At 46.8% G+C, this 72,089-nt stretch overlaps 1 protein-coding gene across 1 annotated transcript; it reads right to left on the bottom strand.

Annotated features, from left to right (window-relative positions):
• Positions 1-41,014: 41,014 nt before the first annotated feature.
• LOC146194491 (uncharacterized) lies at positions 41,015-70,998 on the bottom strand. Its single transcript, XM_084596061.1, has 4 exons — positions 70,899-70,998; positions 59,138-59,338; positions 43,875-44,070; positions 41,015-42,573 (listed from the first exon to the last, which is right to left on the bottom strand). The coding sequence occupies exons 1-4, from the start codon at positions 70,905-70,907 to the stop codon at positions 41,096-41,098; spliced, it is 1,884 nt and encodes a 627-aa protein (XP_084452187.1). The 5' UTR covers positions 70,908-70,998; the 3' UTR covers positions 41,015-41,095.
• Between the last annotated feature and the right edge of the window lie 1,091 nt (positions 70,999-72,089).

Raw genomic sequence — 72,089 nt, 5'->3', positions numbered from 1 at the left:
CTTTAGTCTGCTTAACGACGTCTCTGTGCCTACACGACGTTGTACCCACCCGCGCATGCCGCCACACTTACCAGACATATAGCCTGGTGGTTGGGCCATCAGACTGTTACCTGGCATCGTGAACTCGACTGCTGGAGGAGTGATCACCACCCCATTAACTCATGAACCGCAGCGCATTCATCGCCAATGCAGGGTGGTTAAATGAGACGCGTTTCGAGCATCGCTAGCAAGGGACGCCGTTGACTCCGTCCGCGGCCCAATCCCAGTACTGCAAGCGTAGGTCGAAGCGGCCACTTTATCATCACGGATGGAGCAATCTCGACCGATACCGGACCTTCGGCTTCTTCTTCTTTAAGCCCAGCGTCGCCAAGGTTTCCAAGCAGAGGTTCATGCCAGCCGCCACCCAGAATCCGTGGAGGCCCAGCTCCGATGCCGACACCTGCAGCCAGACGCCACGAATGCCGTCTATCACTCCGGCGCTGGTTGGAATGTGTGCATCGCTGGGCCCAACCTCCTGTACAGCTTCTATTTAGAGGACATTCCGGGCAATGGAAGGCGATGGACGATCTCCTAACCAGGCTTCTAGCGCGTCTTCCGTAAAAGCTTATATCCGTAAAAGCCCCGGATATAATTGCAATTGACAGGGAAGAGGTATCTTTTCCGAGCTATGATACTCAACCACTGGTTATTTCCGCCCGTTCACGCTTCCGCTGAATGCAGGGTCATTCCCACCCCCACGTGACATCTCTGGTATACAGTCTACATTTACGCTGGCTGAATTTATAGCAACAGTAGATCATACAAAACTCAAGGCTGCCCCTGGTCTTGATGGCGTGACCTTTGAGATGTTTAGGACCCTAGACGAACCTATTCTCGGTTCCTTCAACGCTGTATGGCTGTCAAGAAAGATACCTGAGCAGTGGCTGCAAGAGCTGTGATCGCCATTCCAAAGCCCGGAAAATCCCCAAGACAATATATCGAATTTGCGGCCGATTTCTCTGACGTCTAATTTGTAGAAACTGTTAGAACGTATGCTTGCGGCAGGACTCTAGTGGTGGCTAGACGTACGTCACTGGTGCCATCCGTCACAAATTGGCTTTCGATCCCACCTTGGTGCAGAAGAATGTCTAGAAATTGTCATCGATGATTTTAGTTGGTGGTCAATCAAACCGAATCAAGTCTGCTCTCGGCATCGATGTGCACAAGGCATACGATCACATCAATCAAGACGCCCTCGTGGAGGTGCTGTGGTGGATACACTTACCCACCAACATGTGTGAATTTATTCAAAACTTTCTTACATCCTTTTAGTTTGACATCCGCAGTATCAAAGAAAATGTGGAGTCCTTTTGTCCCCGTCGTGGTGTACCACAAGGATCACTGGTAGCCCCCATACATTTCAACATCAGTCTCGTGCCACTAACGTGGCCATGGGTGGACATCGCTGATCTGCACGCAATTATTTATGCGGGTGACATTACAGTATGGTCCGTGCTTCAAGCCACAAGTCTGCAGCTTGCTTGGGCAATTTCAGATCAGTTGTGCTCTTCTGTGGGACCCATGCTGTCGCTTCAGAAGACGGCTCTTCTCTCTGTAGGAAATGCTCGTGGCCGCCGTGCATTTAACGGCACCCTTGCCAACCTTTACACGGGAACAGAATTTCAGTTGTCAGTTGACTCTGAGTCCTAGGTACTTGAGTTATATGACACCGGCTCCGCGAAACTCTGGATTCGTTAAGCGCGACAGAAGGCATCTCAAATGCTGCACCTCATCAGCCGAATTTATTAAAAGTCGGGAGGTGCTACGTCTACCATTTCCCACTTCCTCATACCTTCTGTAATGCAGACCCGATTAGTCTACCAAGTCCAGCTCCATCACGTGATGCTTGCAGAGTGGGACCGCCTACAATCTATTAACTCAGCAGCGATGCGGGTGATTACGAGCCTGAATATAGGATCTGCCGTAATATTTGGTTGCGATTTGTTTGTGTCACCAGCGCGCACACAATCAGGAAAAGAAAGAAGGAGATAGGATAGAGCACTGACTTTCTATTTTATTTCTAGAAAACTGAAACCTGCACCCATACACACGCCAAGTAGAAAGCCACCAGAAGAATAATCAAAGTGACAGTGAGGACGCGTTACCCAACTTGTAATCACACGTTTTGTTAGTTTTTTTTTCCGTAGATCAAAAGATCCATTATCCCTAAAACCCACTAGACAACGAATTCTATGACGAACAGCACATGACGCAATGTCAAAAGGATGGAAATACAGAGCGGAGAGGCAAAAGAATGACAGATACAAAAAAAAATAGAAAAACAGGGTTGAGGGCGCAATCGTGTTAGAACATGGCAGGACGAGAAAATGGTGAAAAGATTAGCGGAACGAGGGATGAGCGCCAACAATTAAGACGGCTAAAACGAAAAGAGAACAACATATGAAGTGGGCTTTTAAAAAGCAGAGGAAGGCAAATAAAACCAGAGAGAAAAGCGATTTCTTTTTCACATAGTGAGATGGAAGGGGTGTTGACGTAACCTGCCCTAAGGCCTGAAATGAAGGAGGCTTCAACAATTTCGCGCGTACTCCATTACTCTAGCTTGTGGTAAGGCATACATAGGTGAAACCGGAATATGTTTAAATGAAAGGCTAGTGGAACACAAGAACGACTTATCTGAGGCGCCGCTGAGAACTATGCCTTCTCACTGCTGGGATTGGACAGCAAAAAGAAATGCATTCCCCGATTTGAAAATAAAGTTGTCGGGTTTAGCTCCGGTTAAACATGCATAGTTGAGTTGGGAAAGCAACAGCTGCATGACTGCGCTTAGGATAGCTTATGCTACGCGCTGAGCAGCGGCCGGGCTCTCATTCTGCATAGTTGGTCGATCGTTGCCGCATGATCCTAGCTTTATGTACACTACATACATCTCTTCAACGCACAACCAACGCAGAAGGTGATGCGTAGTTGGTGTCGGCTGTAGTTACGAAGTCACTTCTCCGGCACCGGTGGTGCTCGCCGCGAAGCGCGGCAGCGACGGCAGCTCCGATGCACCAGCTGCTGGCTCTGACCTCACGTGGCTCCTGGCGCATGCGCAGCTTTACCCACGCTGTGCCACGCGAAATGGCTTGACGACTAGCGTAGTGTTGCTTTCGAAACCAAACAACAATCCTAGAAAAACATAAGAGCCAACTGACGCGCGAAATTGTTGAAGCTGCCTTCATTTTAGGCCTTAGCGAAGGTTGCATCAGCACTCCTGCCATCTCACTACCTGGAAAAGAAATCATCTTTCTCTCTGGTTTTATTGATTTCTTCTGGTTTTTAGAGGCCTCTTTCATATGTTTCTCTTTTTTTCGTTGTGAGCATGTTAATTAGCGCTCATCCCTCGTTCCGCTAATCTCTTCACCGTTTTATCGCCCCGCCATGTTCTAACATGATTGCGCCCTCAACCCTGTTTACCCATTTTTTGCAGTTGTAATTCTTGCGCCGCGCAGCCCTGTTTTCCCTTTCTTTTGATATTTGATCTGTGCGTCATTGCATTGTGGCTGTTTACCTGGCGTGTGTATATAAGTGCAGGTTTCCGTGTCCTTGAAATAAAGTTGAAAATTAAGCGCTCTCTCCCATCGGCTTCTCTTTTCACCAGATTGTGTGCACGCTGGTGATACAAATGATTGCGACGAAATATTTTCATTCATGCTTTCCAGGCCGAGGCGCATTTAAATACACTGGGTGAGCTGGTTCACCAACGCCGGCAAGCTCGATGCATGAAATTCCACATCGTCATTGAAGTTGGAGCTCTTGCCAAGTACATGGAAGATGGATCAGTGACGGTTAGTGACTTTAGTGTGCTGCGACCCCCGTGGCGTTATCAGCAAGTTACGGACAATCGGCCACTGACCCGCATACATGCAAGATTCATTGGCCAATACATTGAACCTAGTGCAGTGGCGGACGACGTATCATCGGCGACTGAAAACTCTCTACGGTGACATGTGGCGTATAATGACGCTAGTGTGACCGAAGATATTGGGATCACGGCTGTTGCTTGTTCAAGAATCGTGCCTGAATTGGCAACCTGCTCGAATGCCGGCTCCGCATCCTGGCCGTCGACACAGGTGGAACTGTTGGCCATTCGCGACGCACTATGCATTCTCTGCCCGCTTCTCATGCCCTCTAGCAGCCATATCAACATTGTCACAGCTTTGACATATGAGGGTAGAGCTTTAACAAAGATTAGAAATTAAACTGGAGTCAGGATGCTGCCCTGAGGTACTCCTGATTTTACTTGTTGCGTGTTCTGAATTATGAAGATTTTATACAAGATATTCAGAACATACTTGAGGAATTTCCGATAACAGTCCGTGTACACTGGATTCCAATTAGGATATAAGCCGCAACGCAACTTCTCTTCGTCCCCATGAGATGGCCCCCTCATCTCCGGCGACTACACCTCATCGAACAGAACCTTTGGTGCGCCCCGCGAGCACTTCTCCCACCGCGTGCACCGACCCCCATGGTGGTCATGTGCGCTGGGAAGAGGTCCTGCTTGGAAGGTTGCTCCTTCGTGTTGACCATCACTCCTGCGGTAACCTGATTGTGGCCGGCACATCATCACGCCACTTTCGACGACACCTGCCCTTTTCGTCCTCCTGCTGTCTCCGAGGAAGACATAATACATCTCTGGACCGGCTCTAGTACATGCCGCACGGCAGAAATATCTGCTCCAATGAGGGCCTCCCCCAGGCCGTCCGCCAGATGTGGATGCCTAGATACTAGGTCCATATTACCGGCCATTATTAGATTTTGCCAAAGAATCAGGCCTGTACCTCTATTTGTGAGCAAATATTATGCTGTAAGGCACGCTATAGCAATAATAAAAAAGCAACATGTTCTCATGCGTCTTCCACCAGGCACTACGCACCGTCACTTTACATCCCTGAACTGCTAGCTGGTGCTCTCTTCTCACAAATAGAACAGGTTAGTTATGAGATGCTTAACACAGGAGCTTCATGGATGCATGGCGTGGACCTGGAGATAGAAAGAAAGCCGTGAGTGTTGCAGCGATAGCCCCTTTAACATCGGCTTTTCAATCCATGGATTTTTAATCTTTTTTGTGTTAATATTTGGTTCACAGGAAGGGAAATGCGCAGTATTTGTCACACTTGTTCCTGTGGATACCTGAATGCATTGCAATGGAAGGGACGAAGGCCAGTATGAAAGCGTAAACAGAGGAAGAGGAGTAATTGTGGAGGGCTATGGAGTAATTTCTACCACCTGAAGATCGCGCGTCTTTCTTTCCCTCATTCTTTTTCTTTCTTCTCTGCTTTCTCATTTCTGTCCGCACGAGGCAGTGGAGGTGGCTCAGCTATGTTGTTGTGGCTGTAGGAAGAAGGAAAAGAAAATGCACGGGCCTGCTACTGGCTCTGTAGCTGAGCCACCTCCGCTGATTTACTGATTTATTTATAGGAACGGAAAGGCGCGGTAACTGTCTCACTTGTTTTTCTGTGGACACCGCAACCGCGCCGTAAGGGAAGGGAGGAAGATGGGAGTCAAAGTGGAAAGAGAGAAAGAGGAGCCGTAGTGGAGGGGTACGAAGTAATTTCGACCACCTGGGGATCTTTACCGTGCGCTGACATCGCAACAGCACAGGACGCCTCTTCGTTCCGCCTCCATCGAAACGCAGCCGCCGAGGTCGGGTTTGAACCCGGGTACTCCGGCACAGTAGTCGGGCGTCTTACCACTGCACCACCCCGGCGGGGCCTCCGCTGCCTCGTGCAGACAGAACAGAAAATAGGGAAGAAAGAAAAGGAAGAGGGAGAGACAGACGCGCGCCGCAAGAATAGCCGTCGTCCACCACCGAAACGATGGCGAGTGCAAGACGGCCTTCAACGGATAGAATTTCTGGGGCAGGCCAACGCCTATAGGAGGCGTTGGGCAGGCTAGCCCCCGCCGCAAGCGGCGGTGACGCACCTGTCCCAGCCCTATCAGGGGAGTACCGTGGCTCAGCTACAGAGCCCCGTCGGGGCGGTGCAGCTGTAAGACGCCCGACTACTGTGCCGGAGTACCCGGGTTCGAACGCGACCTCGGCGGCTGCGTTTCGATGGAGGCGAAACGAAGTGGCGTCTGTGTGCTGTGCGATGTCAACGCACGTTAAAGATCCCCAGGTGGTCGAAATTACTTCTTAGCCCTCCACTACGGTTCCCCTTTCTCTCTTTCCACTTTCACTCCCCACCTTTTTCCCTTCCTTTACAATGTGGTTGAGGTGTCCACAGGAAACAAGCGAAACAGTTAGTGTGCCTTTCTCTTCCTATAAATCAATCAATCAATCAGGTGGCTCAGCTACAGAGCCAGTAGTAGGCCCGTTCACTTTGTTTTCCTTCTTCCTAAAGAGACAACAACAGTCACAAAAATTGACATCGCACAGCATACGGACGCCGCTCCGTTTCGCCGTGATCAAAACGCAGCTGCCGGCGAGCCGGATCCAACCCAGGAGCACCGGCACAGTAGACGGGCATCTTACCAGGGGTGGCAGAAAAGAACAAAATTGAAACGATCATAAGGCAGGCATATAAAGCAGCACTGCGGCTACCCCACTACACCCCTACGGAAAGACTTCTTAAACTGGGGGTCTACAATAATACCATAGAACTATGCGAGGCACATATAATAACACAGCTAAAGAGGCTCGCCACCACATCTAAGGGATGGAAAATCCTGGTTAAATTAGGACTACAAGATAGAATCCCTGAAAGAAATGCACAAGTAAAACTGCCGACTGAAGTAAGGAACACACTTGCTACTAAACCGTTACCAAAAAACATGCACCCTGCTTTTTATGAAGGCAGGAGAAAAGCAAGAGCAAAGACCCTTGAGGCCAGGTTAGAAGGCTCTGAATACACTGTTTATCTAGACGCGGCGGAATACAAAGGAGGCAACTCTTTTGCTATCGTGGGCGTGAACGACTTGGGTAAAACATTAACGGCAGGTTCAATAAAAACAAACTACTGAGGGGCAGCGGAGGAGGCGACTATCGCCATGGCGATGGTCAGCACTAAAGCGGCTACCATAAATAGCGACTCCAAATCTGTTATAATCAATTTTGCGAGGGGCATGATCTCCAAAGAGACAGAGCGAATTTTAAGACATAAAGACTGGAACCAAAAAGAGGTGGAATTAATATGGGTGTCGGCAGACTCGGGGAACAAAGGAAACGAGTTGGCTCACGGAATAGCTCGAGGTTATGTCAGCCGAGCAGTGAGCCAGGTTGATTCCCCTAATTTCTCGAGAGATGCACTAATCTCATTTCATGACTACACTTATCTCTTTAAACTAGAAAGGCGGATATATCCTCCACCAGACAGGAAACTAGACAAAAGGCAGGACGTAATCTGGCGTCGGCTCCAGACGCGTGCCTTCTTCAGCCCTCCTAAATTAGCGCACATGTACCCAGCACAATACAATCCAAATTGTAAACACTGCGGCGGAATAGCAGGATACGATCACGTATTATGGAGCTGCAAAAAAGCGCCGCCACCAGCGGACCTACTACCAGTCCCTTCTTTTGAGCGGTGGGAGGCTATACTGGCCAGTTCAGACCCGTTAACGCAAGTTCGGGCTACTGAGTGGGCTCATAAGGTCGCCGGGAGCAATGGACTTGAGGCCATCTAAGTATACCGTCCACAAATAGCTCATTGCTTACAATGTTTTCCAATCCAATCCAATACCACTGTACCACCGCGGCTTGGAAACATAATTTTTGTAGTGAGCTACACTACGCTTCTCAGCAGCGCATTTCGCAGTGTGTCAGTGTGGCTGTAAGCGCGCATGCGCGAAACCACAGCTGCATTGAGAGTGACGTGCGGCGACCGAAGAGAAGAACATCTTGCCAAGCGGAGACTCCAAGATGCAGAGCGTAATAATAATAATAATAATAATAATAATAATAATAATAATAATAATAATAATAATAATAATAATCAATCAATCAATCAATCAATCAATCAATCAATCTTTATTTAATGTGCGCAGGAACAACCATGTGGTCTTTGTGCTGCAGCACAAAAAAAAAATGAAAAAGCACAAACATGTTTACACACACAGAGAGAACACACAAAAAAAGAAATAAATAATACATGAAATGAAACTGAGACGAAAAGTATCACGGAAATTAAGCAAACAATGAGTATCATCACTTATATACACAGTGAGAGAATTTTTTAGCACACCAGGAAATAAAGAAAAAAAAAAACGGTAGGTAGAAGAGGAAAAAAAAAAAAAAACAGATGACTGACATTGATTATAGTAATATAGAAATATACATAAAATAAACAACCATTCCAGGCGCAACAAGTGCATGGTACTTAAAACACAGGCTAGAAATACAGAATAATACAATAAAGAAGTAAAATTGAACAAGGGACAGTAAGATTCGAATATAAAGTTTAAAGTTGAAATATAAGCAAGAAACGGATAAAAAGTAGTTCAAGATACAGACAGTATTGAACAGGAGAAAAAGCAAAAAGTGAAGTAAATACAATTTAAGGCTAGAAAGTGGGAGTTATATGTGATAAAGTACTATTTAGAATACAACGCTACGAACATCCAATGTAAATGAACAGAGCGAGTTTTGGAAGATGTCAAGGTGAGGACAAAAAGAGTTAAATAACCACTGCATCCTGTCCAGAGGGGAGTGGGAATGAAGAGGAGAAACCTGAAATGGTCTGAATTCCCTCATGCTCTTTCGCGGAACGCGCAGTAGGATGTACTCTAAGAGCTGAGGGCACATAATGTGGCCATGAAGGAGTTTGTACAGAAATATGATATCAAGTCTGATACGACGGCAGTGAAGGGAAGGAAGATTCAGTTGGGCGCTCCTGGTGGAGCGAGAGGGGGAAGTTGCGAAAGGAAAGCGATAATGAAATATCCGTAAAAATTTTTTTTGTACTCTGTCAACCTTGTCCAAGTTCGATTTGCAAGTGCCATTCCAAACAACCGATGCATACTCCAAGACCGGGAGGCATATGGACAGGTACAGTTTTAGGAACGGAAGTGGAGTATGGAACTCTCTCGAAAGTCTGCAAACGAATCCGAGTGTGCGCATAGCCCGCTGAGCAATGCGTTTAGTGTGAGAGGAGAAGCTGAGGGTGCGGTCAAAAAGTACACCAAGGTGATTAATTTCATCAACCCTATCCAACAGCACAGAATTGACAGAATAATGGTAGAGAAAGCTATGTGTTTTACGAGTAAAGGACACAACCCTAGTTTTGGAAGAATTGAGGGTAAGTCGATTCATCGCACACCAATCAGAAAAAGCAGATATGTCCGATTGCAACAACACGCAATCTTGAAAAGAATGTATTACCTTGAATATTTTTATATCATCAGCATAAAGAAGAAACGAGGAGTTCTTTATCGCCGAGGAAACATCATTAATAAAAACGGAGAAGAGAAGCGGGCCTAGTACTGAACCTTGAGGAACTCCACTCGTTGCAGGGTAAACGAAAGAAGTCTGTCCATTGACACTGACAAAGCAGAAGCGATCAAGGAGATAGTTGCGTAGGAGGGCTACGAGAGAGACTTCAACGCCAGAGAGTAGAAGTTTTTCAAGAAGTAGTGAGTGAGTAACAACGTCGAAAGCTTTGCTCATATCACAGTACACAGTGTCAACCTGACCCCTCTGAAGGACTGCTGCAGAGGCATACGTCATAAACGTGACTAGGTTGGTGGAAGTAGAGCGACCCGACATGAAGCCATGTTGATTCGGTACTATGATATGTTTGAGATGGAAGGAAAGTACGCTGTGCAAAGCTAATTCGAAAAGCTTAGAGGTTGCACATAGAAGAGAAATCGGACGATAATTGGAAACATCAGTTTTGTTTCCAGACTTGAAGACAGGAAACACGCGTGCCATTTTCCACACGCGAGGAAAGGCAGCATTTTTTAAACAGTTATTAAATATGGCAGTCAGTACTGGTACGAAGATATAACTGAAGGCTTTTATTATGGCAGCTGGAATGCCATCAGGTCCAGGAGACAAAGATGGTCTCAGACGCTTAAGACTCTCAGTTATCAACTCCTCGTCAAAGAGAATGGAATTAGATAGTGCACCAGATGGGAGGCAAACGGAATCACAATGTGGATGCTTGTAAACGGAGGAAAAATGTTGTGCAAAACTGTCGGCAACATCCCGAATTTCCGAACCCTGAGAGTCAACTAAGCTGATACTTAAATCTGATTTAATGGAACGCTTGCGAACGTAACGCCAGAACTGACTAGGACGATTTGAGGCATACTTCTCTAAAGACTCAAGATAGGAGTCGTAGTCCCGCTTGTATAAGCGTTTGCAAAGAGAACGCACACGGCGAAACTCATCTGCCCAATTGTGAAACCCAGGGCGTTTCGCTTTACGATGGGCCCGTTCCTTGAGCTTTAACGCCGTTATTAGTTCCCTTGAAAACCAGGAAGGGAACTTCCTACGCGTAGGAGTATGCAAAGGTATGTACCGACGCATACCATCAAGAACTATTTCTGTAAAGCGACTGACTTGTCCATCTGAATCATTAATGTCATTTAAAAGGGACCAGTCGACGGAAGAGAAGAAATTGAAAAGACCGACATAATCACCACGTGCATACGCGAAACGGGGCGAATTCCCCACCCGATCTGAGTTAGTAGAAGGTGAGGCAGAGACAGCAGTAGTAACTAGAAGCGGAGGGTGAAATTTGTCACAGCGAGTCAGCGGTATGTCCGAACTCGAGACTCGAACACTTTCAAAATTCGATAGACAGATGTCAAGAATATTACCGCAACAGTTTTCAATGAAATTGTGTTGCTGCAAAGAGTTAAAGGCTATGAAATCAAGTAGAGCGTTACACTTACTTAATATGTAATGATTGTTGTGAGAAGAAATAAGTGAGTTCCAGTTGATACCAAGAGTATTAAAATCACCTAAAATAAGAAGTTTGTGTTTGCTATGACGGGTTATAACATGTTCGATTGAGAGCAGAACATCATCATAGGCTGAAGGAGGTAGATTCGGAGGAATGTAGAAAGCTGCAAGTAAAAGTTTTTCATGTCGATTTAAAGTGAGCTCGAGCCACACACATTCTTCAACAGTTTCCAGATCGGAACGTCGAACACACTTCACAAAACTGTCAATAGCAATGAGCACTCCACCTCCTCTTGATTTGGGACCTGTTTCAGGGCGGTCGCTACGAAAAACAGAGTAATTATTTGGAAAGAAATCATTGGAAGGAATATCACTTGACAGCCAGGTTTCGGTAACCACAACAGCGGTATAACAAGAGGACAAGACGCTAGAAAAAAATTCTGATCCCTTAGTCCGAAGACCTCGGGCGTTTTGATAATAGATATCCAAATTAGGGGCCACTGCAATTTTGCGTCAGTTCAGAGGGATGAAGCATATCGTCGTAAAGCTTCCCACGAAAGTCCTTGTATATGCAACCCATCGGCCACATCGAAGGCTCAACAAGCTTACTGTAGGATTCTTCATCAACTTCAATATGGAAGGACGAGTAGGAGTCGTACCTTGTTTTCAGCTGCCGGCAGGAAATGGGAGTAATATTCACTGATTTTAGATGGTTGGTAAGGTCTACCGATGTAGTATCGGGACTGAGTTTAGAGACGAAAATAGTCTTCGGACGCTTCTTTTGGTAAATGGCAACGTTCAGGACAGATGAGCTCGATGCGCCAGTAATGGCTCGACTTCGGTGCTTCTTCATCTCACTGGGTAAGTCAACCGCACGGCGAGGAGCAGAGGCAGAAGATGAACAGGGAATATCTCCAGGAGTCATCCCTCGATGAAGAGCGGCGGAGTAGTCCACAGATGGCTGCTCCTCACGGGTAGGATTGCCCACGGAGACAACGAGAGGACGCTCGACGAGAGGACGCTCACACTGCGAAGCAGCGCACCGCACAAGCTCCTGGCGTAGGCCGCGAACATCGGCACGTAAAGAGGCGATAACCTCGGCTTGTTGTACGAAAGCCCGCGAGTTCTCTACACGAAGGCGCTCGTTCTCTTCCCGTAGCTGGGCAACCTCATCGCTCAGAAAAGAGATTCCCTCAAGCGCGTCGAGGAGGAGAGCCCGTAGCGAGGCAAACTCACCGCCATGTTCGCCGGTCGCGGCTGAAGGGGGAAAACCGGTCGGGTGGCTGGGCAGGAGCGGGGCACCAGGGACTCTAGCACCACCGTCGCTAAGACTAACACCGTCAGACGACGGTGTTATTAATAATTATTATTATTATAATAATTATTATAATAATTATTATAATAATAATAATAATAATAATAATAATAATAATAATAATAATAATAATAATAATAATAATAATAATAATAATAATAATAATAATAATAATAATAGTAATATTTATAATCATAATAATAATAATAATAATAATAATTACGAAACACTTTGGCGACTAAAGTGCTGAGAGGCAAAATCCTTTGCTTTGCATGCTGCTAGGCATTGCGAATGATTGCGAGTGATTGACCTCAATATATTTCAGTGAAACTGTCGCAATCTCAATACTAACCGCACTCCATTACACCATTATCTTCTTATTCTCCCCTCTCTGCCCCACTTCCTTCTCCTCCAAGAAACTAGCTGTTTCGCTAACGTCCCTGGCTACCGGACATTTGACTATATAGGTACTAACCCCCTATCTTCTATTTACGTTCGCCGTGACCTCTCGATAGCAGCCCCTGACATTCCCTTATCGCTCCAATCCTACCTAGTGGGCACCCTCTACTATCTTCCTCAGCCTCACGTCAGCCTGTCACTGTTGTTCTTCCTCAACCCCCCCCTCCTTCCCTCACGCTACACATTCAAGGCCCTAGGTAAATTTCTTTACACATTGCCCTCTCATACGGTTATACTTCTCGGCGGCGATTTTAATGCCCCGCACAAAATATGGGGTTATCCGCCGGCCTTTCGTGCCGGCGGATAACTCCATGACCCAGCAAACTCACCTCACTCTCCTCAACACACCCGGAGTACCAAATAGGCCGGGCACATACTCCCAACGCCACACAACCCATGACCTCACTTACTGCTTTGGTTCCATATCACCTCAGTGGTCAGCCACTGCCAACACAATTCTTAGTGATCACTTTATTATTTTCACCTCCGTCCCTATTCGGATATCTACCTGCAAGCAGCTCGTTCGACATACTGACTGGCATGCCTTTCGCTGTCTACTCTCCTCTGCCTTCATCCTCTACTCGCTCCTCCCTCTTCAGACCCCCTGCCAACACCTTCCCCTCCGGAAGCCTCTAAACTCCATATACTTCCTCTTCCAGCCAATATGTCGCTGGTCCTGCATGCTGGCCGCCAACATGCTGCTGCCTCTCATAATAGTCCGCCCTTCAGAACCCATGAAGTTGCTTACGCGGATGACTTTTATGTGACTCCTCGCGGGTGCAGAAGCACACACTCTAGCGGCCCCTTTTTCCATCCTCCAGATATTATCTCGCTCGAGGGCCTATCGATCATTCATGCCATTCAAAGTTTCCATTCTCTCTCACGTTTGCTTCAATATATTATATACACTGACTCCCAGGTTGCTATCCGTGCCATTCAGTCTAAAAGTCTAACACATCATCTGTCCACGGAGCTCGAGGCCGCACTTGTTGCGCTGCAGCCCTGCCCCGTCTTCCTTCGATGGATCCCTGGACATATGGGGATGACGGCAATGAGCTGGCGAACCAGCTCGCCCGTGAAACTCGTTACCGGGCACTGTTCATCCCTTGGCCGAAATCCTTGGAGGGCGGGTCGAGACTGTCTCTTTGCGCCACCATCAGCAAATATTACAATGCTGCTCGCTTAGACCGCAAGTCCTACCCCGACCCTCATCCTAATATCTCCGTTCGGGAGGCTCATGTCTTTCGGCAGATACAGCTGAATACACTCATAACCCCTGCACGGCTAATCAGTACAAATTCCGTCATGATCAATCATGTACAAACTGCCCTTTTCCTTATGCCAACCTTTCCCTCTGCCTATTTTCATGCCCGCTAAAATGGCGAGAATTTCATGTCCGGTTGCATTGCAATCAGGATTTTTTCCCACCCCCTCCCATACTATCTGGACCTGGGTAGACTAGTTTGGTGCTGAGGGTGAAGAACAGCGCCTGCTCATCCAGCAGGCCATCGACGTATTAGGCGCATAAGTGTTGCCCCTCAATAAAGAATTCTACTACTACTACTGCTTACTATTTGCGAGTGCTGGTTTGCAATTGCAGTACGCGGCAACTGCTTCAGAGTGTGCTAGGGCTTTATTGAAACGCATGTGTTGGTGAGGCACTGGAGACGCCTACTATTTGGGGACTTCTGTGGTGTCCATGGCTTCAATGTCAGTCCACGACTTGGCTATGACGCTAACGACCGTATATATAGTTTTATACATTGCTACTATACAATTTTGGTGCTTAATGATTAGTGAAAATGAACTAATTAGTGTTAATTATAGCCCATTTATAGGTAACTGAAGATTGTAATTTTGTATCCAGTTAGTAATAATTAGTGTTAATAAGCCCCAAGTTAGTGCTCACTGGTTAGTACTAATATGTTAATTTATACCAATTAGTGGTAACAAATTAGCGCTATATATTTATTGGTGTTTAGTAACTAATCAGTGGTAATTAGTGCTCAAATATGTCTAGCTAGTTAGCAGTTTCTAAATAGTGTTAATTAGTACCCGATAGGGCTAAAATTCAGTGGCTTAGCTGTAGTTAAGCCTAGGAGATTGCGAAAGCAAGAGAGGCGATGTGTGTCCAATGGAAGAAGACACCACCTGCTAGGGTGCCTCGATGCTGACGCCCTCGCGGAGCGGCGAAGGGGGCGCGCGCACCGAGGCACCATACCAGCTGTTAGACCGCAGCGCACCTAGTGGGATAAGCGTGGAAATCCAGGCGTGGCTACGAGCCACACTACTATGGACATTACTCTGTTGTGGCTGTAGGAAGAAGGAAAAGAAAATGCACGGGCCTGCTACTGGCTCTGTAGCTGAGCCACCTGATTGATTCAAAACTGATTAATTTATAGGAAGGGAAAGGCGCAGTAACTGTCTCACTTGATTTCTGTGGACGCCGCAACCGCGCCGTAAGGGAAGGGACGAAGATGGGAGTGAAAGTGGAAAGAGAGAAAGAGGAGCCGTAGTGGAGGGCTACGGAGTAATTTCGAACACCTGGGGATCTTTAACGTGCGCTGACATCGCACATCACATGGACGCCTCTTCGTTTCGCCTCCACCGAAACGCAGCCGCCGAGGTCGGGTTCGAACCCGGGTACTCCGGCACAGTAGTCGGGCTTCTTACCACTGCACCACCCCGGCGGGGCAGCTGGGCAGCTGGGCAGCTGAGCCACCTCCACTGCCTCATGCGGACAGAAGAGAAAATAAAGAAAGCCAAAGAAGAGGGGAAGACGCGCGCCGCAACAACAGCTGTCGTCCCCCACCGAAGCAGTGGCGGGTGCAATGACGGCCTAAAACAGAAAAACATTGGTGGCAGGCTAGCCTCCACCGTAAGCGGCTCTGACCTACCGTCCCAGCCCCGTAGGGCCAGGAACAGCCACCCCTTCCTCCACGCATGGCGAAGATGAAAGTAGTCATAATCAGATGCAAGCGCCTGCCCAAGTGAGCGGGATGCAACTAGCGGTGCACCTCCGGTAACGGACGTACGGCAGGTGAAAGCGACGTCGTGCTAGTAAGGAAGCACGCATATACGCTGGTGTCGCTACTGACTCATCACAGCGAGAGTAGCATAAGATCACCGCCAGGCTTTCATGATTGATTTATAGGAAGGGAAACGCGCGGTAACAGTCTCACTTGTTTTCTGTGTCATAAGGGAAGGGAGGAAGGTGGGAGTGAAAGTAGAAAGAGAGAAAGAGGAGCCGTAGTGGAGGGCTACGGAGTAATTTCGACTACCTGGGGATCTTTAACGTGCGCTGACATCGCACAACACACGGACGCCTCTTCGTTTCGCCTCCATCGAAACGCAGCCGCCGAGGTCGGTTTCGAATCCGGGTACTCCGGCACAGTAGTCGGGCGTCTTACCACTGTGCCACCCCAGTGGGGCAAAACCAGGCTTTCATCACTCTTGAAGAAAGACAAAGAGGGAAAGAAAGACGCGCGCCGCAACAACAGCCGGCGTCCCCCACCGAAGCAGTGGCGGGTACAATGACAGCCTACAACAGAAAAAGATTGGTGGCAGACTAGCCTCCGCCGCAAGGCGCTCTGACCTACCATCCGAGTCGAAGACCCGATCTGACAGCACTTCACAAGAGTCATGAAAGCCTGGCGGTGATGCTGAAGAGCCGACGTGGTGCACATGTACTCCCCTGATTGGGCTAGGACTGGTAGGTCACCGCCGCTTGCGGCGGGGGCTAGCCTGCCACAGAATTGTTATCTGTTGTAGGCCGCTATTGCACCCGCCACCGTTTTGGTGGTGGACGACGACCGTTGTTGCGGCGCGCGTCTTTCTCTCCCTCTTCCTTTTCTTTCTTCTCTATTTTCTCTTCTGTCTGCACAAGGCAGCGGAGGTGGCTCAGCTACAGAGTCAGTAGCAGGCCCGTGCATTTTCTTTTCCTTCTTCCTACAGCCACAACAGCCGACTTGGTAGCCCATCTTTGTCCCGCTTATGACGTCACACCACCTGTTAGACTACAGCGCGCCTAGTGGGAGAAGCGCGAAACACCCGTCGCTAGCCTGCCACCGACTTTTTATCTGTTGTAGGCCGTCATTGCACCCGCCACCGCTTCGGTGGTGGACGATGGCTGTTGTTGCGGCGCGCGGCTTTCTCTCCCTCTTCCTTTTCTTCAGTATTTTCTCTTTTGCCTGCACGAGGCAGCGGAGGGGGCTCAGCTACAGGTGGTGGTAGAAACGTTTTATTGCCATTTGGAACACATATTGTGGGCGCAGCCCCCTGCATGGCACTTGGGTGCTCCCTTACTACATGGGAGACACCCTTATAAGGCAAAAGAACGTCCTTGAAGACCAATCCTCCTCATAGCACTGGAGATAGTATTCCGTTGGTTTTGAAGTGCTCTTCGTGAGAGACTTCCAGTAGGCCTCTGCGACGTTCGGGGATGGGGGATGAGGAAAGGTGGCTCATGTAAGAAGGATGTGTAGGAAGTGTTCTGGTTTGCCGCAGAGTCTGCATGATGAGGAAAACTGGTCTGGGTATCGGGCAGGTAGACGTGTAGAGTATGGAGCAGTCCGAGTCTGCAAGCTTCGCCAGTGTACGGCCTGCGCTATGGTGAGAGAGGGGGCTGGGGGTGTATATTTCCTTCGTTTGTCCCGGTAGTACAGGAGAATATCGCGGAAGGAGAGCAGGCGCTCCTCGGCCTGTAGAGGGGGCTCCAATCCTCTAGCACGGAAAGTAAGACGGCTAGGGAATCAACCTCCTCGTTGCCAGGGAGGCCAGCATGTGCGGGCGTCCAGATGAGGGTTATAGGGTGCCGGGGCTGCCAGAAGCGTAATATGCGAGCAGCGGTGCGGGATATATAGCCGTTGGCATAATTTAGAATCGCAGATTTGGAGTCAGAGATAACTTTTGTGGGAGATGTAGAGATGAGAACAAGCGCAATGGCTGTCTCCTCTCTCTCTGTGGTGGAATTAGTGATTATAGAGCTGAAAGTAAGCAGCTTTGCGTGATTGTCGGCTACAGCCAGGATCATACGGGAGCCTGATGTATATTCCACTGCGTCGGGGTCGTAACTATATTGTCTGTGAAGCCCTGCCTAATCTGCGGCCATGGTCTCGCTCAGGGTGCATGTTTTAAGTGATGGGAGGTGTGAAGAGGTTATAGCGGAGGATAGAGGAAAGGGGGACATCGTCAATGGGGTAGCCAGTAGCAGGCCCGGGCATTTTCTTTTCCTTCTTCCTAAGCCACAAAATAGCAACCACGAATTCGAGGGCCAGAAAATCGAAATTATGGTGTATGTCGCTATATGCCCGAAGACTGCGGCAAAGGGGAAGTATACTACATTCCCCATCGCATCACCAAGGAAGAAATAGTGCAGCGCCTACGTACCATAAAGGGCATCCCCCCCCCCCTCCGTGCTAGGAGCCAGGCGCCTGAGCAGGAACTCAGCCACTGTCATCATACTGTTTGAAAAATCAGAGGTTCCGAGGTGGGTGAAAGTCTTACTAACATGGCAAATATGTATATATTATACCGAAAGAAATACGAGGTTCGCAACGCATGCGGGCGCCCAGGACACGGCGAAGGTGTCTGCCCAGTTCCAAACAACACTAAGTGCATAGGACGCGGAGCAGAATGCCCAGACCAGGGACGGACATATCTGCGAAATAAAATATTAGCTGTGCGGTATAGACTATCCGCTCGGCGACAGGAAGCGGAGAGAGCTCTACAGGACTCTCTACCAGATCAAAAAACGCAATCGGAACAAAAATTGCCAAACGGCAGCAGCATCAGCACAACGAGCAGCTGCAATATACCGACATCACACCAGACAGCGGCCGCAGGAGAACGCTCAAAGTTAAGAAGAGACCAGCGTGACAAACGCGGAGATTCTCAAGTCAGGGGCGGAGACTTCCGGGCCCAGAGCGGGGACTTCCCGCAGTTGGAGAAAGCCGCCAACCGACGTCGCCGTTCGAGCTCTCGCCGCAGCAGGGAGCGGTCCGGATCCAAGTCCAGATCAGGGTCTAAATCCAAAGCTATGGCCAACTACAGGGACACAAAGAACTCGTGGGCCCCCAGAAAGAGAAGCCAATGTCATTACCGACACCTCCACCTCCGACGCCAAAGATGCTAACACCACCTGCGGCGTCAGACATGGAAGAGAAGGCATTGATCACTGAACAGATCAGACCACCTCCCCCGCAGAAACGGAGGCGCAGAGAAACGAATCCGCTGGCGGCAATAGAAAGTAGAGTAGACGCCAAATACGGGGCAAGACTCGAGCGGCTCGAGACAAGCATAACCAACATCATAGGTACCCTTAAAAAAATTAAGGAAATATCAAAACATACAAACGCGGCTCTTGCTGCTATGGAAGAAAGGCAAACAGTGAGAGAAGGGATACTTGACCAATTCCAACATGGGCAAAACGGAGCCAAAAATGAATTCGATGGTATCCCTATTGCCAAAACCAGTGCCACTGGGTCCCAGCGCCCCAGCGCCATACCTGATTATGGTCCGAGTACGACGCTGGAAACTGGGCGCATTGGGACGCGGCATACTGGGACGCTCCGCACTGGCGGCACTGTTCGCCCGAAGAAACAAAGGCGTGGGATAAAAAATAAAAAGTAAAAAGTAACGAAACAAGTTAGGTACATAAAAAAACCTAAAAAAAGTAAAAAAGAGAAACTGAGTGCACCAAGCGTGCTTCGAACTCAGTCCCTAGGCTAGCTCAACACCCTATCCACTCGGCCACGCCGAAAACTGAATTTCTTTGCAACATTTCTGCATTTTATGTCATGACCCGCATTTATAAGGTTGTGACTTCATATATTGCAGTCTGCAGGCCCCATTGCTACCTCTCTAACAATTACAACTTCTTGATCACTGGAGCTTGCTCTCTGCTCTCACGACTTGCAACTAATGTTTTGGGTGCCTATGCGCGCTATTTTGTGCACTGGAATCATTTTAACTTGTGGAGTTTGATGTCGATGGCAAATTTACCAACGCCGGCTCTTCGGTGGTGCTTTGCTACCGTGGACGTAATTTTCGCTGAACACGGAGCTTTAGTACAAACCTTCAAGAAAAAATGTGCGACCAAGCTTCAATACCGGCAAGCGCCGCAGCGATGACCCTATATTGCGTGTAACTAAACACTAGGGGCCACAGCACCGCAGTTACGATGCCACGCTCACCGCTGATGTTCTTCCAGGTGCTGCTGCTTTCGTTATTGGGCCAGCTGCCCCTGTCACGCCGGCACCCCTACGACTGGTCCCGTCACAACCCTTTTGGTGTCCTGATGCCTCGAGGAATTGTGCAACCGAATCGTCTGTCAAGTGCGCTACATCATCGCCTCCTTTACTGCCGCCGCCAGTTGTGGATGCTACGGCGTTTGAAGTCCGGCAACGTGGAACGGCGTCAGCTGACCAAACAGCTAAAAAACGCGCACATTTCTCGGATGCACTGGGCCACGGCACCGCAGTTACGATGTCACGTTCACCGATGATGTTCTTCCAGGTTAGTCAGTACAAAACATACTGTTACCGTAGCGATGATGTTTGTCTTTTCGCGGTGTCGTGGCCACCCAATTGTTTCAAAAGTGCTCGTGCTGCATTGATGTACCTTTGGGGCCTCCTACTTCTTGGTGGTGACGTTGAACCCAACCCTGGGCCCATGAATAAAGCACAAGAGGAAAGGTTGGACAGCGTTGCTCTTGCGGTCCAACGTATGGAAACTAGGCATACTACCATCTTAGAACCTTTGAATAAGGTCCTAACATTCACATCAGCGTGAAGAATGACTTGGATGCACTAACAAAGCGTGTGGTTGAATTGGAATCCAAAATCGAATTGGCACCGTCTGCACAGTCCTCATTTCATTAGCCCCTAACCTAGAATTATCTAGAATGCAAGATAAAATTGATGACTTGGAAAACCGTTCTAGGCGGTCAAATGTTCTTTTTTACGGAATAAAAGATACAGACCATGAAACATGGGCTACTTCGGAGCAAATTATAGGTGAATTTTTTTCGGTTAAGCTTGGAGTGGTGCCAACTTAAATCGTGAGAGCCCATCGTTTGGGTCGTTTTTCGACACAAAAGACGCGACCTATCGTTGCTAACTACGTAGATTTGGTGCTGAGCAACGGTTCCAAGCTGAAGGCCACAGGCTACAGCATCTCTCGTGATTACTCTAAGGCCGTCCGACAAAAGCGCCGTAATCTCTGGCAGTACGCGAAATCTGTAAAAAAGGAAGGTGACCGCATTCGTCTCGCTTTTAATAAGCTGCATATTAATAATGACGTCTATGTGTGAGACACTCAGGCTGCCCGCGTAGTCTGCGTTTTTCGCCAATCTACAGAAGAATGACGTTTTTCTTTTATCGCAGATAAAGCACCAGCTTCCCATTCTTCATAAAGATCATCATGTAATACCAATAAAACCTTTGCTTTTCTTTACACTAACATCAGAAGTGTTGTATCAATGGTTTTTGAAATATCTTCACTGATCGACTCATGCTCCGCATCAGTAATAGCACTAACTGAAACATGGCTCACTGACTTAGTTCCTGATAACATCATTCTTGTCACCGAAACACGTTTTAGTATCTTTCAAAGTGACAGACAAAATCGTGGAGGAGGTGGTGTACTCTTGGCGGTAAAAGACGATTTGTTGGCTGTACCTGTGATGGTTAGTTCTTTTCTTGAATGTGTATGGGTTTCTTTAAAGTGCTTTTCAATTGATGTCATCATTGGTGCTATCTACCGCCCTCCTAATATGACTGTTTGCTTTTCTGCTGAATCTTATCGAATCCTGCGTGAAATTTGTACGCGTTTACCTAACTCTACACTGCTCATACTTGGAGACTTCAACTTCCCTAGCATAAACTGGTTTACACAATCCGTCACAGCGAGTGAAACCGAAGCACATATGTTTCTTCAATCATGTCTTGATTTTTCGCGGCCGCAACTTATCACCAATCTCACGCGTCGCACATCGAGCACCGCCAACATTCTTGATTTATTACTAACAAATAATCCTGATATTTGTTCAGACATAATTCATTTAGACGGCATTTCTGATCACGGCGTAATAACAGGACGCATTACCGTTTCCTTTAACGAAAAGAAAACGACTGTTAAACAAATCAGATGTTACAACAGAGCTAATTATGAAAGAATTAACACTGAATTAGATTATTTCGCTGTCCAGTTCAAAGATCAATATTTATTGCGCACTGTTGAGCAAAATTGGGATTTATTCAAAACTACCCTTACTAACCTTATCGACAACTTTGTGCCTCTTACGTCCATTAGATGTAGCAGCAAAACACCATGGTTTAATCGCAAGCTGCTGCGTATGAATAACAAAAAAAAGCGACTTTATCGGCAGGCCAAAAAAGATGGTAGTTTAGGCACGTGGGAAAGGTATAAGAAATGCGACAGAGAATACTAGTTATTATTAAAATCCACTCGACGTGAGTTTTTCAATCATGACTTGTCCTCTCTGTTAACAAACAACCCTCGTAAATTTTGGCGCATCAAAAATCCTAGCTTTCATCCTGACAATTTGCTTAACGACGGTAACGGCGTCATAATCAATGAATCCGATTGTGCTCAGGTTCTTAACGTTACCTTCTCATCAGTTTTTACCAACGAAGACATTAGCTCATCTCCTATCTTAATTACATTTCATGACATCTGCATGCCTGACATAGTTATTAACGAAGCAGGTATTTCAGTTTTAATAAACAATCTCAAAATTACAAGTAGCTCGGATCACCTTGGATTTAACAATAAGATATTAAAAAATACATCCAGAAGCATCTCCGCTATCTTGTCCTGTTTATTCTCGCAGTCGTTATCGAACGGACTAATTCCTAATGACTGGCGTGTAGCAAAGGTAATACCTATATTCAAATGAGGTGATCGTTCCTCCCCACTTAACTATCGACCCATCTCGTTAACCAGCAACTTTTGCAAACTAGAGCATATCATTCATAGCCAAGTCATTAACTACCTCGAAGATCATAAGATTATTTTCAAATATCCGCACGATTTTCGCAAGGGTTTTTCATGTGACAGTCAACTAGCTGGCTTTGTTAATGACTTACAATCATCACTTAACGCAGGCTTTCAGGTCGACGCAGTTTTTCTGGATTTTTCAAAAGCATTCGATCGGGTCCCTCATCACAGACTTTTACTAAAACTAGCACAGCTTAACATCCACCCTAATGTGCTCGCCTGGATTAAGGACTTTCTTTCTTCTACATCTCAGTATACCTCAGTTAATAATTCTAACTCATTCGACTTATGTGACATCTGGTGTACCTCAAGGAAGCGTGCTTGGTCCTTTGCTATATTAATGATTTGCCTGCCTGTGTAACATCTAGAGTTCGTCTTTTCACAGATGACTGCGTATTTACCGTAACACGATTAATGACAGTGACTGCCAATTCCTACAATTTGACCTGAACGCAGTAAGCTCATGGTGCTCATCCTGGTTAATGACTTTAAACGTTTTTAAAACTAAACTTATATCTTTCACCCGTCGTACCACTCGCATTTCAACCACTTACATGCTCAATGACAATGCTGTTGAACTAACAAACACTTACAAATACCTTGGCGTGCACCTTCAGTTTGATCTAACATGGCATCACCATATCGACCTCACCCTAGCTGTTGCTAACCGTTCACTTGGTCTTCTTAAACGTACTCTCAAACACGCTCCTATTCATGGTAAAAAACTTGCTTATATCACTCTAATACGCCCTAAAATTGAATATTGTCACGAAATCGGCGCCCACTTTCATCAAGCCGGTACGGCGCGAGGCCCGCACGGCGTCGCGTAGAAGACATGGAGAGCAAAGCCCCCTTCCCCGCGCGGGAGAGCGCGTAGCTTTGTACGCGTTGCCATCACCCTCTTTCCCCTTGCCCGGGGAAGACGGTGGTTCATCGGCCTGGAATGCGCCAGAAAAATCGAGCATCTTCTATGGGACCTAGCCAATGACGACGCACGGCTCGACTGGAGGAGAAGAGGGAGCTATAACCAGCGAAGTTATGTGTGTGTGCGCGCTAGCTTTGACGCGTGCTAACAAACAGACGCGGCGCGCCCTATTTAAAGAGACCGCGCCGCTTGATGAGTCAGGCAGCCAGTCAGTCAGTCAGTTCAAGTGTTTTGCGACGTGCTCGCCTGTGCTACGGCTGGACTCCCGGGGATCACCCGCTGCTGGCAAGCCCACGGACTTTCAAGGGAGCGGCGCTCGTCTCGTATGGCGGCCACATCGTGACTCTTGAGGCGTCGGACTGCAACAGTGCCCGGTGAACAATTTGGTGTTTGTTTATGTACTCTCTCGTGTTTCATCTGTTGTAAAGCCTCTACGTTATTGGATACCTGTGTAATTGCATGCTTAGCGTTTGTTATTCTGTGAACCTCTCGTCTGTTGTATTTCAAGTGACCTTGTGTATTCCTTTGTATCGTCTCTTGCTGTGCATAAATTGTGTTTTGTTTGTTACTTCTGACTCCGATCCTTTCTCTGGTTTGAACCGGCGACCGCTGGGCACCAAACGACCACCCCCTTCTGTCACCACAAGGTAGTTGAATTCCGGCTGAGCTTGCCACGCAGGTCGAGGGCCTCTCCTTTGCGACCGGAACAGCTACCCCCACTCACTCAAAGTGTGTCTGGGAGTGTGCGCACCGTTAAGGGCTCATCGTTAATAATACCCTCTTAATTATTAACGGGTGACAAATATGCTGCGGCTATTTGGGACCCTGATCAAGCCTATGTTATCACCAACATCGAATCCTTGCAGAACCGTGATGTGGGTTTAATTTTTTCAGACTACTCGCCTTTCACTAGCGTCACAGCATTAAAACAACGTGCTGAACTGAGAGACTTATCATGTCGTCGTAAACATGCTCGGTTAACACTTTTCCATAAGCTTTATCACCATCCAATAAAGCGCAGTGATTTGGTTCAGTCACCTGGTGTCATTTCTCCACAACTTGATCATGCCTTCAAGGTTAAACGCGCAAAGTGTCATTTATCATCTTATGCCAATTCATTCATACCTCGCACTATCATTGAATGGAATAACTTGCCATCGCACATCGTTACAGAAACTAATATAAAAAAATTCCAAGAGCTACTTCGCTGTGACGGAAATGTGTAGAATATTTGGTGTTGTTTTTCTTTCCTCTTTTGATGTTATATTTAATGGTTCTTATTGTAATTGTTGCTAATTGCGTCGTGTTTTTTTTTACAGAGGTATCCCCCCCCCCCCCCCTATGTAATAACCTCCTTTGGAGGGCCTTTAGGGGTAACCTGAATAAATAAATAAATAAATAAATAAATAAATAAATAAGTAAATAAATAAATAAATAAATAAATAAATAAATAAATAAATAAATAAATAAATAAATAAACAAATAAATAAATAAATAAATAAATAAATAAATACACATTTCGGGAAGCGTTGCGATGACCGAGGGCTCGGCTGCTTCATACGCAGAGTAAGAAGGAGCGCCAAAGCTTGAGAAACACGCCAAATATTATGCATTAAGAGCGCTTATGTTATTGTTTTTTCTCTCATGAGCCCATCGCTCGGTAAACTACTCTCTTCCTCGTTTTAGTTGTTCTTTCTGCTGTTTATACTGGGCCGTGGTGCAGGCTACGCTCGCCTGCGATTGAGCCCGCATTGAACGTTTTGGCAGTAATCATTGTGTTAGAGTGCCCTTAAGATCAGCTGTGATGTTGGTTATGCATGGTAGCCCACATTATTCAATTCCAGCTTTAGTTGTGCGTTAATCGTCAGTGTGTCATGAGATAGAGGCGCGGCGGTCATGGTCTCTCTCAAAACGACCTATCGAAACATGGGAACTCTAGAAAAAAGATACTGCCTTTGTTTTCTTACAAATGCGCAACGACTTCGCAGCAAAAAGCGCTTGCTTGAACCATATTTTTGATATGCGCCACGATGGCCGATTGCTAGTATGCCGTGGCCCTGTTGGCTCCTGAGGGATGCTACACCAGCTGACGCCGCAGGCCGCACCGGCTATACTGGGGCACTGGGACCAGTGCGGCCCCAGCGCACATACAGCGCTTCTCCCAATGCATCGCGGATGCCAGCGACACACCCAGCGTCAAAAGGCTAATCCCACCGTTTTTCTCCCATCGCATCAATGCAGCCAGTGTCTTCCCGTTACTGCTCCAGTGAATATCGCAGACCTCCAGCGTGCCCAGCACATCCAGTGCAAAACCAGCGCGAAAATTTTACTGGTTTCGCACTGGAGACGCTGGTTTTTGCAATAGGGATGGCAGTGGAACTGTCGAGGATTCCCGCGCAAGCGAGCGTTAGTGCAACACCTCGAGCAAACAGTAGAAAACCCTCTAGCTGTAGCCGTACAGGAAACTGGAAAATGAGTGATTAAATTACCAGGATAGCAAGTGTTTGCTAGCGCCTAGGGAGAAAAATCCAGGGTCGCTATATTCGTGAAAAGGAACGTTGCGGTGATCGAACACTAAACTATTTCTCGCGACAGAGAGGTGGTTTTCTTAGATATCACGGGCAGGAAAAGAAACCCAGTATTTTCCTCTAAACATATAAGCTTGCCTCAGCAGCGCAGTTAGGTTCAAGACATTATTCCACAAAGCAATGAAGGCAGCCGGAGCCAACCCCCTGCTAATTGTAGGAGCCTTTAATGTCTGCCACCAAGAGTGGGAATATAATAGGCAAAATCCGAAGGGGAGGCAGTTACGGGAATATTTTCGCGAATTAAACCTCACCCTGCACACAGACCCTGGCAGCACGACCTGTGTGGGAAACAGTTAGAATAACGACACCAACCCCAGACTTAAAATTCACCAAAACATAGTGGAGCTTTGGTGGAAGAACACAGAACTCAACCTTGGGAGCGGTTACTACGTCTTCGAAATAACGCTTAAACGGGGAGTCAAAGTAAGACGAGAAAGAATAAGCGTAATCGAAAAGGAAAAATTCAGACAAATTAGGGAATCCTCAAACTTAGAAGAAAATATTCAAAACATCGACGATTGGGCAAAAACCCTCATGCGCCACGTAAAATCCGCTACCATTACCCTAGAGGGGGACGATGCACCGAAAACGGTGGACAGGAAACTCCTTCACATGTGGGAAGCAAAAAAAGGTATGAAAAGACGCCTCCACTGTCAGAAATTGATCCGAAACCTAAGAGAAAAACAGGCAGAAACAATAATGAAACTGAGGATTATGCAATTAGTCTGTTCGAGCAAACCTGGTGTAACAGGTGCGATGAAATGGAGGGCAACATGAGTCTTTCGAAGACGTGGAGCCTGCCACGATTATCATCTTGATCCCGACAGTTTTAAAACACAGTCGAACACAACAATAGCAACTGCACAGACAGCTGCACCTGTCATTCCTCGGTTCTTCCACCATGGCCGAGCTGCTGGGCCTACGTCTAGGCCTGGATATGCTACTTGAACTGACTCCGTCGCCACCCAGATGTGCCATGCTATGCGACTCCGGCGTCCCCCGCAGCCGCCTTCGAACCACCGGCCGGGGAACTCCGCTGCTGTGTCAGATTCTCGCGCGTCTCAAACGCTTGGCGGAGCGCCACTGCGCTATACGAGCACAGTGGATCCCCGGGCACTGCGGCATCGAGGGCAACTAACGTGCGGACGAGCTTGCTACCGCAGCACATGAACAGCCTACTAGCGACGACCAACTCGCTTTGGAGGACGTGAGTGCGGTAAATCGACGACCACCTCCGGACGCAGCACCCCAACCCACGCATTGCAAGAGGTGAGCACATTCACAGTGTCAGCGGTGGCTCGCTGACAAGGCTGCTACGCGCAATGATCCTCCGTGCACGCATTGGATGTGTGTGGCCTGGGGAACGACGGATGCTCCACGGCCTTGCCACCAGTGACGTGTGTGACGGCTGTGGCGCGGTAGAAACTCTCGAAGTTCTTCTACTGCATTGCGCCGCGTTAGCCGAACCCCGACGTGCGTTTCTGGCGGTGAACAGAGCTCATGGGGTAATCCCAGACAGCGGAGCAGTGCTCCTGTGACTGCCGGGCAGTGCGCGCGTCCGCGAGCGAATACACGTGAGCCTGTGTGATGATATCGAACAGGCGGGCTTGATGACCCGCCAATTTCATCTCGCCAGATAGTGCGCGCTGTGACCGAACGCTCCACGTGTGCTATTCCGGACGATAACGGCCGATCGCACCCCCTCGGCCGTCAGTGTGTTGTACAGTATGCACGTGCGGGCGTCGTAAACAGTTTCATGTGCGCAGAACTATTGCGGAGGCCCGCCCGATGTGCCGAGTGCTCAGTGACCGAAGAAATTTGCCGGTGGGCCTCAAGCAAACTACTGTATATTGTTCTATAGTGTATATACATGTACTTTTTCCTACCCTTTCCTTTCTCCCTATCGCTCACCTCTTTGATTTCCCATACCTCTTCCTCGCTATCCTTTTATTTCCGCCGCCCCACTTCAGGTGTTTCAGATATCAGTTAGCAGGTACAGGGGCTGTCTGACAACGTTTCCTTTCTTTTGTATAAATAATAAAATAACTACTACAACAACACAACAATAGCAAAGGGAAAACACGCGTTCGACGGGCCAGATGCGGAACTATTAACTAAACTAGTAGATACAACATCCCTTCCTCTTACGCAATAGGCGGGCCGTTTGAAAAAGGACCTCGACGCGACCATCTCAAAGCGGACGTTAGGGCCTAAATCCTGAGCTTAAAGACACGATCAGCTCCTGCCCCAAAGGGATAACAAATTGCTAAGAAACCTAGACAACGCCTGCATAACGGCACTCACCAACTACATGCAAGAAGTATTGAGTAGCGGTCGTCTTCCCTAGCAGTGGAGAACTGCAAACGTTGCTCGAATTCCAAAACCTGGCAAATCACCGAAATTGGAAAACCTTAGACCCATTTTTCTAACCTGAAAATGAAAAAGAGGTTGCACACTGTGGCTCTGGCAAAAATTGATAAGCCAGTTCCTTTCCACTTATCTACCCGTTCCCGCATGTCATCTGTGCATGCTCTCCAATATGTCTCGCTATCACGATAGCATTCTAGTGGCATCCAAGGTACTTTGGCGGAGTCGTCACACAGGACACGTTTGCAAAATTATCAGGAGCACTTTGCCATCTACCATGCCAGAGTCGCAGGGGCTAGGACCAGTTTACCCTACTGCCTGTAACTTCGCTAAAGGTTTTTACAGAATCAATAACTTCGGTAATACCCTCCTGGTTAACCGTAAAAACCGCAACATCAACGGCGTACGCCAGCAGCTTCACTTCCACGGCTTGTAAACGAAAATCAGTAAATTTATATGAAGGAAATTCTACTTTGTATAATGGACCATATCAATGTTGGTTTTGTTATTCGTGAGGACGTGGTCCTGGCGTACCGAAATTGCACCACGAGAGTAGTCGTAAATAAAAATCTGTGGGCCCCCATTAGCGTGCAGCGTTCTGTGCGGCAGGGCTGTCACTTCAGATTTCGTTTGTTCTGCATTTACATTGAAACTCTTTGCTGAAATATATTGGACAGTACTCTACACCGACTTCCTGAGAACGTGTTCATGATTCTTGTTGTTTTCTATAAGGACAGTGGAGGGCGTTGAGGGAAAAGAAAAGACATAATAAAAGTAAAGCACGTAAGTAAAAAATCAGATAAAGGAAAACAAGCGCGAAACAAAAAATCAAAACAGAACACAAAAATAAAATAACAAAGAAGTGTTAAAACATTTAGCACAACTAAGCTCTGCTATGCCTCGATATACGTAGCGAAAAGCAGTGACTACCTCGCGATCGAAAGAAAGTAATTTCTCCAGTCTTCTGCGACGTTCGTCAGCAGCTAAACTCTCCTTGGCTTCCATGTCGAGCGCGTCTAAGTTCACCGGCGTTCTGTAATTCGTTTACAGGAAAGGAAAGACGCAGCATCTGTCACTCGCTGTTGTTGCGGCGCGCACATCTGGAGCCACAATATTAAAATCGAAATCGTCGTAGAAGGAGAAATTATGAAACCCGAGGAACTCGAGGTGCCAAACCAGTGGTTCAACTATAAGGCTCGTAGCATGTGCTTGGAGGAAGCGCGTCGACAACAAGAAAAACAGAAAGTGCGAACCAAGCAGAAGGGAATGAAGATGGCTGTGAACTCTAGAAAAACAGTACGTTCGGATTCCAATAGGAACGGAAAAGATCATTATAAGGCCGCGTGGAAGCCTGGCGAAGCTCATGACGCACGGAACGCTGGCGTTGGGTGACATAAGCTGGCGGCGGGTATAAATCCGACAGAGAAAGGAGGCAGCGACTTTGTTTCGCCAAACCTGAAGCAACAGACGATTCTTATAGCAACGACAAGCGAAAGCCCAAGATTGAAATATCTGAGCCTGAAGAAACTGAAGGTCAACGGGGAGGACACGAAGGTTTCGGCGTATCCCGCAGCACCGGAGAAATGCGGCAAGGGAGTCATATACGACGTCCCGTTATTCTACACGGAAGAAGGTATGATAATAAGAGTGAAGAGAGAAAATAATCCGGAAATCTATGGAGTCAGAAGACTAGGGAAAGAATGTAAGGTTGTGATGACAATGTTCGTCCAGGAAGAGGTTCCAAGATGGATCATATTCGGGGGAGTTCCAGCAAAATGCTGGCTGCGCAAGAAACAGTGCGAGGTATGTTATGCATGCGGAAGAATTGGACACAGAGCGGACGTATGCCCGGATCCGAAGAACATAAAATGTAGGGAATGCGGAAAGGAAAACCCACCGGATGACCACAGGTGCGGACCAGTATGCCAGATGTGCGGCAAGGAACACATCCTAGGAGACAGCGAATGCAATTCTGTCTACCGTACGCCATACATAGTCAAGAAGCGGCGCTGGGAGAAAATCATGGAGATGGAAGAACGAAGGAGGCAAGAACAAGAATGGAGCCAAGAGCCGATCCACAAAAACGGATCCGAGTACAGATTCAGAGAGGATTATTTCCCAAGACTCGGGGAGGGAAGTGGAGGACACAACTCGAGGGTAGCCGCAAGGGGAGGAGATCAAGCCAGAGGGAGAAGCAAGTCAAGAGACAAGAGTCAACCGAGGGGGAGAAGCAGCTCCAGTTGCCGACAACAAACCAAAGAAAAGACCGCGGACGGAGCCAACCCCAAGCAAACCACCAACCCATGGGGAAGATACAAGACGCCGGGAGAGAAAAGCATCAGCTTCGTAGAAGGGTCGCAACCAGGTAAGGGGAATAGTAAGGATGAATAAATAGATAGGTTAATGAGGCAAATCGAGGAAATGCAAAAGATAATAGAAAAACAAAACGAAACCATACGTAGACTTGATGGTTTGTGGTGTTTAACGTCCCAAAGCGAAAAACAGCAGAATCCAACGCAGGCACAAGCACAGACGCAACAACCCACAGCTGTAGCAGGAACAGTAGCAGGAAACGAGGCGAAAGCTAATAGTGACAAGGATATGAGACCTATACAACCGCCGCCGGCAAAACGAAAAAACAATGACGCGGGGTCTTCGCAAGACCTGGAAACTAGGGTCACAAGATTGGAAAATGGCTTCACGAAGCTAGATAGTGTGATCACAAGCTTCACAGATTTTATGAAACAAATGAATGCACAAATAAATGCACAGATTCAGGAGATAAATGAAGGGATGCAAAAACAGGGAGATAATATTAGCCTAATACAGGTGGAGTTGGCAGCCAACAAAGGGTGGCAGCAAACAGCAGAGGAAGCGATACTTCAGCTTCAAGATGAACAGAACGAAGAATATTAACATTCAAATCTGGCAATGAAATTGCAGAGGTTTTAGCAGAAAGAGGCCAGTGCTACAGCAGCATCCTAAACAATTAGAAAACCAACCTCTCGCAATAGCGCTGCAGGAAACAGGGGGTCCTGCGAAATTGGCAGGATACCAAGCTTTCCATAGTAACAAAGGAGACAGAACGAGGGTGACAACGTTAGTAAAAGGAAATGGGGCAGCTCTGGAGCACGGGATAGGATCCAGGGACATAGAACACGTATTCGTGGAGGTATTAGCCGGGAGCATTACAGAGCCTAATATTTTCATACTCATCATCTACAGCTCGCCAAAGCAGAAAAAGATCAGATTCTGTGCTTTAATAAAAAAGGCTAAAAATATATGCGGAGGGCAACAGAATAGTAGGTGTCTCCAATGCACAACATCAAGCATGGGGTTACAGTAGACAATGCTCCAAAGGCAGGCAATTTAGGGAAGATATTGAGGAGCAAGGCTTCACACTGAATAACAAGCCAGACAGCCCGACGAGGATAGGAAATAGCGTCAGCAAGGACACGTCTCCGGACCTCACGCTTTCAAAGAACATAGAATGTCTAGAGCGGTACAACCTCGAAATAAACCTAGGCAGCGATCATTATATCATTGTCATTAATATAGGAGGAGGGTCGAAAGTGCGAAGAAACAAGAAAAGCAAAATCACTGAGTGGGACAAGTTCAGAGACTAGAGAACCGCCGAAGAAATTCCACCCATAAACAATATTGAGGAGTGGTGTAACAGGCTTAAACGAGACGTCCAAAAGCACACCAAAATTGTACAGGGGGAGGATGCTCCAGAGGTGGTAGACAGCCGGCTATTGCACATGTGGAAAGCCAAGCAGAGTCTCGAAAAAAGACTTAAGAAACAAAAATGGAACAGGTGTCTTAGAAGGAGGATAGCGAAGCTTAACAAAGAAATAGAAGACCACGCACAAAATCTATGGGAGCAAAACTGGGGAGACAGGTGCAATCAAATGAAAAACGAAATGGGCATGGCTAAGACATGGAGTATAATGCGACACCTGCTAGACCCAGAGAAAACTAAAACGCAAACTTCCATTAAGTTGATAAAGGCCACGCACCATCATGGAGGCAGCGATGATGACTTCCTTAAAGAACTTAAAGACAAATACATTGGAGAAGTAAGGAAAGATAAATTAAAAACCTACAAGGGACACCCAAACCAGCGACTAGATGCCCCGATAACGGTAGCTGCAGTAATAGCAGAAATCCGTAGACTAAAGACAAAATCGGCCTCAGGGCTGGATGGGATAACAAACAAGATGCTAAGGAACTTGGATAACGACTCGGTAGTCGAGCTAACTAATTTCATGCAGAGATGCTGGGAAACAGGGGAAATCCCAGAGCAGTGGAAATCTGCTGAGATAGTGCTTAATACCCAAATCCGGAAAACCTCCGACGGCTGATAATTTGAGAACAATATCACTCACATCATGTGTAAGTAAACATGTGATTCAGAGAAGACTGACAAGATACACGGAGTAGAATGAGCTATGGCCCAGGGGGTTGATAGGGTTTAGGCAACATCTTAGTACGCAAGATATTATGCTCAGGATGCACCATGATATAGTAAAATCAAGATCAAAAGATGGTAAAGTTATCTTAGGGTTGGACTTCAAAAAGGCATTTGACAGTGTAAAACACGATGCTATTCTGCAGGGCCTCACGGAACTAAACTTAGGGAAAAAGATGTATGAATAAGTAAGAAATTTTCTGACAGACAAAAAAGCAAAAATAAGATACCAGGGGATAGAATCTCCGATATTCGAACTGGTGAGCAGGGGCACACAACGAGGAGCGGTGCTATGGCCCACACTTTTCAACATAACCATGCGTGGACATCAAGATAAGCTAAAGAAAATAGAAGACATAAAATGCAGCCTATATGCGGATGACACAATCATTTGGACAAACATAGGCAGCGATGCTGAAATCGAGCAAAAATTTCAAGAGGCGGCAAACAACACTGTACAATATGCAAAGGAGAGGGGCATGAAATGTTCCTAAAAAAATTGGAGCTGCTTATACACAATCCGAAACACCTAAGGCAAAAAGAACAAGTGGACGTAAATATAGAAGTGGAGGGACAAGCAGTCCCGAAAGTCGAGTAAATGAGGGTGCCAGGAATGGTCCTCCAAACGAACGGGTACAACGGAGAAACGATAAAGACACTTGAAGAACAGGCCATAAAAACGACCAATCTTTTGACGGGAATAGCTAATAAAAAAGAAGGCCTCAAGGAAAGTAACCTATTAAGGCTTATACAAGCTTTCGTAATAAGCAGGGTCGGGTATGCCATGCCATACATAGACTTGAAAAAGGCCGAAAAAGACAGGATTGATAGCATGACCAGAAAATGCATTAAAAGAGCACTACACCTCCCGGCAGGTACCTCCGCGGACAGGCTAATGATGCTGGGAATACACAACATCTTAGATGAAATAATTGAGGCAACACTAGTCACACAACAAAGAAGGCTAGAGAAAACTAAGGGTGGAAGGAATGTATTGAGGGAAATAGGTATACAACTGAAGGAATACTGGGACACGACAGAGCAAATGAGAATGGAGGTCCAAAAACGGATCCAGATCCCCACATTACCAAAGAACGTGCACCCTGAATATAATAAGCAAGGACGAGAGAAAAGGGCCGAAGCACAGACACAGAGATTCGAGACGGAAAATTCAGGCAGAATTACATGTGTAGACGCTGCATACTGCGGCAAAAGAAAAATGAATGCAGTCGTACTTAGTGGCAAGCGAGAAATGGTTACAGCAGTGTCTATAAAAACAAAATCGATACGGACAGCGGAAGAGGCTGCAAAAGCACTGGCTCTTGCTCAGACCGAGGCAGAATACATAGTCAGTGACAGCAAAAGCGCAATCAGGAGCTACACCGCTGGAGTAATGGCACAAATCACGGGTAGAATCATCGATCAAAAGCGAATAGAAAGAGATGTCACCCTTGTTTGGACGCCAGCCCACGCAGGCGGGCCCGGAAACGAGGCGGCACACGAACTAGCCCGAGATCTCACACACCGGGCTGGAGGAGTGCCACCGGAGCAGGGCAAACAAGAGGACCTGATTAACTATAGCAAAATAACAATGCACTACAGACTGAGCAGGAGGGTCTTACCACCACCAGACCCCACGTTAGGCAAAGAGGAAGCAGTAGCATGGAGAAAGCTACAGACAAATACATACCCGAACCCAGTTCTTGTCAACCACATATGGCCAGAAATACGATCAGACCTATGTTCCTTATGTAAGGAAAGGGGATCTCCAGATCGCATAATATGAGAATGTGCAATGTCATCAGGCAGAGCTAAAAATATAACTAAAGACATCTGGGAGACCTTTCTGCGAAGCTCTGACCCAAGAGCACAAAGAGAAATTGTTCGACTGGCCGAAGATGCCGCCGGAGTCCAAGAACTACCGACCTGCAACTAAGGCGACTGTCCCATTTTCCGGGTCTAACCCCCGAAGAGCGGGATAGTCACTGTTCGACGAATAAAAGTTCTCACTCTCTCTGTTGCGGCGCACGTCGTGTTTCTCTCCCTCTTCTTTTTCTCTCTTCTCTATGCGGAAGGCAAGAAGCGCCGCCCGGCGATGTTGGAGCGCACTCGTTCCCTATTGTTCCTCATAGCTGATGGCAGATGGGTCTAATTCAGTATCAAAGTAATGGGTGTAATCAAAGTATCTGTCACGTGCGGAATACCGCTATCATCCTCACGCTACACAAGCGGAAGTATGAGCAGCGCTTCATGACCCGCGGATCCAAGGGGATTTCAGGATGAATATAATTTTTTTTTTGATAAAGAGTAGTTGCACACCTCTTAAGCTTTGCTAGGCAGCGCCGGCCGAGCTTAGTGAGGGGGCTGCGCACTTGGCCTTGGCTGCGACGTCAAGGCATACGGCACACTTCCGCGCCCTCTTCCGCAAAGCGATCAAAACGGCAGGAAACAATCCTCTTATAATTCTAGGAGACTTCAATGCCGCGCACCAAGAATGGGGCTACAATAGACACGACCCTAAGGGTAGGCAACTGTGGGAGGACATACATGAGCTCGGCCTCACCCTCCTGACGTACCCTAGCTGTCCGTCCAGGATGGGAAACAGCGTCTGTGCAGACACCATCCCGGACCTTACCCTAGGAAAAAGCACGGGAGATGCAGTCTGGAAAAACACAGCTCACAATTTCGGCAGTGACCACTTTGTTCTGGCTCTCACCCTCAGCAAGAGCGTCAAAACGCGTCGGTTCAAAAAGCCCAAAATCACCGACTGGGACAGGTTTAGACAAATCAGAGAAAACAGCGAATCGGAAGATGAAATCCAAAACATATGGGCAGAGACGCTTAAGAAACAAGTAGAGAAAGCGACCACGACCCTACGGGAGGACGATGCGCCCGTGACGGTTGACAGCAAACTCCTTCATTTGTGGGAAGCGAAATGCGGCATGGAGAGGAGCCTCCGGTCGCAAAGATGAAACAGGAACCTTAGGCGAAGAATAGCAAGATATAACAAAGAGATTGAAGATTACGCAGTAAAACGTTGCGAACAAAACTGGTGTAGTAGGTGTGACGAGCTGGAAGGGAACAGGAGCCTTGCTAATACGTGGAGCTACTCAGACACCTACTTGATGCTGACAATTCGAAAACTCAATCGGGCATAAGACTGACGAAGGCCAGACACGCGTTCGAGGGCACGGACGGGGAACTCATGGCGAAACTAATTAACATGTACGTAGGCGACATACAAACCTTACCCCTGCCGGATTACGGAGGACCCTTAAACGAGGCCCTAGACGCGCCGGTCATGGAGGCGGAGGTTCGCGCCGAAATATTAGACCTAAAAGCAAAATCGGCTCCCGGCCCAGACGGAATCACAAATAAGGTTCTCCGAAATTTGGACGATAATTCCATCAGCACGCTCACCAAATACATGAGAATCGTATGGGACAGAGGCCGCCTCCCACAACAGTGGAAGACGGCAAACGTTATTTTGATACCGAAGCCAGGCAAACACTCCTAAACATGAGACCTTACGACCAATCTCTCTAGCATCGTATATAGGGAAATTGAAGGAGCGTGTAGTCCATACGCGACTAACGCGTTTCATGGAGTTTAACGACCTGTGGCCGCACGAAATTGATGGGTTCCGGCCCGGCCTGTACACACAGGACGTAATGCTCCGCTTGAGACAGGACATCATAGAAAGCGAAACTGAGGAAAGTGGATAACTTGAAATTCAGCATGTACGCGGATGACGTCAACCTGTGGGCCACCAAGGGGAGTGACGCGAGCATCGAGGAGCGCTTGCAAGCGGCGGCGGACACCATGGTGTCCTGCGCGGCCGAAAGGGACCCCTCGTGGTCTCAATAAAAATCGGAACTGTTTGTCTACAACCCAAAGGTGCTCAGGTGCAAACGCCAGATAGACATCAGCGTAACAGTAGACGGCCAAACAGTGCCAAAAGTCGAACTAGGATCCTGGGGCTGTTTCTACAAGCAGATGGGTACGATACCCATTTGCAGTAAAGAAACTGAACGCGTACGCCACGCAAGTGACGGGTCTGTTCAGGAGAATCGCACTCTAGGGTCGTGGCCTTAAGGAACGAAGCCTCCTGAAACTAATGCAGGCTTGCATCTCTATAGTCCCATATGTTACGCCACACCATTCCTAAACTTCAGATCAGACGAAAAGCAGAGAATAGACGCAATCATCAGACGATGCGCGAATAGGGCTCTGGGGCTACCCATCTCGACCTCGACTGAACGCCTCCTCGAAATGGGGGTGCACAATTGGACGGAACTAGAGGAGGCTGTGCGGATGGCGCAACTAGAAAAATTGAGCAGAACCACCACGGGCAGTACCATGCTCGGCTGGGTGGGACTGCAGTCAGATAGAGGAACAAGCCACAAAGCAGACATTCCACGAGAGTGTCGCGAATATATATTAGTGCCCCCCCCCCCCCTCCCCCTACCTAAAAACATGCACCCTACGTACAACAAGGAGAGGAGACAAAAGAGGGCCGTGACGCTCGCAAAGAAAGCAGGGAAAATGAAGCCGGGGGAGGTCGCCTATGTGGACGCGGCTAGCGGGAAGTCGGGGGCGGTGGTGGCTGCGGTCGTCAACGGCCACGGCGTACCCGCCGCCGCCGCGTCCGCTAGAAGCCGAAATGAAGACACGGCTGAAGAAGTTGCAATAGCGCTCGCTTGCGTTTGAACGGAAACAAGCATAGTTATTAGTGACAGCAAAACAGCTGCCCGGAACTTTGGAAAATGGAGGGTTTCGAAAGAGGCACCCAAAAGGTTTGAGAAACGAAAACTTGAAAAAGGATTCCAATTATTTGGTCCCCCGCGCACGAGTCCGTCCCCGGCAACAAGGCGGTGCGCGAGCTAGCCCGAGCTCGCTACTTCCGGGCTGCCGTAAATCCGCCTGATAGCGATGGGATGGACGAGAGGCTGCAAACTTATTGGGAAATATAAGAACACTACAGACTTAGCAGAAGATCCCTGCTACCACCGGACCGAACGCTAACTAACAAGGAGGCCATCGCTTGGCGGCGCCTGCAAGCTGGCAATTTCCCAATTCCCGTCTGGCTTTTCCACACGCAAGTGGAGGAAAGGCGGACGATAAATGCGAAATCTGCGGTGAAAGGGTTACTCTGGATCATATTATCTGGGAATGGCTTGATTCCCCTGGCGCCAAGGAAAACATAAATAGTAGAGAAGCCTGGGAACTGCTACTGCGGAGCGAATCCCCCGCCAACCAGCAGGATGCTATCCGCCTGGCGGCTGAAGCCGCAAAGAAACACTGTCACTTCGCACGTCTTTAGTCGCGGAGGCCCGGCCTCCGTCCCATAGTCCTGCGTGCCGGGGGCGGGGAGTAGGGGGCCTCTTACATCGATGGAAAAATAAAGTTCATAACAACAACAACACATGGCATACGGCACCCACGAAGCTCGGCTTTGTCCCTAGTAGTGGAGCTTTTCGCTTCAAACACGGGAGAGATTCTCTGCAGTACCGGCCACATGGGGCGTAATTCCGTCTTCTCAACGGTAGTGTCCCGCAACTTCTTTCTTGTCACTGGTTGCCTCTGAGCGGGTTAAACGGCGATTGTTACTGAGAGGTGTGTCTGAATGCAACCTAAAGGTAACATACACTCACTAAAGCCAGATAATGATTATGTTTAAAGTTATTAAATAGCGTAAGCGTTGTCATTCTGTTGTCCAGCGGCTGTGTTTACGGCAGGTTTTGTTGCTATTAAGAATTAAATACATCACACATGATGCAACCTAAAGGGGAACACCCCTCTAGAAAGATATTAGTAGCTTATTTTATTGTTGTAATTTAAAAAAAAAAATTTGGGAAAAATTGCAAATGCAGGATTCGAACATTTTTATTAGCTAAATGCTCAAGTAAGTAATGTTAATCCATTGCGCCACTGAAGCAACGAGGTCCGCAGGCTTTAAATGTGCTCTTAATAATGTTTACAATATTTCCGCTATCTGTCGCCAGGTGACGCTGCTCAGAGGACCCTAGAACGGAATTACGCCTCTCTGCGCCACTCCTAGTGACGTCACTCGGCGAGTGCGCGCTTGCGCAGCTGTGGCTAAACTTGATCACATGCACGCCAGACCTGGTGTTGACTAGCCTAGTGGAGCTTCTCGCTTCAAAAATACAATTGTCCCCACCGCAGTGGTTCAGTGGTCAAGGCGGTCGACTACTGAACCCAAAGATGCGGGACCGAATCCTGATAACGGCGGCCGGTTTTCAGTGGAGGGGAAAAGCAAGGCGCGCGTGTGCTTTGCGATAATAGTGCACTGTAAAAAGTCCTAGATGGTCGAAAGTTAAGACGCCCTCCACTACGGCGTCTCTCATAGCCTTAGTCGCTTTAGTAGGTTAAACCCCACAAATCAATGTAGAGCAAATATAATTAATTAGTTGACGGGGTGCTGCAAAAAGCGGCATTTATGGTATATCGACTCGGACCAGTCTTCGTAGCCTCTGTCAGCATCGCATGCAGGTGGCCACACCAGACCCACCTTTTAAGCGAAAAACCATCCTCAGCCGAAGTCAAGAAGTCTATTTGAATAAGCTCATCGCCCATGCTGCTTAAACGCCACATATTATGGCCCGCTGGCGTCAGTATACAAAGGAAATGATTACGTGCCCCCACTGTACGACTCTAATGCGAGGCGGCATATTTCATGTACTTCTGGATTGTCCTGAGTTTTCTACTGGACGCTCCGAGATCAAACCCTACCGCCTGAACTACCGTTCCCTTCAAGAAAATGATGCTAACACACAGATGATATTTGCCAAGTATGGCTCGCTTAGTGGCCTGGTTAGAGCGATATGGTTTGAGTGACGACCTAAACAGTGAAGATTCTGTCTACTCCCCTTTACCCCCGTCCATGGCCATGAGCCTTCCCATTCAATAAAGGACAATCAATCAATCAATGGTATATCGGACAAATGTTACTAATTTTGAAAATAAAGAAAAAAAAAATGTGTTCATGAGGGCCCCTTTGCATAGGCTCTGCATTTCAGGTTTACACTGGAATATTTTTCTGTATGACTCTGAATATGTATTTGCCTGCTTTTACGGGCACCTAGAAATATTTTTTGGACCAAACGCATTGCCAGCTGCTATGTGCAGACAAACCTTTCCTTCAATGAGCAAACGTTGCAGCCATTCCGCTCCTTACAGATAAGTGCCCCGCCGTGGTGGCACAGTGGTTACGACGCTCGACTACTGTGCCCAAGGATGCGGTATCGAGTCCTGGCCTCGGCGGACGCTTTTCGATGGAAGCGAATAGCAAGGCGCTCTTGTGCTCTGCGATAACAGTGCACGTTAAAGAACCCCAGGTGGTCGGAATTCCCGAAGTCCTCCACTACGGCGTCTCTCATAGTATGGGTTGCTTTGGGACGCTACAAACCAAATGAACCAAACCTTACAAATAAGTCTTTACCTGTAAAAGCTAGATTATGAGGTTACCATATGCATGATGTTCTTGCCTCGATGTACCACGGCTGAACCCGACATGCCCCTGCGTTTGCGCTTACATTGGGCTAAATGCCGGCATTTTGTAGCGAAAGCTACATTTGCCGCGATGCAGCGATTTCGCCGTGGCACCAGTTTTCACCGAGGTTGCATTCAGCCGGGAAGGGGAGATAGCAGTTGGCGCACATAGCGGCGCTGTATGAAAAGCGGTTGGTTCGTCGGCGCCGCCGTGTTTGGAGCCATCAAAAGCTGGCAAGGCTTAAACAAGCCATGCTTATGCATTGGAGTGAAAAGAGGCCATGGCGACGAGCCGAAGAGACCTAGCCAGGCAACCACACTAACCTGGACATGCAATCAAGATTAACCAAAGCTGGCAATAGCCATTTTTTTTTCTTATTTGATATATGTATCCAGAAAAAAATAAACTGACTCCAGTCACATGAAGCGGCGCTTACTTTGTTCCATAGAAGTAATGCGATGTCATTACACTCCGGGAGCCTTTAAGTTAATTGTTTATAGCTCAAAATCGCTTCACCCAAAGAATGTGGGAACTGCATTGAATCAACACTTTTCACAGAGCCAAACAGTACTCGGCGGGAACCATGGGGTCGCCTCGCTCGCAGTGGAAGAGCCGTGTGAATTCGGGAGAGTTCATGACCACCAGATTGCACGCATGCGCCGTGTCCCGCGTAGGCACGCCCGAGCTACGATCCTGATATCTGGCACACTGCGCTTGGCAGTACTTGACGAAGAACGTCTGCTTCCGCGCAGGGGTGTCGGGAGCCTCTTCTTGTGTTTCAGGGGGAGCACGAGCAGTGGAGCGGGATTTCATGGCTTCCAGAGAAATTTGGAGTGCGGTTGCTTGCAGAGCCAGTTGCTGGATCTCTTTTCCGGAGGGCAGGTGCGTGGAATCTCTCTCGAGGCACGCCGTAATGTTACTGGTTAGAGCAGAGAAGATGTTACATTTTGTGGATGACGGAACCTCCTCACACGTTTCTTTGATGTAGCGCAGTAGAGCCGCAGCTACCTCGGTGCCGAGAGTCGCAAAGTTTAGTTCGATTTGGTCCCCATGGCAAAAGGACAAAGGCCTGAAATACTCAGCTGGAATAGCTACGCTCGCTGCGGAAAGACCAGACCTGCCTCTGCTTCCATTAGTGTCATTCTTAGGCGGGCTTGGGCTGAGGCCAGCACTCCACTGATACAGGAGAATGTTCCTGTACAGGCTGTTAGCGCTCACGGAGCCCGAAATGGGTGACCTTTTCCCCAGGGACAGAGTGAAGTCCGTCGCCGATGGAATGTCGAACCTTATATTATCCAGCTTGGTAAGAGCCATGTGAACTTCTTCCTCGTCGGCGAATCTCGCGTTGTTGGACAGCATCGTCTTGAGTGTAGAAAGGACCGCCGTAGCCACGGACTCGGCCTGGTGGCTCTCGTCGAAGAATCCTAATAAGTAGGTCTCCAGGTCCTGCCATATGGTCTCGAACAGGTTTTCGACCATTCGCAGGCAAGCTTCTGAACGGTCGTCCCATTGTAGCAGTTCAATCATCTGCTTTGGGAGGACTGCATGGGCCATTGAGTAAACCACAACTTCTTCGGGTTTTAGTTTGCGAAAGAGTACATTGAAAACTTTTTCAATTCGTTCACTCTCGTACCTTGTCTCCAGAGAGGAGCGTCCGTCATCCAAAACGTGCGTTTCTACAATTTTGCGCCATTCGCTGCTGCTGATGTATTTTTCGGCGGCGCTTGCGAAAGCTTTCAGAGAAAAGTTAGGCTTCATTTCGGCCAAAACTTTTTGTAGTTCCCCGTCGACAGACACAAGGTTGTGAACAACGTCCAATCGTGCTTTTTTGTTGAAAGAGAAAGCATCTACCACAGCCATAAAGACAGCTTCCACAGCGTTCTGATTCATATACGAAGAGAATGGTCTGGAAAAGCGCATGGTCAAGGTGTTGCTTGCATTCGTCTCGAAAGACAGGAACGGCCTTGTTCTGTAGGTATAAGAAACCAACGCCCAGATGTTGAAGATGTCTCTCGGAGTCCTTATTGAATCTGCAGCAAGATAGGCAGGACAAAATAGATCAGAATTCACAAATTTGACACCGCACCCATACTCAAAAACCACGGAATATTTGTTGTGTGGGCGTAGCATGAAATTAATCTGAACGCCAAACAATTCGATACGTGAGAAATTACAGTCATGGTGCTACCACGATTCGATCTAGCTAACACAGCCGCACGGCATCAAGCAAAACAGGAGGGTTTCCTCAGTCTGCCAATATCGTTACTAGCTTGCTCCCGCATGTGACTCAGGATTTTCTTCTTTTCAGAAACGGTATTTGAAAGGAAATACTAGACATATGCCATATGTTTTTCGATCCAGTTAGAAATCTCTTGAATGAAGGGCAGTAAGAAACAAGAGTTCCTCCCCTATCATTTCATGTATTTTGCGGCATCGGGTTTCAAGAAAACTAGATTTTTGTCCAATAATAATAAAAGTAATAATAATAATTGGTTCACAAGACAGGAAATGCGCAGTATCCGTCACACTTGATCATGGACACCTGAACCGTGCCGTAAGGGAAGGGAGGGAGGCAGGAGTGACAGCGGAGAGAAAAAAAAAACGGGTGCCATAGTGGAGGGCTACGACTAATTTCGACCACCTGGGGATCTTTAACATGCACTGATATCACACAGCACACGGACGCCACTTCGTTTCGCCTCCATCGAAACGCAGCCGCCGGCGGTTGGGATCGAAACCAGGTACTCCGGCACAGTAGTCGGGCGTCTTACCACTGCACCACCGCGGCAAACCCAGTAATTCTCGAAGTGACAGCGATATACATTCATATGTAGTATCTTCTGATCAATGACCTAGAACATTTTTCGCGCAAAATCTAGAGGGAAATTGTTAAACCTGGCACAATATGTAAAGCGGTAGCCAAAAGTTCATCCAGCCACAGGGTCCACTTCCGAACAGTGTAGTCAAACAGCTATGACGGCCTCAAATCTTAAAATGCCCGTGGAAGGTTGAAGATGTATTGCTCTAACCTCCTAGTTAATCAATAGCTTCAGTGGGATATCACGTTTGAAAATATATCAGCCGGAAGCAAAACCTGCGGCCTGGGCACTTTTGACTATACCCCTGTACATACAGGTCTGCCCCACCGGCGCATGGGGTACAGTGGACGAAGCTATTTTAGCGCTTTTAGGAACAGTTTTGCTCCCGATACGAAGCAATCACAGGGCCGCCAGGACAGCTGCGTTACCTCTTGGAACACAACAAGCAAGACTAGAACATTGAATGCAACTCTGCAAGTCATTGAGAGAAAGTACGTGATAAAAATGCTCACTGATCAGGGTCTCCTTCGTCAGCTTTGTGAGGTTGAACAGGTCACGTATGTTCTGCTCCACCGTGGAGTTCAGGGAAAATGGCGCAACGAGGCATGACCTGAAGACCACACCCGCTTCCACGGCCACGTCCTGGCTGTCATTGCTCAGAGAAAGCTCGGACAACGTATGCTTGAGCAGCGCTCTCTCCTCCAGGCGCTGAAACGGCCCAAACGGGAAGCAAAAAAGCAGCTCATGCATTATCGCTCCCTGCGGAACGTCAATTGGCGAGCATCTTTCTTCTTGTGCGGTGCTTCATTCCCCTGCTACTCTACACATACCAACACGCAAGAAAAGAATAAAGAAAACAGGTCACTACGGCACTCTTACGCGACCCCATACCACAAGGATTACTTGGATGCGTCCTCTTAGGGGACGCGCAGATATGTAAGTGTTCCTCAGCCGGCAGGGTTGGCTAAGGACAGGACACATGCCGACGTGTCGTTTTAATCTATGCGAACTCTAGCCAGAAGAAACTGTTTAAAATAATTTGGAACTTATAACGCAGAGGCATGGTCTTTAAAATTGACTCGAATACTGAGAAACAAACAAGTATATACAGATTTCTTTGCATTATAATATGAACAAATTATATTTTCAGGGTGCCTTCGAAAATTGACAGTGAAAACTAAAACTTCGACCACTTTCAAAGTCGCCAGATCACATGACCACGATGGCGAAATCACAAGAGCGCCCATTTCAGGCTTCCGTAATCCAGGATGCCCATCTAACGTGACAGCGATAATTGCCCCGTTCCTCGAAAATTCGGCGTCGGTGCTGCCCACAGAAAATCAAGAGCAATGTGTTAGAAGTGGCTCTGATTGGTCAAGGGGGTTATGATGTTTAGCTAATATGACAGGGAAGATTTGACAGCAGGTACCACCTCAAGTAGATGCTGTGAAATGGAAATGTGACCCGGAACCACCCTTTGATCCCGAGTAAAACCAGTACACTCTAGGCCATGCACATAGCAAAATTTGTGTGGGTTTTAGGCTTGTCTGGTGAACTTGCATTGGACGTCGTCGCTTGCTGCGGCATGGTAAAGAGCATGCGTGATATAAAGTGATATAATAGAGTCACATATGAAGGGATTAGTGAAAAATTCTAGGGGGAATTTCGCACCCCTAAAGTGCCGAGCAGGGCCACCTCCCAGTCTTACCGGGAAGTGTTTGGTAGGGGGGTATATTGGGATTTTTTTACATGCCCACACCATGTGGAAAATCTCTGATGACGTTTCCTTACAGTGCGGGCATTTCCCCGTGCAAGCGAGGTCAAAGTATTAAGGCGAAAACATTTAATGGCTCATACTCGCGGTGTCCATCCGTCCGCGCCTTAGAACGATGCGAGCTGTGGCCTCTCCAGCGCACATTGGCGCACTTCTCCTCTCTTTCTAGTAATCACCTGCGCCGGAGGGGGGGGGGGGGGGGCGCAGCTGTGTATAGCAACCGTGGAGTCACGTGTCGGTGAGCGGGACCAACATTATCTCGCGAGTTGACCTCATGCTCGACTGCCGCTATGTGTCTTTTAACTGACGTGGAGACGCGGGATTTTATCCCCGGTCACCGTGGAACGCCTGATATCCCGATAATTTTGGTAGACCTTTTCCTGTTTCCTGAAGGTGTTTCTTCGCTCTGCTCTATATGCTGTTGAAGAGCGCTCGCTTTCGTTGGAAGCCGCGGCAGTTCCACTGCCACACCAGAGAGTCTTCATTTTTGTATTTAGGTCACCGTCGATTATAATGTAGTTAGCCTCTCAGTGAAGGCGTTCTGCATCGCGGTGAATTGCGTTAGGACCCTTAAACGAGGCCCTAGACGCGCTGATCACGGAGGCAGAGGTTCGCGCCGAAATATTAGGCCTAAAAACAAAATCGGCTTGGGACAGAGGCCGCCTCCCACAACAGTTGAAGACGGCAAACGTAATTTTGATACCGAAGCCAGGCAAACCCCTAAACTAAAGAACTTACGACCAATCTCTCTAACATCCAGTATAGGGAAATTGATGGAGCGTGTAGTCCAAACGCGATTAACGCCTTTCATGAAGCTTAACGACCTGTGGCCGCACGATATGGTTGGGTTCCGGCCTGGCCTGTGCACACAGGACATAATGCTCCGCTTGAGACACATCATAGAAAGCGAAACCAGGGACGCTAGGGTACTACTAGGTCTAGATCTGACAAAGGCGTTCGATAACGTAAATACGCGGCCATTATTTCTGGCCTCCAGGAATTGGGGGTTGGAAAAAAGACATACGACTACGTAAAAGACTTCCTGTCGGGTAGAACGATAAAGTTTCAGGACATTGAATCCTCCACCGTCAAACTAGGAAGCAGGGTACGCCATAGGGTTCGGTGCTGTCCCCGTTCCTCTTTAATGTTGCCATGCGAAACCTCCCGGGAGAACTGAGGAAGGTGGAAAACTTGAAATTCAGCAGGTACGCGGACGACGTGAACCTGTGGGCTACCCAGGGGAGTGACGCGAGCATCGAGGGGTGCTTGCAAGCGGCGGCGGACACCGTGGTGTCCTACGCGGCCGAAAGGGGCCTCTCGTGCTCTCCACAAAAATCGGAACTGTTTATCTACAACTCGAAAGCGCTCAGGTGCAAACGCCAGATAAACGTCAGCGTAACAGTAGACGGCCAAACAGTGCCAAAAGTCGAACAAATTAGGATCCTCGGGCTGTTTCTAAAAGCAGATGGGTACAACGATACAACGGTAAAGATACAACGCGTACGCCACGCAAGTCGCGGGTATGTTCAGGAGAATCGCACTCATGGGTCGGGGCCTTAAGGAACGAAGCCTCCTGAAACTAATGCAGGCTTACATCACTTACATAAGGAAATTTTAGAACACTACTACAGAAGGTCCCTGCCCCCACCGGGCCGAACGCTAACTAACAAGGAGGCCGGCGCTTGGCGGCGCCTGCAAGCTGGGAATTTCCCAAGTCCCGTCTGGCTTTGCCTGGGAACTGCTACTGCGGAGCGAGTCCCCCGCCAACCAGCAGCAAGCTATCCGACTGGCGGCTGAAGCCGCAAAGAAACACTGTCGCTTCTTCCTGTCTTTAGTCGCGGAGGCCCCGGCCTCCGTCCCATAGGCCTGCGTGCCGGGGGCGGGGAGTAGGGGGCTCCTTCATCGGTGGAAAAATAAAGTTCATAACAACAACCACAGCGGGACCAACACCCTCTTGACTAAGGCCCTTCCACGGAGACCGTGACGTCACACCAGTTGCCCCTTGCACACCGGACGCTGCTTTCGGCCGCCTGGCGTTCGCGTTGAATCTGTCGCGGCTGCTTGTTATGACAACCAGGTGCGCGTCTGTTGCAGGCTTTTTGCATTCGGTAATTATTAAGGGAGCTTGACAAACACTCGAGTATATTGTTTTCGCACCACCGACGCATGCACCACCAATAGTAAGGCAGCTTTTAGACTTGTAAACAACGTTCTGAAATGAGTTGCAAATGCTTTTATTCAAATGGTTTTATTTGCACGAAGGATTAAAAGCGCCCAATTTCATGTTTTGCTTAAGTCTTCACTTTTCTGTCCGCAGGTTTTTTTTTGCGCTGCAGTTTGAATATGATCGTTTCTCAATTTACAAAAGTTGTTCAAAGTAACGTTTGTTGCGACACGCACTACAGGCCGCACTAGAGCTTCTGTCGCGTGACCATTCCTACAGGCTTCCAAGGCAACATCTCGCAGAAATGAAATGCTATGGAGTTAGTCTGCCACCCGACTTATATCTTGTAGGCCGTCATTGCACCCGCCATCGCTTCCGTGGTGCACAACGGCATGGCCCTACGGTGCTGGGACTAGTTCAAGTAAGCTGGGCAGTTCGGGTAAATAGATAGTACGGCATTGGACATTAGATGAACCCTGTTACTGTCAACTATCAAATACTTTCCTGTTGCTTCATCAAAGCGTGATAGCTTCTTTATTAGGTCTTTTTCTTGGAAGTGAAGTTCAGAAACTTGCGCAATGTATGAAAAATAATATAGTCCCTTATTGCCGGTATATGGACACACTATTACATAATTCGCGTGTTATTAAGCAGTCGAGCACAGTACTGCATACTTCTATTCATTACCTCTGCCCTGGTCAAAGTTCACTAAGACTGCCAGTCTTTTCACGTCAAACATTATTTAAGCGCTTCCTGACCTTCTGGTCGAGCACACGGTACATCAGGAGTACGGCATAAACTTCAGTTTCTCACCATTGAATATGCACGCTGGGTGTGAAATACTCCCGCGGAATGGCTCTAATCTACGATTCATTCCTATTGGCATCCTTTGGCAACGCGAGAACATGCACCTTGGGACCAGTGTATAGTTCCCGCAACACCCAGGAACGCAACACCGCCCCATGTTACGCCATGTCAAGCGTAGTCTTCTGCGCAACGCCACATCCTCGTTTCAAGCACCGGTGATGCTGGTCACACTTCAATATTTTGCTCGTACTGATGCAAAAATGCATGCACACGATTAAAAGCGCACTTGAGCGCGAGAAAGCAACCCAAAAATAACGTCAACGAGGAGCTGTGCAGCACCAAACCTAACCAAGACGACTAAAAAGCTGGTATTGAGTTGCTCAAACATTTTCGCTCGAACCTGATTCCGGGAAGCGTATTTGGGTTTGCTCGGTACGGTGGCTCCGCAAGGGACAAAACGACAGGAGAGACGAAGAAAGTGGGCTGTTCCGACTAGCATCTACCGCCCCCAGGAGCCGAGCAGCCTAGCGATTAGCGGCGCATGCTTTTTCAATGGGCGTCATGTTAGACGCGGCACTAGCTTCAGAGAGCCTATAATACTACTACTACTACTACTACTACTACTACTACTACTACTACTACTACTACTACTACTACTACTACTACTACTACCACTACTACTACTACTACTACTACTAAATAATAATACACAAAGTAATATTTCTCTGCTAATGATTATTAATATTATTATTATTAGTAGTAGTAGTATTAGTAGTAGTAGTATAGAGGAAGACTCGTTTCACGAAGTTGGCACTGAATTGTCTGTAGGTAACGGCCGAATTAACTGGCTAAATATTATCTTCACAGTTTTAATTAATAATAATAATAATAATTGGTTCACAGGAAGGGAAAGGCGCAGTATCTGTCACTTATGTCTGTGGACACCTCAACTATCCGTAGCCCTCCACTATGGCTCCTCTTTCTCTCTTTCCACGTTAACTCCCACCTTCATCCCTTCCATTACGGCGCGGTTCAAGTGTCCACAGACACAAGTGCGACAGATACTGCGCCTTTCCCTCCCTGTGAATAAATTACTATTATTATTAATAATTAAAACTGTGAGGATAATATTTAGCCAGTTAATTCGCCCGTTAGATACAGACAATTCAGTGCCAACTTCGTGAAACGAGTCTTCCTCTATACTACTACTACTACTATAATAATAATAATAATAATAATAATAATAATAATAATAATAATAATAATAATAATAATAATAATAATAATAATAATAATAATAATAATAATAATAATAATAATAATAATAATAGTAATAATAATAATAATAATAATAATAATAATAATAATAATAATAATAATAATAATAATAATAATAATAATAATAATAATATTACTATTATTATTATTATTATTATTATTATTATTATTATTATTATTATTATTATTATTATTATTATTATTAGTAGTAGTAGTAGTAGTAGTAGTAGTAGTAGTAGTAGTAGTAGTAGTAGTAGTAGCAATAGTAGTAGTAGTAGTATAGGCTTTCTCAAGCTAGTGCCGTGTCCAGCATGACGCCCATTGAAAAAGCATGCGCCGCTAATCGCTAGGCTGCTCGGCTCCTGGGGGCGGTAGATGCTAGTCGGAACAGCCCGCTTTCTTCGTCTCTTCTGTCGTTTTGTCCCTTGCAGAGCCACCGTACCGAGCAAACCCAAATACGCTTCCGGGAACGTTCGGAGAAAGTCTTTATTGGCTCATACTGTCGTCGAAAAAAGCTCTCCGGGCGAGCGGCGCACCTGATTGGTCGACAGAGAAGTGACATCACCAGCCGCCAAAATCGAAGCTACCAACCAGAAGTCTCATTTTGTCTAGCGTTTATGTCATAATAGCATCTGCAATCCCGCACTTGAACGCTCGCCAAGGAATGCCACGCGACAGGACCGATGTTGTACTATCCAAAGGCCAACGGTGTTGGGAGAAAAGGACAGCTAGCGTGACGTAGACGGCTGGGGAGAGAAGGATGTGAGCAGGCCTTGTAAAAGTCGAGAAAGTGTTGGCGGCGGCGGCGGCAGGTGTGGCGACGCTTCTTCGACAGACGTCTGAGTACAGTCGAGTGCGTGAGACGCATGTCGCCGAAGCGGGCGAGTGACTATGCGGCAAGCGGTGCGGAGAAGCGGCGACGGACGCATGATTCCCCCAGCACGAAACGTGAGAAGAAGCATCAGTTTGGTTGCCACCATTTTCAGTTCCGGCGTTTCCTCCAATCGAAAGACTAGGGGCCAGGGAGATTGCGAAACTTCCGACAATGACGCAGACTCGGAATACGGACCTAAAAGCAGACGCAGTAAAGCAGGAATCAGAGCAACACCCTCTTCTCTATGTAGCAGTCTAGAAGGTGTTGGTCTGCTGCGCTGTGCTTGAAGTTAAAACTCGGCATCAATAAGCTTAAATTCAGCTTTTCATGTTTTTTAAGAGCGCGAATGATCGTAGAAATTGCGCAGATATTATGACCTTATTTAATGTTTTCTATTTGAAGTAAACGGGTGAAAAAGCATTGCATATTCAACCATTATGTAACGTGTGCCGTCTGTTAGGGCTAAAGTTTAGGATACGTCATTCATTTGGTTAAAGGTCGTTTGTCGTTGATGTTATCATTCAGTCGCTACATATATCTCTTAAATATACTAGGGTAACATGTTTAGAGGTTTTTAGCTGGCAGATCAGGATAATTAGATTGCGGGCAGCCGCAGCTTAGCGTTACGTAGGAGCGGACTGTCGCGCAAGGTGCAGCAGCGGCCGCAAAGAGCTAGAAGCATGCAAATCCAGGAGACTGGGAAAAACCCAACCAAATTGTTTGGATATCAAAGCCACAGCAGCGATAGGGGCGAAAAATCCAAAGTCACGACTTTTATCCAGAGAAACATAGCCGTTACTAATCACGAGATCGCATCTCGGGATATAGAAGCAGTTTTAACCGAAATCATCACTGGAAGAAAAGACCGAAAGAGTATCTTTCTCTTGAACATATACAGCACTCCGAAGCAAAGGAAAGTTAGGCTTCAAGTCCTATTCCGAAAAGCCCTAAAGATCGCAGGAAATAACCCGCTTGTCATAGCCGGCGACTTTAATGCAGCCCATCAGGAATGGGGTACGATCGGCAGGATCCTAAGGGCAGACAGTTATGGGAAGAAATGCAAACACTAGGACTTACCCTGCACACAGATCCAAATGCACCCACACGCACGGGTAATAGCGTCAGCAGGGACACCACCCCCGACCTGACCTTAAGCAAGAATGTAAGTACAGCGGACTGGAAAAATACCGAGCAAAACCTAGGTAGTGACCACTTCAGTATTGCACTCACATTAGGAAAAGGAATCAAAATTAGAAAACCCAAACAACCCAAAATCACGGAATGGGAAAGATTTAGGCAAATACGAGAGACCGAGAGAATTGAGAAAATCGACATATCGATAAGTGGTCACAAACGCTAAAGAAACACGTGGAGGAAGCGACAGTCACTCTAGAAGACGAAGATGCACCGCCGAGTATCGATAGCAAACTCCTAAACATGTGGAACAAGAAACAGGACCTAGAAAAAAGCCTAAAAACACAAAGATGGAACTGTAATATTAGGAGAGCACTAGCTCGACATAATAAAGAGATGGAGACGCCCTCAAACTAAATGAACAAAACTGGTGCAGCAGATGTGATGAAATGGAACAAGGCATGAGCCTCTCCAAACCATGAAACATTCTACGACACATGCTCGATCGGGAAAAATCTAAAGCACAAGCCAACGTAAATCAAACTAAAGTTAAGCATGCCTACGAAGGCTCGGACGAACAATTGATGAGTAAATTAATAGAAATATACATCGGACAAACGGAAACCGAAACGTTACCAGCATATGAGGGGAAACCTAACCTAGACTTAGACGCCCCCATCACTAGGGCTGAAGTCCTAGCTGAGATTATTGGATTAAAGACAAGATCAGCCCCAGGACCTGACGGTATCACGAACACTATTATCAGAAATCTAGACGACGAGTCAATCACAGCCCTGACAGAATAACTGATTAAGGTATGGGAGACTGGACAACTACCGCAGGCATGGAAAAATGCCAGTATAGTCCTCATACCCAAACCGGGGAAGCCGCCAAAACTAGAAAACCTAAGACCCATATCACTGACATCGTGCGTGGGAAAGCTAATGGAACGCGTTATTCAGACGAGACTTACCAAATACATGGAGCAAGAGAACCTCTGGCCACACGAAATGGTGGGCTTCAGGCCGGGGCTAAGCATACAGGACGTGATGCTCAGACTTAGATACGATATCATAACACATGAATCTTCAGATACAAAGACTATTATCGGACTTGACCTAACCAAAGCCTTCGACAATGTCAAGCATAAGGCAGTGCTCGAAGGTCTCCAAGAAGTTGGGGTAGGAATCAGAACCTATATCAAAGATTTTCTCACTAACAGAGAAGTCACCATGAGCTTTCAAAGCGCCAAATCACCCACAATCACCTTAGGTAGCAAGGGAACGCCACAAGGCTCTGTCTTGTCTCCCTTTCTATTTAACATTGCTATGAGGGGGCTACCAGCACAACCAAAGCAAACACCGGACTTAAAATTTAGCATGTACGCAGATAACATAAATCTCTGGATAAATAAAGGTAGCGACGCAGAAATAGAGAACAAACTCCAGGCTGCCGCAAATAAGGTGGTTGAGTACGCTGCGGAATGCGGTCTATCCTGCTCGCCGCAAAAGTCAGAACTATTAGCCTACAACCCCAAATATAAGAAAAATAAAGCAGACATAAAGACAAAATGTTGAAAACTACCCGGTTCCACAAGTAGAGGAAATTAGAATCTTAGGAATGATCCTCCAAGCAAGAGGGCAGAACACGAACACAATAAAAAAATTGGAGAACTACGCAGCCCAAGTTACGGGCATATTCAGAAGAGTAGCGCTTAGAGGACACGGTATCAAGGAACGTAGCCTACTGAAAATGCCGCAGGCCTACATCATCAGTCGCATATTTTATGCCACACCTTTTCTCAATCTCAAAAAGACAGAACGTGAAAAAATCGACGTCATAATTCAAAATGCGTCAAACGCGCACTAGGCCTCCCTGTCTCCACATCAACAGAGAAGCTGGAGAAAATGGGGATTCATATTACATGGCAAGAGCTCACTGAAGCTGTCAGAATCTCTCAGTTGGAAAGACTAAGTCAGACGGAGAAAGGCAGAACCATCCTAGACTGGGTCGGACTCCAATCAGACAGAGGCTCACAGACGAAAACATCTATCCCACCCAACATAAGGGAACACATACTGGTACCCCCTTTACCTAGAAACATGCACCCAGACTGCAATAAAGAACGCAGAGAACAAAGAGCCAAAGCCATCGCTAAAAGAATGAAACGCAAAGCAGTCGATGAAGTTGCTTATTTAAACGCATCATGCGGACGACACGGAGCAGCTGTCTCGGCAGTAGTAAATGGAGAAGGTGCACCTATAATTGCGGCTTCAACACGCACCCGTGACATTAGTACAGCTGAAGAGTTCGCAATAGCGCTCGCATGCATTGGTACACAGGCCAAAACTATAATCAGCGACAGCAAAACGGCTGTCTGGAATTTTGCAAAAGGACGGATCTCAGAGGAGGCCAAAAAGATCTTTCTCACAAATCCCATTACTAGAACCATATCCATCATATGGATACCAGCACACGAGTCTGTCCCTGGCAACGAAGCTGCGCTCCTGCTGGCCCGAGATCTCTAGCACCGGGCAGCGGTAGAACAGCCCGAATGCAACGGAATTAAAGATTGCGCTATCACATACAATGAGAGCACAGAATCTTACAAATTAGATCGAAAAGTATACCCTCCCCCACATCGGTCTCTCACTAACAATGAAGCACGCATCTGGAGGCGATTACAAGCCGATAACTACATCTGCCCTGTCTGGGTTTTCTTAACACAGACCGGGGAGGAAGAAGATTCTAAATGTAAAAATTGCGGACAAAAAGGCACGCTAGATCATATAATATGGCAATGCGCCGATTCCCCAGGCGTCGGCATTAACATTGATAGTAGAGAAGCCTGGGAGGTTTGGCTGCGGAGCGGAGATGCCACCGTTCAGCGGCACGGGACCCGCCTGGCGGCTGAGGCCGTGGAGAGTACTTGTAACCTCACCTGACCTCAGCCTGCGGGGCCCTCCTGACACCCTCCCCGGCCTGCGTGGGGGGGGGGTGGGAGATGAAGGGCTCCTTTTCGGTGGAAATAAAGTTTTCATTCATTCATTCATTCATTCATTCATTCATTCATTCATTCATTCATTCATTCATTCATTCATTCATTCATTCATTCATTCATTCATTCATTGGACGCCACCTATACAGTGGTGATGTCATCGGTCACGACCAGACGTGACACAATGATCGGATGTGACGTCATGAGTACGTAAATTTTGGTTATTATACGTCCTGTAATGGCCAATGACGTCGCCAGGTGTGATGCCCAATCTCGCGGTATGCCATGGAATCTCGCGTAGTGAGTCACTTTTCGCGAACTCGCGAGCCTACAAAGGCTTTCGTCTTAAGGCTTTTCTCACGGGCCCGGTGTGGCTGTCGGGATGATTGACAGCCGTAGTGTGACTGAAGTCGTGGCCGACAGTATGAGCCGTTAAAAGCTTTCGCCTTAAAACTTCCTAGAGCACTGCAGAATTTGCGCTGCAGAAATGTGAAAGTCTGAGTGTTGCTGCTGCACATGACGCATCACTCACCACTTGTATAGCTGTTGCTAGTAACGTCAGGGTGTCTGCCGCACATTGGAAATTTCCTTTATTTGGTGTGCGTTTGTTGCAGTGCTCCTGCAAGTTTAGGATTGGTAGCACGACATCGCTCATGTCGCGTGGCGTTCCAATAATAATAATAATTATAATAATAATAATAATAATAATAATAATAATAATAATAATAATAATAATAATAATAATAATAATAATAATAATAATAATAATAATAATAATAATAATAAATAGTAGTAGTAGTAGTATAGTAGTAGTAGTAATAATAATAACGATAATAATAATATTCTAATAATAATATTATTAATAATAAAAGAGGGTGTCTAAATGTCTCACAAGTAGGGTGCCTCGATGCCTTTCATTTCCGCTTTCGGCGACGAAGGTATCGAGGCACCCTACTCGTAAGAGGAGAATGGCGAAATCCTATTCTTCCCATCCTATCATTTGCCTCTCATAGTTTGCCTCTTATCGGCGTTCGTGGAATAGCTACATATAATTATAATTGGTTTACAGAAAAGGAAAGGCGCAATATCTGTTATTTTCTCCGGCAAGTGTGAGCTTGGACGGTACACCATCGCTCTTGTTCCGTAGAGTTCCTTGGCGCGCGTACAAGTGCGGTTCTACTGGTGGTAGGAACGCTAGACAAGAACACATCTCGCGGAATTTCGCGTAATATGACAGACCTCGCGCACAGTTCTCGCTGACAACTCTCGAACAAGGAATTGTTCCATCAGCCTATAGAAAGGCTTTTGCCCTAATAAAAAGGATTAAAGTGGGAGTGAAAAATCATATTGTCTCTTAGATGTCTCCTAAATGGCGAGAGCCTACCATTGCTCTCCTATCATTGGCTTCCCATCGTTTGCCTCTGACTGGCGTTCGTTGCAAGGGTACATATAATTATAATTGGTTAACAGGAAAGGAAAGGCCACATTGTCACACATTGTCCCGCAAGTGTGTTAGGACGGTACACCATTCTTCTACACATGAGAGTACACAATACACTACAAGAACTGAAGCTCACCGCACGCCTCAGATAGACACACTCTCGTCAATAAATACAGATAGACACATTCTCGCCTCTCTAAATATTCAGCCAACAGGTCCCCCCCCCCCCCCCCAACAGCACCCACCCCATCCCAACACACATCAGGGACAAACTTATAGTTCACCCTGTGCCCAAAAACGCAGCCAATTCGCAACCAGGCCAGACTCGAAGCTCGCGCCAAGGCATTACACAAAGCTCATGCAAACGACGAAGACGTGGTCTACGTGGACGCGGCAGAGTACATCCACAATTCGGCCTACGCCATGAGTGTAGCGTCGCATCACCTCAAACACATAGCGATCGGGCTCGATCAAAACAACAACTTCACTTGAAGCTGGAGAAGCAGCCATAGTAATTGCCATTTCCTCCTTCGCTGCCACACTTAATCTGAACGACTCTAAAACAGCAATCACGAATTTTGCACGGGGACAGATTCGTTCTACCACACGAAAAATTCTCGATTCTTGCTCCACAAAACCCAGACCAGTTAAATAGTTTGGGTGCCAGCCCATGCAGGTAACCCCGCCAACGAAGTGGCCCTCTGTTGCTCGAGCGTACGTCAACCGAGCACGTCATATCGTAGACCAGGATAGCGCTAGAGACCGGCTCGTCACATGTCATGAAATGATGCCCTATTAAGGGGAACGAAGACTTGTCTATCCCCCACCACACATCGCCATATCGAAAGAACAACAAAATACCTGGAGACAGCTCCAGGCTCGCACATTCCCTGCACCGACTTTGTTAGTCCTCATCCACCCAGGCCATTCGCAATCCGAATGCTCTTTGTGGGGCTCCGAGCCAACTTTGACCACATTTTATATCTCTGCCGAGATATTCCAATCATTATCTTGCTGGAACCTCACGGACAAAGAGGGCTGGGAGACCGCGGTCTCTAGCTCTGAACCGGCTTCACAAAGGCAGCTGGTAGTGGGCTGGACAGGTCGCCGCACGTCACGGAATGTTGCCCGCCACCCGGGATCAAGAGCCAGACCAACCCTAGGACGTAACCCATTTTAATGCTCATCAATAAAGGTTTCACCTACTTACTATTGCTCCTGCCGCATGGCGTTCCTTGGCGCGCGTTCAAGTGTCGCACTGTAACTGGCAAGGAAGCTAAAGACCTACTATATAACGCCGGTTAAATTTGACGCGTTCAACGGAAAGCTGCTTGTGTTCGACAAGGGGCTCTTTTAAGGCGAAAGCCTGTAATGGCTCATGCTGTCGTGGACAAAGTGTGTCCCGCTTTTGCGGCGTTCTGATTGGCCGATGCGGGATGCGTCCCTGCCATCTGCAATGCCACACTTGAACGCGCGCCAAGGAACGCCACGTGACAGTAGCGATGGTGTACCGTCCAAACACACTTACCGGAGAAAATGTGATAGATACGGCGCCTTCCTTTTACCGTAAACCAATTACAATTATATGCAACCCTGCAATGAATACGAACAAGAGGCTTACGATGAGAGGCAAATTATACGATAGGAAGGGTAGGCTTTCGCCATTCGCCTCTTATTAGACATCTAAGAGACACTCTAATTTCATTTACGTATTTTCTCATTAGAGACTCAATCTTTTCTTTTTCCACCTCTTTCAAATCTAGATACGGCGTTGCGTAGCTCAATCGGCTGAAGGCGTACGCCTCTATCAGTTTTATCAAATTTAATTCCTTTAACCCTCGACCCCTGCTGGCCACACCTGACTCCTGACCTGCGTGACGGGGGGTGGGTAGATCATCTTATCAGTTGGATATTAGAGTTTATTCTGTCTATCAACAAGGGGCGTGCGATGTAGCGTGTGCAGCAGCATTCAGGCTTTCCGCATTTCTGCACTGACACCTAACTGGGAAGTTGAGAACCGAAACCGGAAGTTGGCTGGCGGCTATCGTGGCCCCAAATTATACATCTAATTGACTCTAATTAACTACCAAATTAACCGACTCATTTATTTTGTCATTTGCACACCTTTCCTTGATGCTTTGTCCGATGGTACCACTTTTTTTTCGATATATCAACTATGTAGTTGCTCTTTTACGGTTGCGGCATGATCCGTGAGAAACCCGCCTACACAGCTATAAAGGCTATACTGGAAAGGAAAGACGCAGTATCTGTCACTGTCACACTTGTACTGTGGACACCAGAACCGAGTCATACGGGAAGATGGCAGTGAAAGAGGGGCGAAAGGGATGCGTTAGGGAGGGGCTGTTTTTGGTAACAATGGTAGTGAGTAGTATGACGTGGACGGGCACTCATTGACCCACAGACTGTGCGACGTCCCAAGACATGCAGCAGATCTGGCAGCAGCTGCCAACTCACGTAGCTCTCCTGATACTGGGTTTGAACCCGGTACTTAGATTCGGAGTCGGAATCAGGTCTTCAAGGCCACGCAGGCACGTTAGTGTTGCTTGTTTGAGGCGGGACTTTTTTATATCGAGTTCTCTAGAATGTAATATATTCACCTATGCTTGAGTGCTAATATTCTGTGAAGTAGTAGAGGAAAAAAAAAAGTCCACAAGGAAAGCAGAGAGATGGGAGTTATTAGCTCTGTCGCATCCATGTTTAACGGCGGAGTTTGAGGAGTCACAATTTTTGGGCTTGCATGATAAAGTGTGCTGTGCGACGCTCAGCGACGCTCGACAGACTCAATCTGTTGCAGTTAAGTCTGGCTGCCATAAAATTGACGCTAGCAAAAACGCGCACCAATTGCAGGCGCTCAAATTTAAGGTACCGAGCAATGAAAGCCAAATATCTGTGAAGCCAAAGTTCAAGTGACGCCTTTTCAAACGAAACGTCGACGAAACCGGAAACAAAATCTGGTGGTTAAAATTGTAATTCAGAGAGTCGCTAACTGAATCGTTAATTCTATGTTTGGAGTCAGATGTCGCTGCTGGCCAACATGCCCATTCCTTCAGTGCGATATCGTGGGTGGTGCTTACCTCACCAAAGCTACACATATGGCTATGAGAGGGTTTCTAAGCAAGGCTGCTTGAAGTTAGTTCTAAAAGCGATGAGCGAATGGAGTACTCAATTCTGACTGCGTGCTTACTCCGTGCTTGACCGCACTGTACCTCCAGGTAGATTTCGTTACAGAAGAAAAAAACAGACAGTTTAGCGTCACTGTGGTGGTAAAAAAAAAGGCACGGCACCTGTCTTTGGCCGCCATCTCTAGCCATAGAGCAGGCGAAGGAATGGAAGTCCTCGCACGGGTCGGCGTAGTAGTTGATGGCCTCGCGGGCGTCCTTTGATGCCCGGTCGCAGAGGTAACGGAAGCCGGACCCTCGTGCCGACCAACTGCCTACGTAGGCTGCCGCCTCGGCTGGTGCAGTATCTCGTATGTTGGCGGTGGCCTGCAGGGGACGCAGCAGGGACACCAGTAATGACAGCACCGCGATCAAGGCAGCAGTGCCCAGCAGCCGACAAAACAAAGAGCTTGTGCTGAACGTCTTCACGTATCTTCACCGACATCATTGTCATTTGGCAAAACAGCTAACTCTAAATAGCAGGATGCACGACGCAGCAGATCACGAGATTTTCGATCTTCATCTTCCTTAGGTTTTGTATTTGTTCTTAGCCCGCAGAGTGCAATGATGAATGTATTGCATGGAACGTTGTTTTGTTGCCAGCTGGTAGTATTATTATCCTTGAATCTTAATAAACGTACAGCTTCACCTTAGAGACACTCTGAAGAAGATGCCTTCTACAGACTTTCATTGTTTCCGACTCAAGTCTCTCTCCAGGAGGCGCTCTTGAACCGCTCGCCGAGCCAGCTGGCATAGCTAATGGTGCTACCCACTTATATATTTCTGTACATGGTACCACTTAGTGGTTTCAAATAACTTACTCTGGCGCACATCTGGTAAGAACACGTATATACCGACGGATCTGTGTCAGCACAAGCATCCGCTGCAGCTTTGGTCATACCAGCTCAGAAAACGACTCTACATTTCCTTTCAGGACATACTTCTAAATCACCTGCTACTAAACTTTTAGCCCCCCCTTCGGGAATATATTCGCTACATATGTGGGGAACCACCTCAGAAATGGTGTATATTCACGGACTCAACGACTGCATTGCAAATTTTGTAGAACTTCTGACGTCACACTGCCTACCAGTCGCTGACACTAAATATTATGGAGCTCCTCACATCAGCTCAACTGCAAGGTCACAGGATAATGTTTCAATGGAACTTTGCCCACTGCGGGCTCCATGGAAATGAACAGGTTGATCTTGAAGCGAAAAACGCACTCAGCAGTGGCCTCCCCTCAAACAGCTGTACCCTTTTCAAGAGCGGATACGACGTTCCTTCTTACGAACGGCAGCTTACTAGGCTCAGCTAGATGCCCGACACATTCGTCTAAAAAGGCTCGATTGAACATTGACACTTTATGTTCCGCGTGATATTCTGCGTTATCATGTATGCTTGGTACATAAATTTCTTTTAAACGTAGCTTTCACGCATAGGTCAGTTCAGTTCAGTCGTTCAGTCGTGTCCGACTCTTCGTGACCCTATGGACCATGTCACGCCACGCTTTCCGGTCTCTCACTATCTTCCTAACATCACATAACTTCATCTGCAGTGCCTCGAGGATGCCATCTAACCATCGCGTTCGCTGCCTACCCCTTCTGCGAACAGTTCACGCACAGGCACTTACATTTAATTGAACAGGTTAACTCCTCGGAATGTTCAACGTGTGGCATCCCCGAGACTGTGGACCATGTATTATTGGTGTGCCCAGCGTATGCGTGCGAAAGAAGTGTGCTAGCCGCTTCCTTGCAGCGTTTGGACAAGAGGCCTCTGCCGGAGGAACTGCTGCTGGGCGCTTAGCAGGACAAGGGGAAGGGTGTCCAGGGAGTGCATGCTCTTTGCCGTTTTTTGTGCGCCAGCGGCCTTGATTCGCGCCTGCAAAACAAGCCACTGTGCCTGTAGATATGTATTTCATATGCCTTCTCCCACATCGTCACCCATCATGATCTTCTTTCTTCTCCACTTCCTTTTCCCCAGTGCAGAGTAGCAGACCAGGTTTTAATCATTCCGGCCAAATTCTCTGCCTTTCCTTTCGATAAATCCTTCTATCTATCTATCTGTACATGCAGAAATTTAGAAGGAGGGGGGGGGGGGCATTATGTTGCATTTAAAGGAAGCGATAACTAGGTTTCGCCTTTATCAGGGCATTGTAGTATTAAGGGGCCCTTCAGGGTCTCTACACTGCGGTTTACCAGACTGTCAGTGACGTCAGTGTTCCGCATAACCATGGCAGGCCCCTGTGCCAACTGTGATAGGGTAGATGCCTGGGTTATCCCTACGGCAACGGCCATGCCTTGCAAGTAAGGAGCGGGCGCCTAATAGGTGCACGAAAGATTTGTTCAAGAGAGACACGCAATTATTTTTTCTTCTGTAATAGTATGCCGACCTTCGTTGGGAGGAGGTGGGGAGGGAAGGGCAGGAGGCGGGTATTGCTCGAGTATATGCTGTAAACAAGGAGGGGAGTTTAAGTTGGGCTGACACAATCCTGCTTATTTCTTTCGTGTATGGAAACCAGACTGTTTTGCTTATTCTATCAATGGTCGGTAAGATTGAAAGATGGGACCTTGCGACACCAGCCTTCTAATGGAAGTTGCAAAATGCACTGCGTGTTTGAGAAGTAAAACTACTTATTGCTTGTTTTATTGCTCCGAACTTGGGTTTATGATCTGATATTAACCTAAATATCAACATCTAGATATTTCGTTTCGATTATCGCCTTTAACAAAATCATTACCACAGCCATAAACGTAGCTAATTTTTTTCATTGTTTTTGACTGTCATTGTGATGATCGTTTTGCTGAATTTTGCCACAGTTTTCCAGTTTTTGGGCCGCTGCATGACATTACTTAAAGCCTGTTTGACCTGAGTTCGTCTTCTCGACTATTTGTTGTCTGACATAGTGGTGCGTAAAAATAGAGAGGCCACGCAATGCGCATCGATTGATAATTTTCTGTATAATAATGCGTACTTGACAAAAGTGATCGGGTATGCGGGCAAGCATATCATGGGGGTCATCGTATGCAAACCGGAAAACAGCCGCTGTCCCGTCACGAAACGCTGGCATGCAGTTTTGTCAGATCGCGTGGTCTCTCCACTTTTACGCAGCACAGTAACGTTTGATTCCCGCTTGAAACAGCGACCAGCCACGCAGACTCCAGTGACAGTTCTAATGCTTGGTGCTCAGGCGCTCCTCCAGCCGTGCCTGCAGCCACGAGACAGGGCGATGTCGTCATTTCTTTATTGTCTTCGCGACACAATTATGACAGTACGTTACATGCACATGATGTGTTGTGTCGTGTGCGTAGAAGATAAAGCATAATGAGGATAGCACAGAACCCTGCCGCACGCTGAACTCGAAGTTCTTTTCCTTCTAAATATGTTGGAATTGGAAGTCTTGGCGCGAAGAAAAGCCAGTGTCCGACATCTAGCGCAGCACTGTGTCCACTTTGCCACCTGCATATCATGGGAGGAGGAGGACACGAACTCCCTCTCTTTGTTTGAAGGTTAGTTGAGGCAGAGTCCTAATGCTGGAGGCCAGGAGAAGGAACAAAACTTTGGAGGGAGTTAGAAAGGCGGAGCAAGGACAAAAAATATTAAAATTAATCAAATAATACGAAAACAAGCATCAATATGAAAGACTCAGAAAAATTAAAGGAAACAAGAAAAGACAATGCTAACACATTCTAATCTGGTTATAACAGTAAATCACCACCGCAGTTTTTTAATTTCTTTTGGAATGAAAGCGCTGCTTCTTTTTTAACTGTTTTGTTTTTATTTTCTGCCTTGAATCTGCACGGTAAATTCACGCTTCGGATCCTCCGTATGACTAGTCCCCATCATGGATCTGTGCCATCCCCCAAGGGCACAAACCAAACCTACCTCGGTGTTGCGCTGGCGTGGCTTTCGACGCAGGATACGGTCGGCTAGGTATTGGGCAGCTGGTCCCATTTTTTTTTCTCCTGCGTCTTTGCGTCTTTTACCATTGAGCTAACGCTCAAGGCGAGATTGTAATGTTTGAAGGGATGTCCACGCAGTTTCCCGGCCCAGGAGAGCTCCCTCTGGTCGGCTTTCATTCTGCCGCAGGATCTGTCACTCGAAGCTTTCCAATGCGCCCCCGTGTTCTAAGCATTCCTGCAACGCTGGTATCTAAGAATGGTGGCGTCATCGAAGTCACGAACGGTGATACTGTTCGAGCTGATCTTCAGGCTGCCTTTTCCCTGTGTGATGCAATGACGGAAGTGAGGCAGTTTTGACGTGGCGGGATGCTGTGCCTACCACCAGACCTGGATTGTGTTAAGAGATTCACTTCATTTGGATCTCTTCAGGTGAGCAGCCCTATCCCTTCTCATCTTGCTTGCTCGAAAAGAATGTTCCGAAGGGTAGACTTTTCTTTACCTCCAGCTGAGACTGAGGCACTACGAGCTGAGCTGAGAGCTGGTGTTGTTTTGGTGTATCGCTGTAGCCTGGAGGTGAATAGCATGCGGGTACTAACAGAGTCTGCAATTGCCACCTTTGCGTGAAGTTCATGCCAGTAAGAGGTAAAGGCATGTACTTTGAGCTTTCCTGTTATTCCTCTTCCATCTAAGCCACTTCAGTGTACCAATTGCTGGCGATATGATCATAGGGCTCGTGGTTGTAAGCCCTCCTTGCAGTGTTGCACGTGCGACGATGGTCAGCCTTCGTTATCATGTTCTGAACATAATGACAAATGCTGCCTTTGCGGTGCAGCCCGTGCCGCAAATTTGTTGGATTGTTCATGTCTATCTCAGGAATTACAAATTCTATGATAGACTGAAAACGGTGTTCAGAACATGAAGCTATAACAGAAGTTAGAGAGAGATTGCATGGCTATGGAGGGGGGGGGGGGGTGTGAGCCTAATCAGGTGTACCACTAGATGCATCATTCTAAAAGGCAATAATGACTGACTGCTGTGGAGGCCTGCATGGCTGAAATGGTGGACCGAGTAGTTATTGCTGTCTAAAAGGGCTTTATTACAGTTCTGGAAGTTCAGCTCACACAAGCCTTGCAAACATGAACGACCCCTATCATGTTAAACGTGCCTTCTTAAATGTCTCAGCCTAAATAAAGACCTACCTTCTTCTCTTAGGACAACTCCTTCAAATGATGAGGAGGTTAATTAATCACGCAGTGATGATGGAGTCAGATGCAAGAAGTCTAAAACTCTGTGGTGCTCTAACATCCAACCCTTCTTCTCCACGGTCCCAGCCAAAATGAAAGTATCAGTCTTGATCTAAGCAGAAGGATTATATTCCGGGGCAGGCAGTTGCGGCTTCCCAGATTTTGCAATAATAGGGGTGCTAAAGTTATTGAGTGGAACTGTCGATGAGTTCTATCAGCTTCATCAGATTGAATTTACATTGCTTAATCCAGACATATTTATTTTTGCAAGGCACTTGGCTAACAGCTGATAAGCGTTTCCATTTACAAAATTATCGCTCGTTCCTACAAGAACACCAGTCAAAAGGAAGAGGTTCAATTGCATTCGTTACTTCAAAATTATGTTACAGGACTAAGATATCTTTCCAGTTATCTTCCCAAGATTGTGAGTTATTGGCTTTAGACTTGAAATTATATGGCGGTGTCTGTTTTCATCAATGAATGTTTATTTCACTTGCGATGTGCAAGATACTAGACCTCTAGATCTTCTATTAGCTAATTGTCAAAAGTCAGTTTTTTTTGTCTAGTGACATTAATTCGTACCATGTGTCGTGGGGCTATACAAGACATATCCGCGGCGAGTGTCTTTCATGTTGGGTAACATATAATAACTTTTCCCGTAGAAATTAGGGTTCGGCCACTTTCATACGAACACACATTCGAACTGTGTATCTGTATAGCTGAACCGCTTTCTGTATAACTTTTACCCCTCCTAGCCTTTCTGTCTATAATTGGTCGACACTTAACTGTGGCACCTCTAGTGACCACATACCAATTGTTTCTTATACAAATTTCCTCTTAACGCCCCCGACTTCTCAGTTGAAGTCAGTTATTTACTATAACCATTTTCAGTAAACATTGCGCTCTGCTCTTGAGTCAGTGATTAACACGGATGAATAACAAAAATTTAAAGCCATATATGCTCGGTGACTGAGGATTATCGTAAGAAGTCTGAGTTTTTGGTGAGGAGTTCGAAAGGAAATACCATAGCTGTTTGGTAGAATTCTGATTGTTCACGGGAATATAGAAGCAGAAAGGCTGCATGGAAGAAGTTCCTACACCCACAATCAGGGTCCGAAAAACGGGCATGATTATAAGTTTATCGCAGCTAATTTAAACGTAAAATCGCAAAAGCGAGGCACAAGTTAGATATAAACATCGGGATTTTTTTCTAAACCTGGCAACCGAAGTGCTGTTTTCGGGGTTTTACGGTCGCGGAAAAAGATTCTGGCTTCACAAAATCTACCTTCTCTTGTTTTGTTTCCTCATTGCACAATAGACACAATTGAAACAAATCCCAAATGACTGAAGAAGCGCTTCTCAACGGCACTTCTTTCATGCCCGATATCTGTAGTGTCAGTGGATTCAGTTAAGTATGACCCTCAAATTACTCTTCCTGAGCTTTCTCCTATAGCGATGAGATTTCAAGCCGCTGCTCATGGACCTGATAGCGTAACTTCGAAAATGATAAAGATCCTCTGTGAGGAGCCTCCTGACTTGTTATTAGAGCAAGTAATATTTTTCGTCAAACAAGCTTGGATACGTCCAGAATGGAAACTTGCCAAAGTGATTCCTTTACCTAGGAACAATGGCGGTGGCTGTTCTATGGATAATATTAAACCAATTTTATTACACCAAACATTGTACAATTACTTGGAAGGGTCATACTTATACGTGAATGAATGAAACCTTTTATTTGCCATCAAACACAGATGGGGGATCGTAGAAAAAAAGCTGTCCATGGACAGCTTGACGGGTCCACAATTCCTTATTTCGGCAGCATGGCAGCATCACACATGTACACATACTCTTCATTAAAACACGGATACACATACATATTTAATATTATGTAAACATAGCACTCATTAGCAAAAATGTAAACAAAAAGAAAATAAGAGCTTATTGTTACGAATGGAAAAGGAAACACCAGCATGCTAGACAATACTACATAGAAATCAAATACATCTCCCGGAGGTCTTTGTTGGATGCCGTGAAAAGATGAAAACGGACAGAATTATAATAATTTAAAAGTGTTAAAATTTTGTACTTAAGACACTGTTTTGCGTAATTTGAACGCGACGTCGGTACTGACCAATCTTCGAAATGGCTCGTGATGTAACTTTGAGTTCTGTCCTGTAATTGGGATAGGTTACGTAGATTGTTCACATTCCTGTGGGTTTCCTGTTTATACATACGACTTACGCGATATCTATAAAGATTGTAAGCTGGAATCACACCACAGTTCTTAAAGAAAGTGGATGGCGAAGCTGTATAAGAAGTATTATATGTGTGCCAGAGATACTTTTTCTGTAACATGTGGATGTGTTCTATATTACTGGATGTTGTGTTTCCCCATACTAACTGACAATAGTTCACGTGTGATTGAAAGAGTGAATTATAAAGCAAAAGTTTGATGCGTGTGGGAAGAATATATTTTAAACGACCCATTACACCAGTTATTTGACTTAATTTGCTGAGAACATGCTTGACATGATTATCCCAGGATAGGTAAGCGGAAAAGGTGACACCAAGGCATTTGAAATGCTCGACTAAATCGATGCATCTAGAGTCTATTTTAATATTGTTACGGACGAGGAACGGAGAAGAAGCGGCGGGCAGTGGCGCGGGCAGAAGCGCTCGCGCTAGGCCCGCTAACATATTCATTAAACGTCAGCTACCATCGCCATCGGTCATGTTCTGTCGTCTTTCTTCATCGGCTTGCCGCATCGTAACATTTGGTGGAGGTGCGGGGTATGATCACCCCCTCATCCTGGACCGGAGCTTCGGTGCCCTGCGACTTCTTGCGCCGTCAGCTGAAGGTTAGGAGGCATCGCATGGCTGTTCCCCAGCCTGACGGACACAGCAAGACCTTGCCGTTCCGCCGTCCCGTCCCCCGCCCCGACCACAAGACACGACGAAGGAGATACTGACCCGAGACGCTACACATGACCACAAGACACTAGAAGAGACCCGACGACCATATATGACCCCATTGACCAGATGTGCCGACGTAAGACCCCACCGACCCAAGACACCGCTACACTTCAAGACATTCTCCCCTGCCTATGCCATGCGGTGCGTGCCTTGGCCTTCGCCATCGAGTTGCGGCAACATGTGGCCCGAGAGTGCCCTGAGCCAAGGTTCATCAGGAATCACCGTGCCGGCAAGCCGTTGTATTCTTCCTTCTTCCTCTTCTTCTTCAAGCATCTAGACACGTCCATCATCATAACATGGAATCATCAACATCGGTAAACTTCCTCGTCCACGATCGGGACGATCGCTTGGTGGCCCCGGGTCACGTTACGGACGAGCAACGAAGAAGAAGCGGCGGGCAGTGGCGCGGGCAGAAGCGCTCGCGCTAGGCCCGCTAACATATTCATTAAACGTCAGCTACCATAGCCATCGGTCATGTTCTGTCGTCTTTCTTCATCGGCTTGCCGCATCGTAACAATATCTTGTTGCGGAGGCATGAGCTTGTTTTTCGGCCTGAATATAATCGCTTTTGTTTTGCTTTCATTTATCTTCATTGCATTCACTCTAGCCCATTCCTCTAAGGATTTCATTACACTGTTACATAGTTCAACAAGGAGATCGATATCACTGCCGACGAAAAAAGATACTAGTGCCGTCTCCATAGCTGATAAATTTTACTTTGGAGGTAATATAGCGGCTTATAAGTGCTTCCCTGCGGCACTCCACAATGAACAGTTTTAGCGTTCGTTGTAAAGGTACTTATTTTTACAACTTGAGTTCTATTAGATAGATAAGATTTCATAAGATCTCATAAGACCTAGTGCCTGTCCCCGTATGCCATAATAACTTAATTTTTCCAGCATATATTATAATCCACTAAATGGAAGGCCTTAAAAACGTCCATAAAAATGCCTACAGCTAACGTTTTGCTTTTGAACGCCGTTAATATATATTTTTTCTGCTCTAGCAGCGCTAACACAGCTGATTTGTTATTACGGAAACCGAACTGGTGTGTCGTTAACAGATTATGTTTTTAAACGAAATTTGCCATCCTCGAATGCAAGACTTTTTCAAACAACTTTGAAAAGATCGGCAAAATAGCTACGGGTCTGTAATTTCCTAGCTCATTACGATCTCATTTTTTGTATAGAACAGTAACTTTTGCACACTGCTTTTTAGCTGGAAAAATTGCCGATTTTAAACACATGTTAAAAATATAGGTGGGTATTGGGGCAATAATGTTAACTACATTGCAGACCATCGATGTCACAACTGCTACTGTTGTTTAAGGCTTCTATAAATAACACGATTGCATCCAGTGTTAGGGGCTGAAGGTATATTGTGTGGTTAATATGAGTGGAAACATATTTGCTAGCATGGGATGACATAGAATGAGCAGTAGCGATACTTGTGAAAAACTTGTTAAAATCATCAGCTAGTTCTGCACCGGATAATTCTTTTCCATCAATTTGTAACTTCAATAAAGGCTTATGCGAGGGACCACGATTAAGGAGAGTGTTCAACCTCGACCATAACAGAAAAGATGAGTGATATGCGGCGCGTGCATTTCGCAATTTTTTTTTTAGCTGATTACGATGCTTTTTAAATTTGACAAGATCCTCTGCTGATCGCGTCTAAAGAAAAGGCTGATATAACTTGTCCCTCGTTTTCATTTCATTTCGTAATTCAGGTGTAAGCCATGGATTACGTGTTCTTTTACTTTTTTGCGTGTTGTTAGGGGGAAACCTTTCTGGTATAGCTGGGTCAGTATATCCACAAACTTACTGTATGCTTCACTGGCATCTGTAAGATCAGTGATCATGTGCCACTCTGCTGACCACAGGGCGTCAAGAAAGGTATTCAGCGTTGCGTCTATTAGTTGGCGCAATAATGGTGGGAACCTGTTTTTTTATTGACCTGCTTGTTTCCAAACACAAGAACACCGGCAAATGATCGCTAATAGAACAAGATAAAACTCCAGATTTAGCGTTCGACTTAAAGGAATTAGTAATAAATAAATCTAGGGTAGACTGGCCTTCAGGTGTAATCCTGGTTGGTTTATCAATTAAATTGGCAAACCCATTCGATAATATAACTATATTGAAAGCATTTGATGACGGACTGTTCACACTCATGTCGACGTTGAAATCTCCACCCGCTATCAGAGATTTAGAGATATGGTTTTGAACGACATAAGCCAGAAACTGATCATAAGACTGCAGAAACGCAGACAAATCACCATTCGGTGGTCGATAGCACACAGAAAATACATTTCTAGCAGTACACAGGATTGACATATCATAGTCTGGTGAAAGAACTGTATAAGAATCAATGATTTGATATTCTACATCATTTGTAATCAGCAGTGATACTCCGCCCCCTCGAAAGTGCGATCTGTTTAAATAGTAGGCATTGTAATCAGACAACCTAAAAACATCACATTCATTAGTGCACCATGTCTCGGTTAGCATGATAACCGAAAACTGAAAAGAGAATCTTGTAAATAACTCCTCCAGGGATGGCACCTTATTTCTGACCGAACGCGTATTCAGGTGGATACATTTTATGGGAGCTGCAGGAAATGCTGTAACAAATTTGTCTACATCATTAGGCACGTGAAATTCCATTTCATTATGTATCCTTCCTTTGTTGCAAAAAGAAAGTACCCTTTAAAGGTCGGCAAGCTCTCTTCTCCCTGATGTGAATTGCAGTAGCTCCGTCGGGCTTTCGAACAAGGACCTTACCGTTCACGTACCAAGCAAACTTATACTCTTTCTGTTTTGCAGCGTCTTTTGCTGACCATACAAGCTCTCTGTTTTGACGAGTCAAGTTTTCTTGAAAGAAAATTCGAGGGGTCTCATTCCTCAGGGCGTTTTTTTTTCTTAATGCACGTGTCTCTGGTTTCCTGCTTTGTGAAACGGACAAGAAATCCCCACAAGTTATCTTGCCTAGCGGGCAGCCGATGCACAGCTGCAACGTCAGCCTCTTCAAGCTGAGGCATTCGAAGCATATCAGCGACTTCATTTAGAGAACATATCAGTTGTTCGCCCTCTACAACAGCGAGTACGTGGACTTCAAGGTTCAGTCTCTTACTTCGGAACTCAAGGTGATTCACCTGGCGTTGAAGTTCGGAGTCTACGGCTGCATGCACTGTTTCTCTTTCCTCCAGTTCCGTAACTCTTTTCCTTAGCGCTTTAATTTCAGTGTCTTGACTAGCAATCTTTTCTTCAAATTCATCAACTTTCTGCGACAGAAACTGCACTGCCGGTTCCATGCTGTTTTACTTTTTCTATTAGAGCCGGTAGGCCCTCAAGTTTCTCGTTAATTGATGCAAGAACTATGCTTACATCAATGTCGTCCTCACTACGACTGGCCCGGGAGCCTGCGCTCTTATATGTCACACATTTTCAGGCCTTCTTGGCCGTCTAATTTTTGGATTTGTAGGACTTTTCTAGCAAACGAGCACATTTCCCGAAGTGGTACATATATGAACACTAAGTACATTTCACAGCCCGTTCATACTGTACAAGCAGCTGGCACGACAAAGAAATGTCAGAAATAACTCGAAAGAATCAAGAAACACACGAAAATAACAACAAATAGCAAGAAAGTTCCCCAAGGCAATTGTTATCTAATTCGTTTGCATAAGTTTTCGACAGTGGCAGTGGTGACAGCAGCGACAGCGAAATGGAAGCATTGAAGCGCAAAAGAATACTCTGGGTTACTAACCTGCAACATCAGAGTACAAAGATTAGACGTGGTTTCAGATGCTGCCGCCGCTGCCAAATGACCGCCGACCGGGAAACGCCCCAAAATATCAAGCTGCGATGCGTCGAACGGCGCTTGCGCAGACGGTATCCTTGCAGCCGTGAATCCAGAAGCAGAGTACAGCCCAGCGTCCGGACTCCGTCACAGGAACACGGAAGATAAGGATGGCCGCCGGAAGATAGTAGTTCGGACGATGGCCCAGTAGGGTCGAAAGCAGCATGGCTTCAATGCGGCAACTGCAACAGCAGAGTACAAGGATTAGACGTTGTTCCAGATGCTGCCGCCGCTGCCAAAAAAATACGTATTTGGGACTTCCTGAAACAAGAAAACACCCTGAGATCTTGCCAAATTTGTTCCCGTCCAAAGAGTTCTATCTAGAATGCGCATGCTCACCTTGAGAATTGAGTTCTAGCACGGAGCCAACAAATTCACGCTGCCTTGATAACATTAGATATGAACAAAGCTTATGATAGTGTAAACACAACTTTTTATTGTAAACATTACATGCTCTTCAGTTTCTATGTTATTTAGTAGCGCGGACATCTGCATTCTTTAAAAAACGAGAGCTTTTTTGTGCATTAAAGGGCGTCCATTCTGGCAGATAAAATCAAGCCAGGGGAATTCCTCAAAGGGCAGTCCTCTCACCTGCGCTTTTCAACATGCTAACCGGCTCAAATCCATTTAATCATGAAGTCAGCACTTACGTATATGCAGATGGTATCGCATTTTTTGCGGCTGAATCAGATATTAAATCCCTTTTTATCCATTTGCAAACGCACCTGAATGCTAATGAGAATTAGTTAGGCACGTGCTTCTGAGTCACGTCAAATGTGATGAAGAGCGTGTGTCCTTGTTTTCAATATAAAAGATTCCGTGAGTCTGTCTTTATTGTATCAGCAACAAATAATTCCTGAGGTTAGGTCTTTAAAGTATCTATACTCGGGGACAACTTTCTGTGGCAATGGAGCCAAAGCTACGGGGGCGGGGCTTTACTACCTGTGTTACTACGCCATGTAGTTCCGAGTACCTGGCCTCTGCTATGATGTTGGCACTGGGCATGACGTACGCTGTCGAAAACAGACGCGCATTGCGAACGCGCGCAGAAATGGGCGGAGAAAAGCGGCAGACGCACCCCACCAGGCAGCTATCGAC

Source organism: Amblyomma maculatum, chromosome 3 (genome assembly GCF_055883805.1).
Source record: "Amblyomma maculatum isolate TAMU_Amacu chromosome 3, ASM5588380v1, whole genome shotgun sequence".
Taxonomy (NCBI): Eukaryota; Metazoa; Arthropoda; class Arachnida; order Ixodida; family Ixodidae; genus Amblyomma; species Amblyomma maculatum.
This window is presented reverse-complemented; position numbering and strand designations above follow the sequence as displayed.

Coding starts and splice junctions, on each gene's coding strand:
- LOC146194491 (XM_084596061.1), bottom strand. Junction 44,071..59,137: donor GAGATGGCGGCCAAAGACAG/GTGCCGTGCCTT, acceptor GGGCCGTTTCAG/CGCCTGGAGGAGAGAGCGCT. Junction 42,574..43,874: donor GACGAAGGAGACCCTGATCA/GTGAGCATTTTT, acceptor ATCTTGCTGCAG/ATTCAATAAGGACTCCGAGA.